The sequence below is a fragment of the Macrobrachium rosenbergii genome, chromosome 35 (assembly GCF_040412425.1).
Source record: "Macrobrachium rosenbergii isolate ZJJX-2024 chromosome 35, ASM4041242v1, whole genome shotgun sequence".
In the NCBI taxonomy this organism is placed as follows: domain Eukaryota; kingdom Metazoa; phylum Arthropoda; class Malacostraca; order Decapoda; family Palaemonidae; genus Macrobrachium; species Macrobrachium rosenbergii.
Genome location: NC_089775.1, coordinates 5,459,901 through 5,531,817, shown reverse-complemented (window position 1 = coordinate 5,531,817; position 71,917 = coordinate 5,459,901). Strand labels below are relative to the sequence as shown.

The 71,917-nt window shown below is 38.7% G+C and overlaps 6 protein-coding genes and 1 long non-coding RNA gene across 9 annotated transcripts in view; 5 read left to right on the top strand and 2 right to left on the bottom strand.

Annotated features, from left to right (window-relative positions):
- LOC136856428 (zinc finger protein ZFP2-like) overlaps positions 1 to 13,100 on the bottom strand; it is a 19,651-nt gene extending 6,551 nt beyond the window's left edge. Inside the window, exons 1-4 of one of the 2 annotated variants that reach the window (XM_067134298.1) lie at positions 13,018 to 13,100; positions 8,198 to 8,292; positions 1,441 to 1,500; positions 716 to 864 (exon numbers count right to left, since the gene is read on the bottom strand). The gene's annotated coding sequence lies outside the window, so the exon portion shown is untranslated. Of the gene's footprint in view, positions 1 to 715; positions 865 to 1,287; positions 1,501 to 8,197; positions 8,293 to 13,017 lie in introns of both variants that reach the window. The other variant, XM_067134297.1, reaches the window with a different exon arrangement.
- Positions 13,101 to 17,229: 4,129 nt separating this feature from the next.
- On the top strand, positions 17,230 to 18,562 carry LOC136856426 (uncharacterized). The gene is made up of 2 exons (XR_010858325.1): positions 17,230 to 17,621; positions 17,725 to 18,562. It is a non-coding gene; the product is annotated as an uncharacterized lncRNA (long non-coding RNA).
- A 1,967-nt stretch (positions 18,563 to 20,529) lies between these two features.
- On the top strand, positions 20,530 to 27,971 carry LOC136856425 (variable charge X-linked protein 3B-like). Of its 2 annotated transcripts, none has more exons than XM_067134289.1 (3): positions 20,530 to 20,667; positions 21,779 to 21,861; positions 24,296 to 27,971. In XM_067134289.1, exon 3 carries the CDS (start codon positions 25,148 to 25,150, stop codon positions 25,727 to 25,729), a length of 582 nt encoding a protein of 193 aa, XP_066990390.1. In that variant the 5' UTR covers positions 20,530 to 20,667; positions 21,779 to 21,861; positions 24,296 to 25,147; the 3' UTR covers positions 25,730 to 27,971. The 2 variants fall into 2 exon arrangements, with proteins under 2 accessions (XP_066990390.1, XP_066990389.1); XM_067134288.1 differs by having other exon boundaries at positions 21,779 to 21,873.
- On the top strand, positions 24,581 to 24,958 carry LOC136856261 (uncharacterized protein C05D11.13-like). The gene has a single exon (XM_067133955.1). It carries the CDS (start codon positions 24,581 to 24,583, stop codon positions 24,956 to 24,958), a length of 378 nt encoding a protein of 125 aa, XP_066990056.1.
- An 835-nt stretch (positions 27,972 to 28,806) lies between the features above and the next one.
- LOC136856424 (zinc finger protein 420-like) lies at positions 28,807 to 49,498 on the top strand. Its single transcript, XM_067134287.1, has 4 exons — positions 28,807 to 28,873; positions 32,000 to 32,091; positions 38,712 to 38,804; positions 43,269 to 49,498. Exon 4 carries the CDS (start codon positions 43,785 to 43,787, stop codon positions 47,058 to 47,060), a length of 3,276 nt encoding a protein of 1,091 aa, XP_066990388.1. The 5' UTR covers positions 28,807 to 28,873; positions 32,000 to 32,091; positions 38,712 to 38,804; positions 43,269 to 43,784; the 3' UTR covers positions 47,061 to 49,498.
- Positions 39,158 to 40,459, top strand: LOC136856260 (gastrula zinc finger protein XlCGF57.1-like). Its single transcript, XM_067133954.1, has one exon. The coding sequence runs from the start codon at positions 39,158 to 39,160 to the stop codon at positions 40,457 to 40,459; it is 1,302 nt and encodes a 433-aa protein (XP_066990055.1).
- Positions 49,499 to 54,298: 4,800 nt separating the features above from the next.
- Positions 54,299 to 71,917, bottom strand: part of LOC136856434 (acylphosphatase-2-like) — a 30,521-nt gene continuing 12,902 nt past the window's right edge. The window contains exons 2-3 of the mRNA XM_067134308.1: positions 61,792 to 61,918; positions 54,299 to 56,217 (exon numbers count right to left, since the gene is read on the bottom strand). Of these exons, the coding sequence (XP_066990409.1) occupies positions 56,103 to 56,217; positions 61,792 to 61,918 (242 nt within the window). The 3' untranslated portion in view covers positions 54,299 to 56,102. The remainder of the gene's footprint in view (positions 56,218 to 61,791; positions 61,919 to 71,917) is intronic.

Here is a 71,917-nt window from a genome sequence, read left to right as displayed (position 1 = left end):
TTATTTATTCCTTGGTATAATTACAACTTTCACGCTGCAAAACCTACGTAATTTATCTGGGTATATTATGAATGTACAATGATGATTTTTTGAGCAAATTATTTTTTTGGGGAGAGTGCAAAATTTTTCACATATCTTGTAATTTCTACTCATTATTTCACCTACATGAGTTATTGTGGGGGTATTTTTATGCCGTTGTATATAGCAATCATTCCGCTGCAATATGAAACAAAACTGAGCAGTCTACCATGAAGACTGTCACAGTTATACAACTTTTAACAAAAAAAGGTATAAAAATTTTTTTGCATATCACGGGGGTAACCGGCACTTTTCTTATGGAAAATGTGATGCTACTTTGTCATTAATTTTTTCATATTTTCCTTGCTGTAATTACAGCTTTTTGCATTTTATTAACGTAGGTCATTTACCTGGGTGTGCTGTGGACAAAAAAACGAAGACTTTATCGTGATTAGTTTTTTGGTAAATTTCTTTGTGGGGAAAAGTTCAAAATTTTCTTGTATCTCGTAATTTCTACTCATTATTTCACCTACATAATACTGTAGTTTTTTTTTTTTTGGGGGGGGAGGGAGTTTTCATACCACTGTATAGAGTAAGTAATCTGCAAAATGAAAGAAAATTGAGCAGTCTACCCTGAAAATTGTCAGAGATACGAGTCTCTGAACAAAAAAAAAGGTATAAACATTTTTACTCTTACCGCTCGAGTCCATGCCTCTGCCCACAGACGTAACTGTTTAGAAGAATCACAAGCGAAATGGTTAACAAAAATGTACTTCACAATCTTCAGAAATTTTCAGCAGAACCTTGATTTTAAAAACTGAGGGTTGTCCTTCAGCGACGAACGACCTGAAATATGAGAAAGAAATTCAAAATCAGTTGGAATAAATAGTAGAGTACAGGTGCAACTGTACAAAAACATTTCAATAAAACCATAATGCTCAACTAAAAAGCTTTCAATTAATAGTTGCATGACAATGAAAACACCACTTAATATGAGATGGTCATGACTGCGACCAAATATTCATATAAATTCATATCAGTGATGAAAACTCCATCAAGAAAGATGTCTTTGAAAGATCCACTAACGACAGACCTCGGTTAGAGTAACGTTATCGTTCATTATGAATATACATCCTTATGAACCTAACCCAAAGGCCAAGAACTTGGATAACAAGCTTCTGAAAACAGAAAGACCAGGAAAGGAATCTCACTGAATTATCAGCTGCAGATTAATGAATAAAAGGTAACACTTAAACATTATTCCCTTACACTGCTCAAAGGAAAGGGTGTCTACTGTACTCAATTCTGCCACTTCAGGTGTTGACCTTGGGCATTCTAACTCTTCTGGCGCCTATAAATGCCCAGCTGACACTATAAAGCCAGCCAGCTCAAGTTGATTACATTAAGTCTGCCTTTACTCACATTTTTTCAAGAGTAAAGGTCATTGGGGCAGGAATCCTAGTGTTCTTTTCCAGACCAGGCCTGAAAAAATGGGACAAAGAACGGAGATTAATCACACATATATTGAATCTACTGCTCACTTTTATCCAGATACATATGTAGTTGTAATAGCCACAATGCCCTCTTCAAGGAAAAAAGGTTGTTACAAGGATCAGGAAAATTACAGGAAAGAAGAAAATTCTAAAGCTTTGAAGGCAGCTGAAGTAAATGAAGAAAATAATAAACTAAAACTCAATAATCTATACAACTCAAATGACATAATTCTACATAGTGTCTGCTGGATTTGCGACTGGCTCGGGCTTGGTCACAACCAACTGGATGCAATAAATTACAAACCCATAATTTTGTTCTGAAAACATGTTTTTCAATACAAACCAAGTAATAAGTACTCATGTGTTCATCAGTTTTGTACTGAAAATCCCAGTAGCACAACTCAATCTATTGTGTGACTCTGCTGTGCGAATCTCAATCGAAAATTCCTTAAATTCCAGATTAAAATGACTCAAAAGAAACTTCATCAGTACTGCTGGTTTACTCCATCCCTGACAGCTCAGAAGCTTCTCTGTAATATCAGCAACACAACATCTGCACCTGCAATCTCAATGAAGACTCACACACTAGTTGGTGTACATGGTAGTGTGGATGACATTCAGCAAAATGCCAACTTGTCAAAGAAAAATTGCTGCTTGATCTAAGGATGCTGGCATGTTTCAGGTGGGATGAACACTATACCTCCTGCCTCGAACCTTTGCATGTAGAATTCTAGATACTTGAAAATAGTTTGGTTAATAAATTCTTACTCTTGATCCGTTTCAGTAAAATTATTTGGAGATTGTGACAACTTCAAGTTATTATTTACTCTTGACTGGAAAACTTAAGTCTAAATAGGGAAGGTAAATTTACTAAGTTAGATCAGAAAGGATATTTATTATATATCGAGTGCATGTTTATGAAGCAGGGGATCCAAGAGCCAACAGGTCACTAACCAACACCCCAACTTAACTGTCCACTCCGCCATGAAAATTAGCGGTCCTGAAATTTAGCAAAGTAAAAATGTTCTAAAATAACAACAGGTTTGAACCAATTTTCAGTGATTCTAAGGATATTTAATATCATCAAATTCCTCTAAATAAATGAGATGAAGATGATTTACTGTGATAATTTACAGCACAAGATCACTAGGTCATGCTGAGGTTGTTCGTTTCTGGGTCGAACAAAATGATTTCTGACGTACACACAGGTGGGTCACGAACTATGGGAGACGGGTCAGTAGTAGGACATTCACCTGCCATCGCAAAGGATTTACACACTAGCTTCTTTCATACAACACTTGAGAAAAACTTGATGACTGCCATATAGTGGATTAGCCACTGGGAGAGATTCTCAGATGCTTCTACTTGCCTCCCAAAATGCTCTGAATAAGTCTTTGGAAAGAAACCACACATTAGCACACATGGATTTCAATCAAGCCACTGACATGATAACTGAAGCTGAAGGGTTGAGTATTCCAACTGCTTCAAACTGGGTGCCAAGGGACTGTCTGATAAAATACGTTCCTTCACAGACCACGAGTGAGAGGGAGAAGCCAGGTGGAAATTCCATACACTGAAAAGTCTAATGCTGATTCTTGCAAGGCTTCTGAAGCATGAATTTTATAAGCTCTCTTCTGAGTAAAAGTCAAACCAGTAGTCTATATTCCACCTCTCATACACTTTACAAGTCTTTTTAGTAAAGCACTATTGTTTGACAAATGATGAACCCAGAATAAAGGGGTCTTTCTCCAGCAGAGATTTGAGGACCCTGTAGACATTGCATGGCAACCCCTGATACATGTACTGAGGAAACTCTACAGTGGGTAAAAAATAAAAAATAACCCAGGGGCTTCACTGGTGAAAAACAATTCTCACTGCTACAACCACTCTTGCACTCCGTACTATCATTATGACCATATTCAAATATTTTACTCTATTTTTTTATATGAATAACCATAAAAACTTGTAGCAACTATAAGAGAACTTTATCACAGAAAAGTACAATTGATTTATTAATCAAATCATTTCACCTAACTGCTCTTCACAGAAACAATTATTAAACCACCAAGGCCAAGAATCCCCTTTACTGTACAAAGAGTCTAGCACACAACCAGTGCATCCTCAATTAAGTAGAATGTAAAATTACTATACTCATAAAATCAAAAAGTTACAGAAATGAATAACACTCAGACAAAACCGATACTGTCTGTCCTTAACAAATATTCTGTGGGTGGTTATTTATTCCAGTCCCACAGAGGAAGACAATCCACAAAGAAAAAAAGACTTGGACCAACACAAAATTGGAACAATGTTACTTTCACAAAGGTCAATGTGAGAGCAACAAGCTGAGATGTTTAGTTTTTGGAGTTCCACAACAGAATTAGGGTAGATACAATGTGGGAGTGTTCTGTTCAGCTAAGACTGGTCGGCGCAACAAACCTTGCTCTATGTGGAATACGTCATATTATGGTTTGCGATTTGCAAGAACATACTACAGTATAACTTGAAGATTTCAAACCCATTTGTGGCTAAGGCCAATGCTGAGCCCATACTATCTGTGTCTGAGTATAGATCCACTCCAGGATTCAACATCTGAATTTGTGTACAAGTCAACATTCTTCAAAGTCCACGTTTCACATTCATTCTATATTCAATCAATCAGTCACAGGGAAATTAATATGAATAAAATCAACCCATATAATTAAATATCATCATCAAGTACAGTGGATGGACATAATGGAGGGTACAGAACTCAACCTTGATTAATTGCTCAAATAATCATAACGAACAAATCATAACTTAGCATATTCTTAAGTCTTCATCCTCATAACCAAAAGGTCATTCATAATTTCATACAGTAGGTACTGAGGCTTTGTGAAAGTACTTGGAGATATACACTGGACTGGTAAGCCATTATGTTAATTTGTATGATTGTTTTCTAGCCCTGTCTGAAGGAGAGGCACAGTGACAAATTACTAATATAGTAAATATTTTCATGAGACATTTACAGATACTGTGGCATGTTCTTTGAGCAATACACCAAAATTTGAAGTCCCCTAGCATATATATTTACTGAATTATCCCCCTGAGAATCCCTCAAATTGGAAAACAAATTTTTATATTAAACTAGTTTTTCATGCATATCAATCAATCATATATATGCCTCCATCAGTCTCCCATCCCTAAACTTACAGTCCTTAGTTCATAAAAAGAGGAAAGTACTCTTGCAGTATTAGTACTTCTTCTTTTAACGTGCTTTTTCCCATTTTTTTGTACGGGGTAAGCATGATGCCTTCTTTTGAAGGACTTTGATTTGGCTTTGGGGTGGGCCGTAGTCTCGATCGGCTGCCCTGCCTGACGTCGCTTAGACCCCGGTAGCGCATGTACATGTACCGTACCAAATCACCAGGCCCCTTTCTCCCAGCAGCGAGGAGAGTTGAGCGGTTAGGTCGACAGTTCGAGACGTGTGAGGTGTCTGTTATGTTTTTTTAGAAGATGATGGAGTGGCTTTGTTTGTGTGTATTAGTCTGTAACACCCATTTGCTTTTAAGCAAACCTATCCGTTGATTACGTACATAATCCCCGGGTGTCTACATGGACAGCAAAGCAGTATTAGTATACTCAGTAAAAATTTCATATTCTGTGTAGATAGAGGATGCAGCTTCAAAAGTTGGCAGGTAGGTATTACATATATGACTGATGAGGTTGCATGCAAAATCTTGTTTCAAGTTATAAAAACACTGTTAGTTTGCGACAATTCCATGCACTTGTTAGGTGGGAGGATGGCTGCTGAAATTCCCTGACCATTCGTGAAGGTATAGTGGAAACTATAACATGCCACTAACCAAAGTTCTGAGATATTAAAATGGGTTTACTAAAAGACTTGATGGACCCAAAGCAGTCCCATTAAGGCATTTATAATGATCACATATTGAAATTGTTCAGGTACAAGCCAACTACCAAGTGACACCTATGGCTCCAAGGGCTATGAAACAGTGAAGGATATGAATATGCATTGGAAAACAGAAACTTATCCTCTTCCCATTGGTATATCATAATTACTGTTAGAACTGAAGCCCCTGATAAAATAATCGACAAGTGATGAACAGTGACTGAAGTAAAGAAGGTTCTAAACAAAGCTGTCGTTCTTATATGTTTTGCCTCATTAGTTAATATGAGACTGAACTCAAGGCCTATTCCTCCATGTTCTGTCAATAAGTAAGGATGGGTATATAATCTTGCATATGCAGTATTGAAAACTAAAAATCAAACCAGGTATTATGTCCTCCTCATCACTGTAGCTGAGATTGAAGCAGCGATGACGAGGGAAGCTATGACGATGCCTTGGCTAATCCTCCTTTTTGAGTCTCAGTTACAAAGTCAAAATATGTCTGACAATCCTACTGGAGACAGTAAAATGAGCTGTGAGCAACCAACCATGAGGAAATCATTTCCTTGAGGATGCCATCATCAACAGAAGGCAACCAAAATAAGGCACACTGCACTGGTACAGGTACACCAGGAATACATCAATGCAACCCAATCAAGTCACTGAAGTTAGCCATGCTTATTTTGAGATGCAGATATGCTGGGAACAGATCCCCATGCATGTGGTTATCCAAAAAGGAATGGGCCCCAAATGTCCAAACTGGTGAGCAGACACCGTGGCTCAGTTGCTATCTCCATTACGAGTCAATTACCTTATCTCCTCGTAGTTTCTGTCTTTCCAATCCACCCGAGATGTACTGGAGGACCTTCCTGACACATAAAAATTGGAGGTCCTTCCTTAAAAGGATAGATGGACTAAGCTGTAAACGTCTGCATCCTGAAGTCAAATGAGGCTAAGAGATTTCTAAGTGAAAAGACATTATATTGAATCTATTATCTCCAACCTGAAGGCTATGAGATTGGCAACCGTCAGATTCTGACAAATCAGCCTGCACTAATCAATTGCTTAATTTTGTCTAGTCATTTGAGCCTCTTTGTACTGCAGCCTTATATCTTATAGTTTACAGGTCACCACAACAGGCCGAGGACATCCTCCAGCAGTATCCGGAGGCTTATCTTAACACTAGTGCAGGCGTCATACCAAGAACAGTCACTGGAGATGCTACGACCACTCTAGCAAGCATGGCCATCAATACCGGAGCAAGCAAAAGCAGAAAAGAACAAAGGTGAGTAAGTACTTTGGTGGCTCAATCACAATCTTAACTCTCCGCAACAAAAATGATGAAAAGTATGATTTCACTACATTATCAACAAGTATACAAGCACTACATATTACAGTTTTCTAAATTGCTATCTTAGAAATATTTAGCAAAGGAAACTAAATATTCAATGCATGCTATATGAAAGATGTTCAAAGAAGCTGGATCCCTGGACCATCATCACAAACAGCGTTAAGCCTGGCTTTGACCTTTAAGGGGCTGAACGTAAAATAAGGTCTCCCCCCATTCCTCATTTGTCCTGTGCTCTATCAGTCAGGTCTGGGTCTTCGTCAACTGCCTTTTTCCATGATTTTTGTGCCTTCCCTCCAGTCTCTGTCCTGCTGATTAATCCTACAGAGCTTTTCTGACCAACTATTCATCACCCCTTTTCATTATATGTCCAAGCCATCTCAACCGTTGGAACCCAAGTCATGTAAGTATTAACGGAAATAAGGAGCTGACAGAATCCTGGATCGATTAGGACCAAGTCAAACATAACCATTCACGTACATAAATTTCTTGGTAGTGTATCAGTGAAACCCATCAAAAATACACGAATGGCTCTGTGGAAAAATGAATTAGATACAAGGAAGTTCAGATTGTTAAATGAAAATGACTTTTCATTTTATTTCACCGCAGAAAATGAAATGATATGACATTATTACTGTTACTGTACAGTATTCATAAATAGTTTGACCAGACCATTTTTAATCTCACTGGGCTGGACCAAAGGGTTTGTTCTCAATGAATGTATTAGATCTTATCTAAGATATATCAACTCTTCAAAATTCAATCATTGGATAATACTGAAGATACGGACAAAATTTCTCTCGGAATGATCTTCCAACACTAGATGTACATCACTGCTTAAAAGTTGGACAATCACTGAAGATATGTTTGACTCTAAGTACTGATCTGCTTTCACAGCATTCAGGGAGTGGGTCATGTGGGTTGTATAAGTAACCAATTGGTTCTTAGCCACGTTAAATAAGTCTAATCCTTCGGGCCAACCCTAGGAGAGCTGTTAATCAGCTCAGTGGTCTGGTAAAACTAAGGTATACTTAACTTTTTAACCCCAAATACCCCTGGGTCACATGGTTGTGACCAATTTAAAGACAGAAGAATAACTGGTGTCTTAAAACAAGCAACAGGAAATGATATTCATGAACAAAATACACAACACTGTGAAAGGATGTGGAGGTAAAATGACTGCATGGTGGTAACAAAGTGACACCAAAGAACCAAGGAAATGTGGCTCCTATTCACTTGAGAAGGATCTTTCCTCTTCTGTGGAAGCAAGAACTTCTCTTTACTGGGTTTGTTTGCAATGGGCAACTTTCAGTCAAAGCATAATATGTGATATTTTGGTTTGTGTATTGTATGAACACAGACTGTCCTCAGGAATTTCTTGAGAATGGGTAAACAAATGACTTTATCAATACTAACTTGCTCACTTAACAAACCAACAAGATAAATTACTCATTGTATTTGCAGTGCAACATTCCTTAATAAGTCTCACGAATACTGTTCACTGGCTTTCAGTCGGTGAAGACATAGTAACAGATGATATATACCTACAAGAGAAAAATAATCAGAACATTATTGCTAGCAACAGATCACAGCGTATAGAACAGTAATGCAAAGTCACAAAAACTCATCAGCTACATCATTATGATAATCTTGTTAGGCTGTATATTCAAACATTATACATTTTCTAATAAATCTCTTAAAATAATGTTAAATGTAATGTACAGCTTAGCTTCAGCTAGGATTATAGGAAACCACTGTTGGCTGTGGGATACCTGGAAATATTTAAGTGCAGGCAACTGTATAAGGTCCTTGTTACTTATAAAGCTTTGATAATTACCAGAAGGCCTAACTCTGAAGTATCTGGTGAGGTCAGCTGCATTAAGACATATTCAAAAAGATCTGACACAACTCGCAATCAACTTTAACACTTTTCCAGACATGATTTCATTGGTTTAATGATATTGGCTGTAACTCAAGAAAAGGACCTACAGCCTGCAACGACAGACTGAACCTTTGAGGGTTTGTTTCAACATCAACCCATTACTTTGCAACACTGTAGCACGTTCAAGAAGGAGAAGAGTACAGTACAATTCTTCACCACTCTAAATATGTATCAGGTCCCTAGGTGTGAAAATTCGTCACTTGCAACTTGAATAACAACTGCAGTATTGTTCCCAATACATTATTGCTATAAACTTCATAACCATTTTCAGGCATTAAACCACCTGATCTTTGACCTCTCACATTATTCTCTCTTTATTTATCATTTGGTGGTGGTAATTATCCTTATTTTTAAATATTTTTCCCTCTGGTGTGCACGTTAATGTTTTGCTCGCTTGAACACCCATCATATGTGACTATACCTGAACAGACCTGTAGATAGTTTCATTTGTTTTGTTTTGTTGATTGAATTTTATCACTGGAATTTTACTGACCACCTTTTTGGTTATGTATTTTTTTTAATCCTTAATCAGTTATTCTGAAGAGGGTTTGTGTTAATTTATCTTAGGTCACAGCTTAATGTTAATCCTTTGTGAGTCCTGTGTGTCTCAGACCCGTAACTGTGATGAGTCATATTCTACTTGTTATGCTACAAGGCCAATTCAGGTCTCATTTAAGAAACAAAATGACACATACATGAGGACAACTTTCCAGTGTCAATCAACCTGAAGGACAAGTATTTTCAAGAGATTACAAGGTCATATCCAGCAGCAGCTGGCAAAACAAGAGCAGGAGGTGACGGACCACGAACACGCATGGGGGTCATCTGTATCCAGATCACCAGAGAAGATCTCTAAGTTTACAACCAGGCCGTCATGGAAGATAGAATTTAGGCCAAAGGCCAGGAGCTGGGACCTATGACGTCATTCAGTGCTGAAAGGGAAAATTAAGAGTAGAAAGGTTTGAAAGGTTTAACAGGAGGAAAACCTCTCAGTTGCACTATGAAACAATTGATAGGAGAGGGTGGAAAGAAATATATGAGAAGGAGAATATGAATGTAGGTACAGTAAATGAATAAAAGGGTTGTCATTGCTGGAGGGCACCTGCTGTCCAACCTCTCCAACGCTCATATTCCCCTCGGACTGGGCCGCAAGGGAACGAGCATGAGGTGCAGACGATGGGAGGCCAAGGTTTAAATGATGGTCATTTTCAAACTGATTTCTCTTATGGAGTGTGAGGAACCTGTGAATATTAAGTTACATATTTACATATAAAAGTATGAAGATTTCAAACATCTAAATATACTGATATTGTCCTGAAGATGTTTGTAAAGAGTTTGGTGCATGTCAGTGTACATACACTTTTGTGATTTTTATCTCTATGATATCAGAGTCAGCTAATGATTACCTATTAAAAACTTCACAAGTTTCCCAGGCGAAGTTCCCAGGTTTTCTGGGCTCTCTCCAGATCTACGTCCCTCCCATATACTCAAGACTCCAGTTAATAGGCTTGCTGTTTCAGTGTTAAGTACAAACAAGGGGATTCCTAACACCTTGAATCCAGCCTTCCAGTGGGAACAAGGAAATGTTAATAGATATGCTGGAATATTTTACAAGTTTCTTCCAAGTTTTAACAGAAAATGAAACTTCAAGTGTTAATGGATACTTTAATGTAAAATAACTAGTCTACCATGAAAAACCTAACTCATGAGTGGTACCCCTAGGCTAGTGTTGAGGAGTCAATCCAGCTATAAAAAAATTTGAGGTAAATAATTATTATTAGGATTGACTAAAAGACCTGAAGCACTAGGTTGGGTTAGAATGAAGTGAATTCCCGAAATATAAATTCTATGGCCCTCGAGCCTCCGGGGTAGGTTAGGTTGCGACCTGGTGACTATGTTAGGCTATGTTAACTTATTTTTTCTCTTTTGATAAGTGAGATCTCTTCTTTTTGTACTTTCCCTTACCTCCTGTTACTTCTTCCTAGTGAATACCATCATATTCTTTGGAAGCTTGAATTTCAAGTCAGTGGTTTCTGTGGGCTTGCTCCATATGAATAGGGTTCGTCTGCTGAATAATAATAATAATATCCCTTTAATTGTCCTTGTTGCAACCTTTGTATTTTATTTATCAATTTTTCCAACTGATTATCTTGTGATTTGTATATCTCTTACAAATATCAGGGTTTAAAGGAACTTGGTTTGTCGACCTTGCTCAGGATTCGTCCATTTGATTTTTGACCACGAATGAAATGGATCTTTGCCTCCGTTGTGATGTTGCTTTTGTTGATATTTCACTTATAGTATATCCAGGGACTGTGAGTTGACTTAATTTTTGGCAAGGTACAAAGTTGCCTCAATGTGATAAAATTAAACCAAAGTAACTGATTCCATTGCGACAAAGCCATAAGGAATTTGCATGGAAGACGAGCGAGATGTCGTGTTAATATATCAGGGTGTAAATGAACTTGGTTAGAGAAGTCGCATCTTGGTATTGAGCAAATTCTTCTTCTAACTTGGATTTTTAACTTTTTTTCGTTTTACTCACCTCGAGGTCGCACGTGCTGCCAATATGTGCAAACGTACCATAAATGATTGATAAAATTTTTTCCTGGGAAGTAGTGTTGCATCGCATAAAAACCACCAGCCCTGTAATCCAACACGTGGTCCTGGCAAAGTTGTAGAGATCGATGAGGCAAAGTTGTGGTTTGAATGCGAATAAAAAAAAAATACCTAAATGTACGAAACATCTGTGGCTCAAGTACGGAAATGGGTATTGCCCACCTCTGCTATGAAACATTTGTGACCCAAATACAGAAATGGGTATTACCCACCTCCGCTTTCCCCCGCGGAAAATGAATATGACGACTCCCAACAATAAAGTAAATTCATTGACGTATATGTAGGTTAAGGTAAATGCAAGTTAGGTAAGGGTAAGACCAAGTAAAAACCTTTTATTAGGTGGTAAAAATTGATTTTCCCTCTACTTTCAGTGTTGCCGATGAAGGAGGTGGTGTTATTTATTGTCGGTCAATTATTATTAACCTCATATCTATCCAACATGTTTGGGGACCCTTTGGGAAAGAGGGGTTTTGGGTGGGGGAGATTGTTGGGAGAAAGACTGGACTGTCATGTTCTTGTTATGGACTGGTTCTGCGCATGCGCAAGTCATTGTGGAGCCACATGTTCAAGAAGGGATTGGCTAAGGCAATCTATTATAAAAGGAACTACTGTACAATAACCTAATGGGTAGATCTAAGCCGGCTGTCCGCGGTGAGCTAGGCTATGGCAGTTGACGCTTTTCTACAGAACTTTACCTGCTGAACAAGAATTCAAGGTTATATTTTGGCGGCCAAATGTAATTGAGCTGTAATTTACCACAGAAATGTAGCCGAGGGTAAGGGGGACCCATTGGGAATTGAGGTTTTGGGTGGGAGAAGACACTTTCGAGAACAGCTGACGGTAAGGGGGACTCGTTGGGGATTCGAGGTTTTTGGTGGGGTAAATAACTTGGGAAAAGGTTTGGGCACCTTATTGTTCTGTTTCCTGTTACATATGTCAAATGGAACACAAAAAAAAGCGTAAAAAAAGGCAGAATAAATGGACAGTGGGAGCCGTTCCAAAGGCACTTTTCATGCATTACTAGTACTGCTGATTCCAGGCCCTATCACACATGCGCGGTCTTACGGGCGAGCCAATCACCGGATGCCTCCAACAGTCCAACAGAGAGTAGAATTCTGAGCTCTCCTAGGGAGGGCTGGCCCGAAGGATCAGACTCATTTTACATGGCTAAGAACCAACTGGTTACTTAGCAACGGGACCCACAGCTTACTGTGGAATCCGAACCACATTATAGCCAGAAATGAATTTCTATCACCAGAAATAAATTCCCCTAACTCTCCATCAGCCGGCCGGGGAATCGAACTCCGGCCCAGCGAGTGCCAGTCCGCAGCTCTACCGACTCCCCCAGTGAAGAGCCACTTGCATTACAAGAATTCAAAGTACACTGCCTCTTGCCAGAGCATACGAGCTTACCAGGAACCGTTCGAAATGCCGAAATGGTAATACTGTGGGCCAAATGACCACCTAACGTACCCTAACCTAACCTAACGTACCAGGCAGTGTTACTTAGCAAGGGGGCGTCGCCCCCGAACCCCTTGGTGAAGGAAACCCCACTTATTACCAGAAGTTCCCCTATAAGAACGCACATGAGGAATGGCATAAATCTAATCAGTTCTGATGTTAATTACAGGTTAATTACAGCCGATGGACATAAAATAACGGTAATTTCTTGCTAATAAACCAAAATATTATAAGAAAAGTCAATTACCAAAATAATACCTGAAGTTCTTTGTCGAAAACTCGCTCTCCTGAACAGAGTTCAATTACAAACAACAGGAAGAAGAAACGTTGGTGAAAGTGGGAATAGTAGTAGTAAGCGGCATTTGCCTTTGGAACGGCTCCTCCCTCGCTCGTTCTTTTCCTCCTTCGTTTGTTTTTGTTTAAGTTTTATGTCTCTGGAATGCCATAAATCCTTTATAAATTCCTTATTCCTTCCTATTTTCAATTTATTCTTTCGAAATGTCTGCAAATAGGAGGGTATTAGCCATCAATTTCATAAATCTTTTGTAAATTCTTTTCTATTTTCAATTTGTTCTTTTGACAGATTTGCAAATTAGTCACCAGTTCCCCTTTTTTACTTGACGTTTCCTGCTGCACAAATCTGTGTTTCTAATCTCACTATGTGCTGGGAAGTAGAGTGAGAAATGTTCTAAGTTTTCAATTTCTTCCTCATTTCACTTTGTTCACTTTGGTTTTCTGTACAGCCCCCCACAGGGATAACTCCCTCTCTGGTGGGTCCTTGTACGTTTTCGAAATAAGGCGCTCCTTATATTTTATAATAATCTTTCAAGTGTTTTCTCGTCAGTATCGTAGCTCCTGCAGAAAAGGAGAGTCTTTAGTTCTTTTTTAAATTTGCTTTCTTATTGTAACATTATTAGTCAAAGCCATGATCCGTATTATTTTTCACCTTTGACATATATTCTTTATATACTGTGTACTTATTGCCAACATATGTTTTATGTTTAGTATCACTGGGACCTTTCTTACACAATTTTTACACTTGAAGATGCTACTAGCACACTCATTTGATTTGTGATTTTCACCACATCTAGGGCAAGCTTGGTCATTTCTACAATTTATAGCCCTATGACCAAATTCCTGACATTTATAGCATTGATAGGGCATGTAACAGTCGTGTACTTTGTAACGGCTATACAGTGTACACAATTTGTCACCTCTATCATAGATAGCCTTTCGTATTTATGGTGTGCATTTGGCTATCATTTCCTTTCGAATTTTCAGGTCGTCATTTTCAGAAATGAGGTTACTTATCTATAGATTTTTCTTTACAATGTTATCGACAATGTCGTCCTCATCCTTCGGGACATAGACTACTTTTAATTCTCCTCAATTTTCTTTGAATTTTCCATGGATTTTAAATGTTGATTTATCATTCATTTCCCTCGTTCGTTTTTTTTTCGCCTAATCTCTTGTCATTCATTAAATTTCTTTCGTTTGATCGATTCAGTTTTGCTTAGACTCAAGTGTAATTCCTTCATATAATCTTTCTATGCTAGAATTAATGCGTAGGCCTATAGTCTAATCGAGCGTTCAGTCCAGTTAAAAGTTTTGTAAAATAAAAAAAAAAAAAAACTATTGATCATTAAGAAATCGATATATATGGTCAGTTCTGCTTCCAATCTCTCAAGCTCCTTCTTTAATGTCTTAAAAAACCTCTTTCTCTCTCTCTCTCTCTCTCTCTCTCTGTGTGTTTACAGGGGTAGACCTATATTAAGATTCAAAGGTATTTATGAACCATAGCACACTCTTTGATTTGTGATTTTCTCTCTCTCAGGCGCTTGAATAGACCTAATCTGTCTTTTCACCCTTAACACTATACGGCAATGGATAAATAGATAGAGAGAGAGAGAGAGAGAGAGAGAGAGAGAGAGAGAGAGAGAGAGAGAGAGAGAGAGAGAGAGGAAGTGAGTTGTTTACATGATGATATCTTTGAGCCCCATAAGGTCAGGAGACCTCTGACCTTTAGGCAATCACATCCGTAGAGCCAGTAAACATCCTATTCTGCTCTCTGTAACATTTCACAGTTTTTTTTTCCCTTGTTGCTGACAAAAAAAAAGCCTTCACACTACACTTCCGCAAAGGAGAGTTGGCTCAACAGTATTCTTTCGAAAAGAATCCGACTATTCACTGCAAAATTCTTTCGAAAAGAATCCGACTATTCACTGCAAAATTCTTTCGACAAGAATCCCACTATTCACTGCAAAATTCTTTCGACAAGAACCCCACTATTTACAGCAAAATTCTTTCTTTAAGCACCCTGCTATTTACTGCAAAATTCTTTCGACAAGAATCCCTTCATTTACTAAAATCTTTCGACAAGAACCCCACTATTTACTGCAAAATTCTTTCGGCAAGAACCCTTCATTTACAGTTAAAAGTTTTGACAAGAACCCCAAAAAAATAAAAAAACTGCAAAATCTTTACAAGAACCCCACTATTTACAGCAAAATTCTTCTTCACCCCACTATTTACTGCAAAATTCTTTTGACAAGAACCCCACTATTTACTGCAAAATTCTTTCTGACAAGATCCCCTCTATTTACTGCAAAATTCTTTCGAGAAGAACCCCACTATCTACTGCAAAAATTCAGAAGAACCCCACTATTTACTGCAAAATTCTTTCGACAAGAACCCCACTATTTACTGCAAAATTTTTCGACAAGAACCCCACTATTTACTGCAAAATTCTTTCGACAAGATCCCCACTATTTACTGCAAAATTCTTCCGACAAGAACCCCAATTTACTAAAAATTCTTTCGACAAGAACCCCACTATTTACTGCAAAATTTTTCGACAAGAACCCCACTATTTACTGCAAAATTCTTTCGACAAGATCCCCACTATTTACTGCAAAATTTTTCGACAAGAACCCCACTATTTACTGCAAAATTCTTTCGACAAGAACCCCACTATTTACTGCAAAATTTTTCGACAAGAACCCCACTATTTACTGCAAAATTTTTCGACAAGATCCCCACTATTTACTGCAAAATTTTTCGACAAGAACCCCCTATTTACTGCAAAAACAAGATCCCCACTATTTACTGCAAAATTCTTCCGACAAGAACCCCACTATCTACTGCAAAATTCTTTCGAGAAGAACCCCACTATTTACTGCAAAATTCTCTCGACAAGAACCCCACTATTTACTGCAAAATTCTTAATTTTTAAACCACGTCTTTCGTGGACATCTGACGGAAATTCCCCAATGACGCAACACCTTGAATCACACTGCCCTGTGAAATGTCAAATGGCATCTCTTATAATCAACAAAAGCCATCAGTTAGGTTGGGGAAGGGGGGATTTGGGATTTCCGAATCCCCTACACTGTTACGTCACGTCTAGTCACAAATATCTGATCTTTGCAAAGCTGCCTAAGTCCTTTGATGGCCTCAGGCGTCTTATATAAATTCGATTGTCAGAGAGGTGCACTGACGTCAAATGGAATCATCCTGAGTTCTTACAGAGATTTTATATAGTTTTGGGCAGGGCATTGAACTAACAACTGTTGACAGTTTTAAGAGTCGTTATTTTTAAAGGCCAGTTTCTTCTTCTTGGGCACCTCTGTAACTCTCGTGAGTTCTGCTGTTCTGATTCTGTCCCTTCTCCCTCTCTGATGATTTGTTTTCCTCCTTTTAGCCTAATTTAGATTCACGTAGCTTTTATAACTGTTATTTTAATAATTTAAGACTAATATTAATTTTACGTTGGTTCCCTTTAGCTTGAGAATGAGACGCTAACCTTCAAACGTCGTGTCGTGTGCTTTCAATAAACCATTTTAAAAAGTCTCCGGAACGTGTCTTCTTCTTCTCCCATGTTTTGGATATTTGTTCAAGGTTTTAGCAACTATCAACTACCTGCATTTTATATATATATATATATATATATATATATATATATAAATATATATATATATATAATATATAAAATATATACACATGTATATATATGCACATGTTTTCATATATCTACATATAATATTTTGAAAACCCTTGTCACAGTCACTACAAAGCCTAAGACCCAAATGGAAAATTAAAGAGAGTAAATGAACCGTTTAACTGTATATGGACTAAAAAACAAAAGCCTGACGACTGGTAACAAAGAGTCACAGGTACCAGAGAAAGCTGACCTGACTGAATATGGTAGGCCTAACTATATAGGCCTAGGTCTTTGGACTAATTTTTGAAGAGTCAATTTTGCTCTGTACAAGATCAGTGCTGAACCTTTACATACACAAAAAAAAAAGGCCTCTTACAACAGTTTATAATTCGTAATAAAGAGACAAGGGACTGCTCAAAACAACAGTAGAAGAACTGAAAGATTTCTGCGCAAATTAATCTGCGCAGAAGAATGTTGGGAACTGTGGTTGTCATTCCATAAAGAGAGAGAGCGCGTCGGTGGCGACTTCAGTTGCAGTTGAGCAGCGAAGGAGGGAAGAAGAAGATACTATGCGTCCTCTTGGAATCCTGTGGGTCCTTGGCCTCTGCGTAGGATGGGCTTTCTGCTGTGGCAGAGTTCCTATCAGATCCTTCACGCCTCCGTGGTTAGGAACCATCCACCACACGCAGTAGTTCCATACTCCATTCCAAGGATGCTCAATATACCTCCAATGCGCGTCCCATATCGGCCGCGGGAGGTGCCCCAGGGTGGGGCTCTGCTGCCCTTAGGCTTCAATCCAGCTCAGCTTCCAAAGAGGGCCAGGGGGAAGCCTTCAGACACAGGTGAAGATGAGACATCCTACTCTTTTCACGGTGCTGGCAACGTCGGAGAACTAGGACAGACAGGCACAGGTAAGTGGGCTATCATAATTGTTGTTATCATCATAACTATTATTATCAGCTCTACAAGCAAAAATAACTTTTCTAGTCAATGATCAATGAAATCTTTTTACAGGTATGTGTTCCGACTGTGCTTCTGCCGATTATAACGTGCGAGGAATATGCTGCTTGTTACATCGGGTCTGCTGTAAGCCTCCAGGGCAGACGTAGAGACGACCGTATCCTGTATATTACTGTTCTGTATCTCTGTTGTTCAGTTCATCTTATTGCTCTTGACAGAGTAGTTGAATGTGAGTATCTGTTGACCTATTACCTCAAGAATGGTCAAACGGATTTTGGCGAGACTAGAGGAAAGCATTCGTAGATTTGACTGTAAGTTGTCATGAATGAGAAATTTGGGCATAACATTATTGTTCATTGTGAGTTGTCTAGATATTGAGAAATAAAGTCAGTCGCTGTGGGGTGGCCAGGGCGGCCCGGGCGCCCCCAGTCAGATGATTGTGGCCCCCCACTACATTTGATCAATTTACATGCAACTGGAATGTTTCAGCTGAGAAAGTATTTGAAATATTTTTAGTTTAAATTATTTACAATTGTGCTGTAGGGTTTTAACGCAAATGGCATGTTTGTTCGTGATATTTTGATCCAACTTAATGTTATCAACTTATGTCTGAAGTGACTGAAACTGCAGCTGCAGTTTGAATAAATGCAATGCAATTGGGTATTGTTGCTTAGAGTTACTTTGAAATTTAGTTTTGATATATTTGCATGGCAAAGGATATTATATTATAGCTGAAAAATTAAAACTTGATAATAGAAATGAGGCTACAGTAGTGCTGAATATAAGGTTGCGAGGAAATTGAAATTACAGTATTTGATACGTTTGCATATAGTAAGAGTTGAAATTAATTGAAAATTGAGCACTGTCATTTCAAATACAGGTTTACTAATTACTAATACTATTATTTTCCTTCATTCACACGGGCATATACATTCGAAAACAGTATATTTTACTAATTACAGATTAGTAAATTGGTTTTGTGTAATTTCCTTTGGCACCCCCAAAAAATATCTTGGCGCCACCTAGGCGCCCCCACTGATGAAATACCAGCTACGCCACGACACTGCACTTGTTTCATTAAACATAACACGCTTACTAAAAGGAAAAATGATTGGTTTTTCAAAGCTGTTTTTCTTTATCGACATAGAATTTAACTTTCCAAGGTCATTATAACCTCCTCTTTTGCCTGTGTAACAGAGAGAGAGAAGAGAATTACGGGTGCATCTAGGGTCCAATGAGACGCTGGAAATTCTATGGAGAAGAAGACTCGAGCTCCCGACCCAATAGAAAGATGGGATTAAGGTTTTACAAAGGAGAATAAGAAAAAGTCGAAAGAGTGAAGACCCAAATGGTACGTCAAAGTGACGAGAAAAAAAACATTAAAGAACAAAATTAAAAGTAGTGTCATATAAAAGAAGGGTCAATAAAAACGTAAGTACGAACTAGAGAGATTATATGAAGGAATTACACCTGAATTCAGGCAAAAATTTATAGATTAAATGAAAGAAATTAAAAGAAATGACAAGAGATTGGGAGAACGAAGTATGAAGGAGAGAAATAAATGAAGAATCAACACTTAATGGGAAGAAATTTGGTTTGATAAAAAATATTACCAGAGTTAAATGGAACACGGTAAAGTAAAATGACAGATGAAGAATAAATGGGAGAAGAGAGTAAATGATGAGATCATGAAGTAATGGAAAAATATTGAAGCATTTATTACAAAAATATCTGGAATATATTTCAACCGTCTCAGGAATACAAGGGGAACTAATAGCTAAAACCTTGCTTTTTCAGACATATCTAAAGAATAAATGGCAAACGGGAAGGAACTTCTGAAAAAAAAAGACAAAACCAAAGAGAAAATATACTTAAATAAGCACAACCAAAGGTGAAATAGCACGAAGGGGGAGCCGTTTCAAAGAAACACATATTATTACTACTACCTTACACGCTCAAATAGGAAGCGAATGTTGCCTGAATATACACAAAGACAAAAACAATATATTAATATTCAACGACTGGTATAGTATTGACGACGTGGGAAATATGCAGCACACAGAAAGAATGAAAAATAGTTCAGAAGCAAATAAGATACTACCTGGGTGTAAACAATCAGCAACAGGAAAGACCAAGCTTCAGAGAACAGGTCAAAAGGAGACACATTACCAACGCAGTTCCATCCTTCACGTATGCCATGGAAGTCACGAAACTCTAGAGAAATGAACTACAATAGGTAGACAGTCAACTATACAGAACAACTCTGAAAGCACCAAAGTTACGCAGCAAGTTGTGCTTTAATTAAGATCCGAAATTGGGGCCTCTTTCTGCCACTCGGGAGGCTGGAATAATAATAATCTATTCTATCTGAAACAGACACTTGAGAATAGTGGAAATATTCTCCTATACGAGATAACCAGAGATCAATATGGAAAAAGAAAATCCCTTGGATTCTGCAAATGAAAGATTATAAGAAAGATTTAAACATAAACTTAAAGTAAAATTGAACCACTTAAAGGTGAGCAGGTAAAAGAAATTATAAATAACTGGGGCAGGAAAGCATGGCAGAGAGAAACGAACGACAAGATAACCTTAAAAATATATAGAAAATATAAAGAATAGATAAGAGAAGAAATCTGGTATGAAAACACCGAAAAAACAATGCTGATCAGTAGGGCTAAACTAGGCACACTGTATATAGAAACACTATAAATATATATAGATTTGTTCAGCATCCACACCTAGAAAATAAAGAGGAATTGATATCTAATATACTTTTATTCACAGAGATCTGCTACTGGGGGAAACTTAGAATAGGAAAGAATTTATAATAAAAGTTTAAGACACTAAAGAGGCAAAAAAAAACTTAAGAAATAAAGAAAAGGAGGAATATAAGGAGCCAGGGAGGAGGAGCCGTTCCAAAGGCAACTCCCGCCTAATACTACTACTACCGCTCTTTGAAAACCCACAGCCATTGGAAATTAACGTTGATTTTAGGTAAAAATACGATCATTTATCCATTTTTTACTTCAGAATATATATCTTTATGTCTTCCCTTGGCTATCCTATAATCCTGAGCTTATCCAAGGCTAAGCCTTCATGCAATATAGTTGAAATTCCGAAATTGGGCGTTGAAATGAATTGGTAGAACGCAAAGTTGCTCCGCGTAAATTGGGCGTTTTTTGGTCGTTTGACCGTAATTAATTGGTTAACCTCAGAACTTCACCCAACTTTTAGGGTTGCTCCGGGAAATTGGGTATTACCTATGGGTGGGTGGACCTTCCTTTGGTGTTTTTACTATAGTATTTTTTTTTGGTCGTTTGACCGTAATTAACCTGTAATTAACCTCAGAACTTCACCCAACGAGTTAGGGTACCCTTAGGGAAATTGGGAAATGGGGTTATGGGTGGGGTGGACCACGGAAAGGGTACTGCTTTGGAAATTGATTTTTCCTATATTATCTGGGATAATTATTAAGTATTTACCTTTTTTTTGTTCGGTCGACTGTAATTAACCTGTAATTAACCTCAGAACGTCACCCAACAAATTAGGGGACCCCTAGGGGAAGTAGGGTTATAGGTCGGGTAGACCAGGGGAGGGAGGGATGGTATGTTATTGTTTTATGGCCATTTGGAATATTATCGCGGATGCGCGGCGTTATAGGGGAGCCTTTGGTAGAAAGGGCAGCGTCTAACTGAGGAAAAGGGGGGGAGGGAGGGACACAGTCATGTAGGTACGTATCCGGCAAATCACATTACAATATAAACTTCTAATTGAGTATAACCCTCTTGAGCTTGCTTACCAAAGGCCAAGTAGAGTTTGAGGAATAGTTGGGATATGGAGGGATCGAGGTCTCTCTCACAGTGGCGGATGGTTGAGGAATTGCGGGGGGATTCATACGCGACGTTTACATTTTATACGTTTCTGTATCTACTGTTTATAGCCGTCTTTTTTCTCGTAACCTTTTATTTCTCGTTCGTCAGTCATAATAGGTACTGCTTATGTACATTATTTTGTTTCCAGTTGATGACATTTACTGTATATATTTTACAATATGTACCATACCTGTTTATTCCGACCGATTTTGAATTTCTTTCTCTTATTTCAGGTTGTTCGTCGCTGGAACACAACCTTCAGTTTTTAAAATCAAGGTTCTGCTGAAAATTTCTGAAGATTGTGAAGAACATTTTGGTAATTGTTTGTGTAAGTTACCATTTCCAATTGAATTAAAGAGAACAGGGAATTTTGTACGATTCCTTGATCACTTCTAAAATGAAACTCACGGCTGAATATAAGTTGTTTGGGATCAGCAATGAAATGGCATCATACTTAAGAAAAAGCAGTTAAAATCAGTGTAGTATTTATGGTCTCAGGGATTCAGCTAAATACAGTCTCACAATGTATAAAAGTATTTTGTTCTTACACGATATACAAACCATCGGTCCTTTACATTAGGAATTACTTTCAGTGAAGCCGTTAAACTTCCAAACAAGGTGGTTAGGCAGTTAACTACTGCCCGGTAGGCAGGGGTCCTGCCTGCCCGGATGTAAACATTCCAGTTTGCTTTCGGTCGTCGTCCTGTACAGACGTGTGTCTCTTTGCACTCTGCCTGATTGTTATTAAACTGTTTTCCCTGGTGGGATCTTTCTTTGTTTTCTTTCAGTGTATATGTTTGTGTTTGATTCTGAATTCTAAAATGCAAACCCATGAATCTGATAAGCCCTTGTGTAAGGCTGTCATCCCCTGCGTGGGATGTGACTCTCGTTTTGAGGAGCCTGACTCATGCACTGTACGAACCTTTATGAGAGTCATCAGACAGGGATCTAACCCTCGTGACTGTCTTCCTGCTTGCCCTTGTGTCGGCGAAGAGAGTAGGCGAACTTCATGGACTTTCCTTCGATGTTAAACACTCAAGGGGATGGGGGTCAGTTATGCTCGACTTCGTCCCAGATTTTGTAGCAAAGACTCAGAACCCATCGGTCCCTGACGCTAGGTTCAAGTCTTTCAAGACTTTGTTGATAATGATGTAGATGGGATGCTACTTTGTCCTGTTAGAGTGCTGCGGCGCTATCTGAAGAGGACTTGACACTCCAGCCTGAGTGTCAACGACTCTTTGTTAGCACTGGCTCATCCAAGAAAGAAGTGTCCAAGAACACGATTTCTTTCTGGTTTCGTGAGACGATCAGGAGGGCGTTCTCTGCTGCTGGCGAAGACAACACCGGTATCTTCTGCCCGAGAGCTCACGAAGTCAGGGGCATTGATCCAACCCTTGCATTCTGGAAGAATCTTTTGGTCCCTCAGGTGCTGAAAGCGGGGTTGTGGTCTCGCCAGACCACCTACACCTCTTTCTACCTTTGGGACAGTACCCACAAGTCCTTGGACACTTTTTCTTGGGACCTGTGGTGGCTGCGTAACAAGTTGTGTAGCTTACCTGGCTCCTTAAACAGGACAGGTTGCATCTCACCTAAGATGTTCAGTTGTGGAAGTGAGAATGACTGCTTGAGTGACTGGCCTCTCCTTCTTCTCCTTCCCTCTCATCCTTCTTCTCTGCCTTTGGGCAGAAAGTGGATTTGAGCCGAGACATACTGGAACTGGTGGTTGATGCAGGTAGGTTTATACATTGAGCACCTGTTCTATTTTTCTTTTATCAGATTTAAAGAAGCAAACCTGATCCTTCCTCTAGCAAGGGGAGGAAGGAAACCCCGGACAGTAAGACAAACCCACTACTTGTATTTGCCTTACTCCCTCCGACTCTTAGATTCATCCTAGTCTATTTTCATGTGAGCTTACGATTTCCTCACTCATTGAAAAAGGCCCAGAAGTCTGACAATTGATCATGCAGTTCCTATACTCCGATCAATATGTCAGAGGAACGGTTTTCTTCCTCACTCTATCGACCAGGAAGAGAATCCCAGGTGTGTTGAACTCCAGTCAGTTCAGAGACTCACTCAGTTTCCTCCCTCCAACGAATGAGTCTTCCTAATGTAAAGGAGCAGTGGTTTGTATACTGTATTGGAACAGATCACAAGTTTTTTAAGTAATTTGTATTTTTCCTAACTATACAAACCTGAGGTCCTTTACATTACATTTCATGCCCACCTCTTGCCACCCCTCAATCTGATACCTGAGCCAAAAGGCAAGATGGAATGTTTACATCCAGGCAGGCAAGACTTCCCCCCTGCCGGACGGTAGTTACCAGCTTCGCTGAAAGTAATTCCTAATGTAAAGGACCTCAGGTTTGTATAGTCAGGAAAATACAAATTACTTAAAAAATTTGTGATATTAATGAGTTTTAGTTTATTATTTTCTTCATTTACTTCAGTTACCTTAAAGTAATTCCTAATGTAAAGGACCTTAGGTTTGTAGTTAGGAAAAATACAAATTACTTTAAAAATTTGTGATGTTAATGAGTTTTAGTTTATTATTTTCTTCATTTACTTCAGCTTCCATAAAAGCTTTAGAATTTTCTTGTTGCCTGAAATTTTCCTGATCTGTGTAATAACCTTTTTTCCTTGAAGAGGGCATTGTGGCTATTATAATTACATATGTATCTGGTAAAAAGTGACCAGTAGATTTTATATACTGTGTGTGTGATTAATCCTCATTTTTGTCCTTTTTTTTTCAGGCCTGAGCTGGAAAAGAACAAGGATTCCTGTCCCAATGATCTTTACTCTTCAAAAAGTGTTTGTAAAGCCCTAATTGGCTCCAGTTAGACACTCTACCCAGCCCCATTGAGGCTGATCTTATCTGATCTTACTCTGATTGGCCAATTGGACTTGGCCCTCCCCTAATACTTGTGTCTTCTGCAGAGCTAGTTTAAGCCAGAATTCTAACACTGCACTCTATGAATACAGCCTCTCGAGCCCGAGTATCCTGTCAGTCTCTAGCTTAACTACGCCAACACGAAACAATGGAGGTGACAAAAGCAAGCAGGTCAGAACTTACGACAGGACAGCGAAAAGAGACCGCTACGCAAAGAAAGCGCCGACTGCAGAAGGCGAGGCAAAAGTACCGGGAAAAGCGAGCAGCTGAAACAGACCTAGAAAAACACGAGAGATTGGAAATGGAACGTGTGCGAAAAGCACAATACAGGGCTATGAAAATGGGTACGCAACGTGAAGCTCAACTGGAAATCCAACGTGTGCGAAAAGCTCAATACAGAGCTGAGAAAAGGGCTAAGCAACGCGAAGCTCAGCTGGAAGTTGACCGTGCGCAGCAGGCACAGTCCAGACGTGAGCTCGAATGGAAGTCCAACGCACTCACCATGACCAGAGAGTCCCAGAACTGATTGGTCTCGCCACCACCTACGAGTGCGATCAATAAATTCTGCGATCGAACGTGTGAAATCTGCAACAAACGCTGTAATCCAAATCAGATTTACACAGTTAAATACAACGTTGCCGCATTATCGTATCTACCGCCATCATTAAAAGCCAAGCCATCACTGTTGCTGTGCTCTCACTGCAGAAAACACACTATGAGCAATGAAAGAGAAGGACCATCAAATGCATACTGGAACAATTTGGATCCAGGTATAATTCCCGAAGAGATCCTCATCCTGTCGGGAGCTCCGGTGAAAAGTGAAATTGAAGATCCTTTATCATTGTCTCAGTCGGAACCTATCTCAGAAGTTCCTGAGGAAAGTGAAACTGAAGATCCATTATCACAGTGGTCGTCTGAAGATTCTGTAGACATTCCTGTGAAAAGTGAAGATGATTCATTACCTCTGGCTCAGTCTGAACTTACCTCAGAAGTTCCTGTGAAAAGTGAAATTGAAGATCCATTATCATTGTGTCATTCAGAACTTACCTCAGAAGTTCCTCTGAAAAGTGAAATTGAAGATCCGTTATCATTGTGTCATTCAGAACTTATCTCAGAAGTTCCTGTGAAAAGTGAATTTGAAGATCCATTGTCGTTGTGTCAGTCGGAACTTACCTCAGAAGTTTCTGTGAAAAGTGAAAATGAAGATCCATTATCAGTGTCTCCTGTAATTTATGAAAAAGATTTGGTTAAGGAAATCAGTACAGGGAATCATGTGGTTACGAGAGATACAGGTTAGTAGCAGCGATCATGGTGTCTATGTTTTTCATCATGAACTCGGCACTCCGTCAAGGTGCGTGGGTGAACCTGGCACGCCTTACAAGTGCGTAGAATGTGGGGAAGCATTTTCTCAGAGAATGTCCCTCACAGTGCACATGAGAGCTCACAACGGAGGGAACCCTTTCAGATGCAGTGAATGCGGGGAGTCATTTTCCCAGAAGAGTAGTCTCACAACTCACATGAGGATTCACTACGGAGTAAATCCGTTCGTGTGCGATGTATGTGGCAAAGATTTTTCTCAGCAGAGGATCCGTGATACACCGCATAACAGAATTCACAGGGGAGAAAAGGCGTTCAAGTGTGGCGAATGTGAATAGGGCTCATCTCAGAAGAGAGCCCCATTTATGTGCAGTGAATGTGGGAAGTCATTTTCTCGGAAGAGTCATCTCACAACACACGTGAAGAGTTACGCTGGAGAAAAGCCTTTTGAGTGTGATGTAGCCTATGTGGGTAGTCATTTTCGCATGAATACAGTCATGCTGGTTAGGAGTTCAAAGATAGTGATTGTGAGAAGGCATTTTTGTTAAAAGGTGATTTCATAATGCTAATGAGAAGTTTGGGTTTCATAAAAAGAAAGGACTTTGACTTTTTATAATGAATGAAATATTTTGTGATAAAACAACTTGTGATTTTCGATAGATTTTTTCACATTTGCTTTACTACATCAAGTGATTTGTATAGATTTTTTCACATTTGCTTTACTACGTCAAATCATTTCACAGATGTGTTCTTGTGGTTCATAAATCTGGCAACAGTGGTTGGTGAAAGGTAAACAACTCTCTCTCTCTCTCTCTCTCTCTCTCTCTCTCTCTCTCTCTCTCTCTCTCTCTCTCTCTCTCTCTCTCTCTCTCTCTCTCTTGAATTTTCCAGATGTGAATATTCTTAAACCTTCTTAGCAGATTCCCCAAAACTTAAATTTGTCATCTGATCATTGTCAGATTTCCCTCTCAATGTCCATTCTTTATAAAATTCACCTAATTTGTTGCTTTTGCAGCCACAACATTCATAAAACTGTATTTACATTTTACTTACAATATTGACCAAACTTATATTTTTACTTCTTTTCCATTTTTGTATTGACATTTTGTTTTTCAGCAAACTTTTTTTTTAATTTGTTGGCTTCCCTAATCCTAAATCTTAATTCCATGTCAAGGTGCATATTTGATGTTATTTAGCTATCCACGTAGAAAAATTATATGTAACCCACAACCAACATATTCCTTGGCCATTACCATATTCTATCTGTTTTTGCCACATTAGTATTTTGTAATCTTTTCCTAGCAAGCCCTATTCACCTATGTAGTAGCCTACCAGCTTTTCTGCTGAATCAGGAACCAGTGCAGTGTTGTCTGCACAACACTTCATCTGCCTCCCTCAGTATAAATTCACCATGCTGTTTCAACCCTACACATATATTTGGCTCCTCTTCAATCTGACTGTTCCCCTCTGAGTCCAGTGAAAGTATTTTATCTGTGAGCAAAATATGGAACAGCACTTGTTTAGTTTAAAATCCAAATTGCCAACAAGTAGATGAGAAGACCAGTTAGTTGAATCCATTCTCCCTCACTCTCTTGCACATATGCATTCCCCTGGAAACTTTGGATCAATTTTTTTTTGCAGTCCTTGACTTAAGACAGAAATGTTTATATCCAGAAAACAATTACTGGTACAGTACATTACAGATGTGTCTTCAGTCAAATAGCGCAGTACAGCTTTTTCGTACATTGCTTTCAGTGACTGAGTCAGACCATACTAAAGTCAGTGGTGTTGATACCTTGACCAACTTTGATACTGCATTTTTCTTACCTGGTGATCCCATACCAGTTGGATAGCACCTTTCTTTGTGCATTCTCATCCCACCTAAGCAGATATGTGGCTGTAGGAAAGCAATAGTGATTACAAAATTCATAGTTTTGAAGCTAATTTTCATGCATTTTACAAAAAACCCATTGCCTTATGATAACGTCCATCCGTTGTGGGTTTTTTGCCAGTCTACCAGTTCTGGAGACAAAAGTATTAAACTGTAGCGTGACAGTGTTTTACATCTGCAAGGTCTGTTAACTTATTTGTACGTAATTCAGTTATATTTTGTAGTGTTTCATCAATGTACTCCTTAGTTACAGCAGGCATTGGTTCGTCAGATTTTTCATGTACATTATTGTATGCATTTTAAAATTTTGAATAAATATTTTTTATAACCACATCCTTATTCCATTTCAACTATTAATCCTTCACACTTGTCCAATTGAAACATTTTTGTCGGAATGGTTTGTGGATGATATTTTATACTAAATATATTGTATAAAATAGATATCTAAGCTTACAAGACAGTTTTGAAACAGCTGAGGTGCATAGCAAGTTGTGCTTTAAGATCTGAAACAGGGGCTTCTTCCTACCCTCAAAGGAATAGGAAGAACAAGCTCTCCTACCTGAATCCTACTTTCAACATAATCAGGAATAGTCTCCTATGTGAGATAACCCTTAAATAGTAATGAAAGTAAGGTAACCTCTGCCAATTTGTAAACTAAAGACCAAATGAACGAATTACACTTGAATCTAGGCAAAACAATTGATTAAATGAAAGTAATTAAAACAAGCAACAAGATATTGGGAGACCAAAACATGAACAAGAGAAATAAATGAAAAAATCGACATTTAAAAAATATGGAAAATTCAAAGAAAATTGAAGAGAAGAAATTTGGTTTGATGAAAAATATTACCAAGAGTTAAATGGAACACCGTAGATTAAAATTACGAAGTGATGGAAAAATGTAGACCATTTATTACAAAAAAATATCATAAAACAGATTTCAATTCGCGCAGTACCCATATGAGGAAGATAATGGGTTATTTAATAGCCAAAATCTTGCTATTCCCAGAACTATCTAAAGAGGAAATTGGAAAAATGGAAAGAATTAATAAAAAAACACAATACCAAAGAGAAAATATACTTGAATAACCACAACGGAAGGTAAAATAGAACGAAGGGGGAGCCGTTACAGAGGAATACCTCTATTATTAATACTAATTGTTAATTCTCTCTCGACAACACGGACTCTTCTTTGAAAAAAGGAACAGCCATTGTGATTTCATCTTTTTTTAGGTAGATATAAATTTTTTTATAGTTTTATTTCAGAATTTATATTATGTGGCCGAGTAGAATAGCTTATTCCCGTTAGCGACTGGCAGGAATAGCTTATTCCGGTTAGCAGCTGGCAGGAATAACCCATTCCCGTTAGTGGCTGGCGGGGATAGACAATTCCAGTTAGTGGCTGGCAGGAATAACCCATTCCCGTTAGCGACTGGCAGGAATAACCTATTCCTGTTAGCAGCTGGCAGGAATAACCCATTCCCGTTAGTGGCTGGCAGGAATAACCCATTCCCGTTAGTGGCTGGCGGGGATGACAATTCCAGTTAGCGACTGACAGGAATAACTTATTCCGGTTAGCAGCTGGCAGGAATAACCCATTCCCGTTAGTGGCTGGCAGGAATAACCCATTCCCGTTAGTGGCTGGCGGGGATAGACAATTCCAGTTGGCGGCTGGCAGGAATAATCTATTCCAGTTAGCAGCTGGCAGGAATAGCCTATTCCAGGTAGTGACCAGCAGGAATAGCCTATTCCAGTTAGCAACTGGCAGTAATAATCTATTCGGTTAGCAGCTGACAGGAATAACCTATTCCAGTTGGCAGGTGGCAGGAATAACCCATTCCGGTTAGCAACTGGCAGGAATAATCTATTCCAGTTAGCAGCTGGCAGGAATAGCCTATTCCAGGTAGTCACCTGCAGGAATAACCTATTCCCGTTAGCGACTGGCAGGAATAACCTATTCCAGTTAGCGAGTGGCAGGAATAGTTTATTCCCGTTAGCGACTGGCAGGAATAACCTATTCCAGTTAGCGAGTGGCAGGAATAGCCTATTCCAGTTAGCAACTGGCAGGAATATCCCCTTCCAGTCAGTGACTGGTGGGCTAGGAATAGCCTATTCCAATTAGTGGCTGGCAGGAATAGCCTATTCCGGTGGTAGAACTAAGGGGTTGCTCTGCATTGGGTATTACCTCGGAAATTGACTTTTCCAATGATATTTTTGTTGCTTATTAACAATTTACCGTTAATTTTTGGTTTGTCGACTGGAATTAACCTGTAATTAACATCAGAACTGATAGGTTTTTGTATGCTGGGCATCTTGGAATGCGCAGTGTTAGTTTTCATTTTCTGTTAAAACTTTGAAGAAACTTGTAAAATGTTTCCTTGTTCCCACTGGGAGGTTGGATTCAAACCATTTAAGAATTCCCTTCTTTGTCCTTAACACTGGAATAGCAAGTCTATTAACTGAAGTCTGAGTATATGGGAGGGATGTAGAACTGGAGAGAGCCCAGAAAACCCGGGAACTTTGCCTGGGAAACTTGCGAAGTTTTTAATAGGTAATCATTATCTGACTCTGATATCATAGAAATAAAAATCACAGAAGCGTATGTATGATGACATGCGCCTAACTCTTCATATACGTCTTCAAAACAGTATCGGTATATTTAGAAGATGTTTGAAATCTTCAGACTTTTATATGTAAATATGTAACTTAATATTCACAACCCCCTCATACTCCTAGGGTCTGCACCTCATGCTCGTTCGCTTGTGGCCCAGTCCAAGGGGAATCCGAGCGTTGGAGAGGTTGGTCAGCCTGTGCCCTCCAGCAATGGCAGCCTGGCCCCGTAGGGGGGTAGTGCACCTCATGCGGTCATTGTAGGCATTACTTAAGGCTCCTAGCTGCAACCTCTTTCATTCCTTTCACTGTACTGTACCTACATTCATATTCTCTTTCTTATGTATCTCTTTCCACCTCTCCTGTCAGTTGTTTCTTAGTGCAACTGCTTTGAGGTTTTCCTCCTGTTACACCTTTCAACCTTTCTACTCTTTAATTTACCCCAGTGCTGAATGACCTCATGGGTCCCAGCACCCTTTAGCTTAAATTTTATCTTCCACGACAGCCTGGGTGTGCGTGCAGAGATCTTCCCTGGGGGTCTGCACACAGATGACCCCCATGTGTGTTCGTGGTCTGTCACCCCTGCTCTTGTTTTGCCAGCTGCTGCTGGGTATGACCTTGTAATCTCTTGACAATACTTGCCTTTCAGGTTGATTGACACTGGAAAGTTATCCTCATGTATATGTCGTTTTGTTTCTAAATGAGACCTGAATTGGTCTTGTAGCATAACAAAGTAGAATATGACTTATCACAGTTATGGGTCTGAGATGCACAGGATTCACAAAGGATTAACATTAAAGCTGTGACTTAAGATAAATTAACATAAATCCTCTTCAGAATAACTGATTAAGGGTAAAAAAAAATAACCAAAAAGGTGGTCAATAAAATTCTATTGACCCAACAAATGAACAGTTAGCTGTTCATGTTTACTACAGCAAATTAAGATGCACACCAGAGGGATAAGTAATTCAAAATAAGGATAATTACCACCACCAAATGATAAAAAAAAGAGAAAATAATTAGGTTGAAGATCAGGATATTTTAATGACTCAGAATGATTACGAAGCTTATGGCAACAATGTATTGGGAACAGTACTGCTTTGTTATTCAAATTTCATGTGTACAGCAAATGACCAATTTTCACACCTAAGGACCTGGATACATATTTAGAGTGGTGAAAATTTGTACTCTTCTCCTTCAGGAACATGTTTGGAGATTGCTATTTCTGCAGATCATGCTAATTAAAGTAATGGGTTGATTTTGAAACAAACCCTCAAAGCGTCAGTCTGTCATTGCAGGCTGAAGGTCCTTTTCTTGAGTTGCAGCCAGTATCATTAACCCATTGGAATCATGTCTGGAAAAGTAATCAAGTTGATTGCAAATGGTGTCAGATCTTTTTGTAAATGACCTCAGCAGATACTTCAGAGTTAGGCCTTCTGATGATTATCAAAGCTTTATAAGTAACAAGGACCTTATACAATTGCCTGCAGTTGAATACTTTTGAATACTTTCCAGATATCCCACAGCCAATAGTGGTTTCCTATAATTCCTAGCCGAAGCTAAGCTGTACATTACATTTAATGTTATTTTTAAGAGATTTATTAGGAAATGTATAGTTTGAAAATACAGCGTAGCAAGATTATCATAAAGATGTAGCTGATGAGTTGAGTTTTTGTGACTTTGCGTTACTGTTTTATATGTTGTGATCTGTTGCTAGCAATAATGTTCTGATTATTTTTTCTTTTGTAGGTAGTTTATCGTCTATTACTACTGTCTTCATCAAATGAAATCAACGAACAGTATTCGTGAGACTTATTAAGGAATCTTGCACCGCAAATACAGTGAGTCATTTATCTGGTTGGTTTGTTAAGTGAGCAATTTAGCACTGATAAAGTCATTTGTTTACCCATTCTCAAGAAATTCCTGAGGACAGGCAGTGTGTTCATACAATACACAAATCAAAATGTCACATATTGTGCTTTGACTGAAAGTTGTCCATTGCAAACAAACCCAGTAAAAAGAAGTTCTTGCTTCCACAGAAGGGGATAGATCCTTCTCAAGTTAATAAGAGCCACATATTCTTAACGTACTCTATATAAAGTGTCAGTTGATACTTCCGTATGCAGTATGTTATGATTATTCAGTCCTTTATCATTCTTGGGGAGTTTTGCCCCTTCCTCTTCTTTGATTCTTTGGTGTAACTTTGTGATCACCATGAAGCCGTTTTACTTCCACTTCCTTTCACAGTGTTGTGTATTTTATTCATGATTATCATTTCTTGTTGCTTGTTCTATGGTCACCAGTTATTCTTCTGTCTTTTAATTGGTCGCATTACAAAGATATATTCAGTGATTGTCCAACTTTTAATCAGTGATGTATGTCTAGTATTGGAAAATCATTGAGAGGAATTTTGTCATATCTTCACTATTTTCATATTATCCAACTATTCAATTTTGAAGAGTTGATGTATATTAGATAAGCTCTGCAGTTATTGAGAACAGACCCTTTTGTCCAGCCCACTGAGAGTTAAGAATGTTAGCATAATGATCTGGTCAAACTGTGTACTAATGCAGTAATAGTAGTAATTTCATGTCATTTGATTATCTGTAACTGCATGAAATAAACAGTCATGTTTTATTTCTTGAGAAGACTTTTGAGTAAGTAAATTAGGCAGACCTATGCAGGGAAAACTGCGACATCGAAAGGTTGTAATTGTTAAACAGAAATAAGCAATTGATTGATGTGGATTAGGTTTTCAGAATCAGGCAGCTGCCAGTTTCTCAGCCTTGAGGTTGGAGACAGTAGATTCGACATGATGACTTATATCTCGTAGTTTCATTGGACCTAAGGATGCAGACGTACAGCCTAGCCCATCCACCATCAGGGAGGGACTTCCAATCTGTTTTTGTTGGAAAGGTCCTCGAAACATCTCAGGTGGTTTGGAAAGGCAGGAACTATGAGAATTTAGGATGATTGACTCGTAATGGAGGCGACAGCAACTGAGTCACTGATGTTTCCTCACCAGCTTGGAAATTTGGGGCCTGTTCCTTTTTGGATAACCACATGCATGAGGAGAGATCTCCCTGGATACAGATCTGCTCACAACATATCTGCATCTCAAAATAAGCTTGGCTGACTTCAATGACTTGAGTGGGTTGCATTGCTTTATTCCTGGTGTACCTGTACAAGTGCAGTGTGCCTTAATTTGGTAGTCTTCTGTTGATGATGACATCCTCAAGAAAATGATTATTTTCTCATGGTGTGGTTATTCACAGCTCATTTTACTGGTCTTCAGTAGGATTGCCAGATGTATTTTGACTTTGGAACTGAGACTTAAAAACGAGGATTAGCCAAGGCATCGTCACAGCTTCCCCCGTCATCTCTGCTTCAATCTCAGCTACAGTGATGAGGAGGACATAATACGTGGTTTGATTTTTAGTTTTCAGTACTGCGTATGCAAGATTGTATACCTATCCTTACCTGTTGACAGAACATGGAGGAATAGGCCTCGAGTTCAGTCTCCTATCAACTAATGAGAAGACATATGAGAATGACAACTTTGTTTAGAACCTTCTTTACTTCAGTCACTGTTCATCACTTGTCGATTGTTTTACCAGGGGCTTCAGTCCTAACAGTAATTATGATATACCAATAAGAAGAGGATAAGTTTCTGTTTTCCAATGCATATTCATACTCCTTCACAATTTGCTAGTCCTCAGAGCTATAGTTGTCACTTGGTAGTTGGTTTGTTCCTGAACAATTCCAATATGTGATCACTATAAATGTTTTGCTGGGATGACTTTGGGTCCGTCAGCTGCTTTAGTAAATCCGTTTTAGTTTCTTAGAACTTTGGTTCTTGCTATGTTATAGTTTCCACTATACCTTCACAAATGGTCAGGGAATTTCAGCAATCGTCCTCCCACCTAACTAGTGATTCAGGCATTTAAATGATGCATGGAACTGTTGCAAACTAACAGTGTTTTTGTAACGTAAAACAAGATTTTGCATACGACCCCATTAATTATATATGTAATACCTTCCTCCCAACTACATTACTCTTGAAGTTGCTTCCTCTGGCTACATGGAATTTGAAATGCTTGTTGAATGCAGACCCGACTCTCCAGGTAGCACTAATGTTGCAAGGATGCCCACCTCTTTTTGCAAGCTAAGGACTGTGAATCTGGGGATCTTGGAAGACTACGATGGAGGCATATACGTGATTGATTGACATGTATGAAAAACTAGTTTAATTTTATAAAACTTGGTTTCACAGTTTGATGTATTTGAGGGGGATAAATCAATACAGTAAATATATATGTCAGTGACTTCAAATTTTGGTTTAATGCTCAAAGAACATGCCATAATATATTTGTAAATATTTCATGAATATACTTATTAGTAATTTATCACTGTGCCTTTCCTTTAGTCAGAGTTAGAAAATATTCATAGAATTTAAAATAATGGCTTACCAATCCAGTGTATCTCTCCAAGTACTTTCACAAGCCTCAGTACCTACTGCTTGAAATTATGAATGACTTTTGATTATAAGGATGAAGACTTAAGAATTTGCTAAGCTATGATTTGTTCCTTATGGTTCTCTGAGCAATTAATTGAGATTGAGTTCTGTAACCTCAGTTATGTACAGTACATCAACTTGATGATATTTGATTATTTGGGCTGATTTTATTCATATTAATTTCCCTGTGACTGATTGATTGAATATCGAATAAATGTGAAATGTGGACTTTGAAGAATGTTGACTTTTACACAAATTCAGATGTTGAATCCTGAGAGTGGACTTGTACTCAGACACAGATAGTATGGGCTCAGCATTAGCCTTGGCCACGAATGATATAGGTTTGAGATCTTCAAATTATACTGTTGTATGTCCTTGCAAATCACAAACCATAATATGACGTATTCCACATAGAACTAGGCCCATTGCACCAACCTGCCTTGTTGAACAGAACACTCCCACTTGGCGTCTACTCTGATTTTGTTGTGCTACTCCAAAAACTAAACATCTCAGCTTGTTGCTCTCACACTGACCTGTTGCGAAAGTAATGTTGTTCCAGTTTTGTGTTATTCCAATTTCTTTGTGGATTGTCTCTCTCTCTGGGACTGGAATAAGTAACCACCCATCAAATATTTGTTAAGGACAGACATTGTTTTTTTTCTTAATGTTATTCATTTCCATAAGTTTTTGATTTTATGAGTATAGTAATTTTATATTCTACTTTATTGGGGTTTGTACTGGATGTGTACTAAACTCTTGCTTTGTCAAGGGGATTCTTGGTCTTGGTGATTTAATAATTGTTTGCGTGAAAGTGATTTGATTAATAATTCTAGCATACTTTTTCTGTGGTGGAGTTCTCCTATGGTTGCTGCAAATTTTTATGGTTCATGTTAAAAAAAAAAAGGGTAAAATACGTGCATATGGTCGTAATGGGAGCAGAGTGTGAGATTGATTGTAGCAGTGGGAATTGTTTTTCACTTAGTTAAGCCCCTGGGCTATTTTTTATTTTTGACTCACTATGTCAGGGATTGCCATGCAGTTTCTACAGGGTCCTCAAATCTTTGCTGGAGGAAGACCCCTTTATTCTGTGTTCATCATTTCTCAAACAATAGTGCTTTTCTAAAAGGACTTGTAAAGTGTATGAGAGGTGGAAAATAGACCACTGGTTTGACTTTCGCTCAGAAGATAGCCTATAAATTTCATGCCCCAGAAGCCATGCAAAAATCAACAATAGACTTTTTAGTGCGTGACCTTTCCACCTGGCTTCTCCCTCTCATTCATTGTCTGTGAAGGAACGTATTTTTTCAGACAGTCCCTTGGCACTCAGTGTGAAGCAGTCGGAATACTCGACCCTTCAGCTTCAGTTATCATGTCAATGGCTTGATTGTAATCCATGTTTGCTAATCTTCTGTGCTTTCCAAAGACTCTTCATGTTAGTTGGCTTAAGCATCTGACTCTCCTGTGGCTTATCACTGGCAGTCGTCAGGTTTTTTTCTCATGTGCTGCATGAGAGAGGCTAGTGTGTAAATCCTTTTGTGATGGCAGGTGGATGTCCTGACTTCCATAGAAAGATAGGACATGGGAAGGAGTCGTATGCCTCTGATCTGTTAAGCAAAAGGTTACTCAACAGCCAGATGTCTGGGCTAAGAGGCAATGTGAACTCCTGTCTACATTGTGTGTTGAAGGAAGGCAAAGAACCTGTAATTGTCGGAGACAACAAAGCTTACGTGAGCCACCAAGCTTTGCTTGTTGTCAGTTCCTCTCTCCCCTTGTGAGAGAGAGGAAGGGACTTGCTTTTATTAAGGAGTTTCTATTGTGTAGGAATAATCAAATGTAGCAAAATAGAATGGGAGCTCACTCATCTGTACGTAACCATTTCCAGCACATTATGGATCAGATCTCTCCAGTGCCCACCAATAGAGGAGAAAAAGAAAGAGAAAGGAATAAGACCAGTCATCCCATTCGCTCTCACTTTCATAACCATCATCTTAGGTAAGATACAAACTGTCTCGCTAGGGGCATTTGATGAAGTACAGAACTTGTTGAGCAGCCACCGGACCCAAGGAAAAAGTGTCCAAGGACCTGTGGGCAACGTCCCGCAGATAGAAGGATGTGAAGGTGGTTTGGCGAAGCCATATACCGGCCTTCAAAGCCCTGTGAACCGACAAATTTCTCTTTGAAAGCGATGGAAGGGCCTAGGTCCCTAACAGCATGTGTCCTTGCATGCACTGTATTGGCGTCTAAATGTAAAGAAGCACTGTAAGCTTGTCTAATCACTTCAGATAGCCAAAAGGAGATGGTGTTCTTGGACACTTCTTTCTCGCTCAGGCGTGTGCCAACAAAAAGTCCTCGACACTCAGGCCTGAGATGACGAGTCCTTTTTTAGATAGCTACACAACACCCCAACAGGACATAAAAGTAATTCATCTGGGTTGTTACCAACAAAATCTCCAAGGGAGTGGATCGAGAAAGACTTGAATCTGTCATCTTGAACCGAGGGATTTTGAGTCTTGGCTACGAATTCCGGGATAAGTTCGAAGGCTAAGGAGCCCAGCCCCTAGGTGTGTAACATTAAAAGAGTCCATGAAGTTCACCAACTTTCTTTGATGAAGCCAAGGCCAGTAAGAAAACCGTTTTGAGGGTTAAAATCCTGTCTGATGAACCCTGTAAGGGTTCAAGTGAGACTGGTAAGCACCAGGGTTAAGTCCCAGTTAGGAGGGTTAAGATCTCTTGGGGAACAGGACTACTCAAAACTTTTGAGAAGTGTAGAGATTTTCCCATGAAGAGGAAAGGTCTACACCCTTCGAACGCAGAACCAGTCCTAGTGCAGCTCTATAGCCCTTGATGACTGTCACAAAAAAAGTTTCTCCCTATGGAGAAAAATGAGGAAGTCCACTACTTGTTGAATAGAAGTTCTGACCGGAGAGAAACCCCATTGACGACACCAATCACAGTAGACAGCCCATTTTCCTTGCTATACGGCTGTAGATGATCTTCTGAGATAACCAGACATCTCTGTCACTGCTCTGTGAGAAAGGCCTGTTGCTCATAGGAAACACTGGATAGTCTCCAGCTGTGAAGAGATAGGGTACCCTACCGATCTGTGAAACCTCGCGATGTGTGGTTGGCAAAGAAGGTTGTGCCAGAGGGAATCTCCCTCGGTGCCTCGGTCAGCAAAGCTAGGAGATCAGGATACCATTCTGCATGTGGCCACAAGGGAGCCACTAGGGTCACCCTGAGGTTCTGAGAAATCATCGCTCTCTTGATTACTTGACGGATTAGGCAGAGGGGGGGGAAAGGTGTAAGCGTCTAGGTTGTCCCAAGGGTGTTGCAGGGCGTCTTCTGCCATGGCCCAGGGGTGTAGAATGACCAAACAAAATACCTCTAGTTTTTTTTATCATGTTGCAAAAAGGTCTACTGTTGGCCTTCCCCACGGATGAAAAAGCCTCTCTGCTACCTCCTGATGTAGTGACCACTCTGTCCCCAGCACTTGACCCCAATGACTCAGCTTGTCTGCCACAATGTCCCTCTTGCCTAGAATGTATCTGGCTGAGAGATCCACTGAGTGACTGACCACCCACTGGTGCAATTGAACTGTCAGTTTGTGAAGTTGATGGGACACTAGCCCCCACTGTTTGTTGATATAAGCTACCACTGTACTGTAGTGTTGTTGGAATGCCCTGTCACCTTTTCTTGAAATTTTTGAATTGCTAGGAAGGCTGCTCTCAGCTTTCTTAATGTAGTTTCCATCACTGATGTAAATTTGTATGAATATTGGTCATGGTCGTGTGCGTCTCATATTCAGTAGTGTTTTCACTGTTATGCAACTATTAATTAAAAACTCTTTAATTGAGCATTATGGTTTGATTTAAATGCTTTTGTACAGTTGCACCTGTACTGCACTATTTATTCCGACTGATCTTGAATTTCTTTCTCTTATTTCAGGTTGTTCGTCGCTGAAAGACAACCTCCAGTTTTTAAAATCAGGGCGCTGAAAATTTCTGAAGATTGTGATGTGCATTTTTGTTGATTGTTCGTGTAAGTTAACATTTCCAGTTGAGTTACAGAGGACAGGGAATTATTGTACCATTCCTTAGTCAGTTCTAAAATGATACCCATTGCTGAATATAAGTTGTTTGGGATCAGCAATGAAATGTCACCGTACTTAAGAAATAGCTGTTAAAATTCAGTGTAGTATTTTTGGTCTCGGATTCAGTTAAATATAGTTTCACAATGTAAAAAAGTATTTTCAGGTATGTTAGAGCAGTTTTACCCATCATTCTTGCATGCCACAAGGTATACAATGAAAAATTCCACCATTTGAATTGTAATGTAATTCTTTTTGTGTGGAATATATTTGTTGTTCATCGCACATTAACTCTGCAGTCGAGATGAACTCAGAACTTTCATCGGGGGTTCTTGGAAAAAGGGAAGTTGAAGATCCACTATCACTGTGGTCGTCTGAAGACTCTGTAGACATTCCTGTGAAAAGTGAAGTTGATGATTCATTACCTCTGTCTCAGTCGGAACTTGCCTCAGAAGTTCCTATGAAAAGTGAGATTGAAGATCCACTATCATTGTCTCAGTCGGAACTTACCTCAGAAGTTCCTATGAAAAGTGAAATTGATGATCCATTGTCAGTGTCTCCTGTAAATTATGAAAAGGATTTGGTTAAGGAAATCAGTACTGGGAATCATGAGGTAAGGGAGAGGCACTTTACCAACAGTGATAGTGTTGTACCTGTATATCTTTTTCATCACGAGCTTGGCACTCCTTACAGGTGCGTGGAATGTGGGGAAGCATTTTCTCAGAGAATGTCCCTCACAGTGCACATGAGAATGCACAATGGAGGGAACCCGTTCAGATGCAGTGAATGCGGGGAGTCATTTTCTCAGAAGAGTCGTCTCACAACACACACGAGGATTCACACGGGAGAAAAGCCGTTTGAGTGTGACATGTGCGGCAAAGCCTTCTCTCAGAAGAGCCACCATACATCGCACATGAGAATTCACAGGGGAGAAAAGCCGTTCCAGTGTGGTGAATGTGACAAGGGCTTTTCTCAGAAGAATGCTCTCACAGTGCACATGCGAATCCATACTGGGGAAAAGCCATTCACATGCAGCGTATGTGGGAAAGCGTTTCATCTGAAGAATTCCCTCGCAATGCACATGAGAATTCACACTAGGGAGAACCCGTTTGCGTGCAGCGAATGTGGGAAGTCGTTTTACATGAGGGTCAACCTCACGAGGCACTTGAAGAGTCACACTGGGGAGAAGCCATTTACGTGCAGCGAATGCGGAAAAACATTTACCCAGAAGAGTCATCTCACGAGTCATATGAACAGGCACACCGAAGAAAAGCTGTTTGATTGCAACGTCTGTGGGAAAGGCTTCTTGCAGAAGAGCGACCTGTCAAAACACTTGAAGTTTCACAGTGCCAAGAGGCTCTTCCGGTGCGCCGAATGTGGCAAAGCGTTTTCTCACAAGAGTGACTTTGTAAAGCATGCGAGAGTCCACAACGGAGAGAGACCATTCATGTGCAGTGAGTGTGGGAAAGTGTTCTCTCAGAACGGTCATCTCACAACGCACATGAGGAGCCACGTGGGAGAAAAACCTTTCAAGTGCGCTGACTGTGGTAAAGCATTCACTCGGAAAAGTAACCTCATAAGTCACATGAACAGTCATGCTGGTTAGGAGTTCAAAGATAGTGATTGTGAGAAGACTTTTGATTAAAAAAAAGGGATTCCATAAAACTCATGAGAAATTTGGGTTTCATGAAAAGACAGGACTTTGGCATTTTGTAATGAATGAAATATTTTGTGATAAAACAACTGGTGATTTGTATAGATTTTTTCACATTTGCTTTACTACTTCAAATCATTTTACAGATGAGGCCGGTTCTAGAGGTTCATAAATCTGGCAACAGTGGTTGGTGAAAGGTAACTTTTCTCGCCAAATGTGAATATTCTTAAACCCTCTTAGCAGATTCCCCAAAACTTGAATTTGTCATCTGATCATTGTCAGGTTTCTCTCTCTCTGTTCATTCTTTATAAAATGCACTTAATTTGTTGCTTTGTGCATCCACAACACTCAAGTCTTTGAAGGAGAAAGATCTTTTATTCTGCATTTGTTGTTCTTCAAACAACAGTACTTGTCTTAAAAGACTTGCAAAGTGTATGACAGGTGGAATATAGACCACTGGTTTCACTTTTGCTTTGAAGAGAGCTTCTAAATGTCGTGCTTCAGAAGCCACGCAGGAATTTTCAGTGTACGACCTTTCCACGGCTTCTCCCTCTCTCGTGGTCTGTGAAGGAACGTGTTTTATCAGACAGTCCCTTGGCACCCATTTTGAAGCAACTGGGTCACTCAATCCTTCAGCTTTAGTTTTCATGTCAGTGGCTTGATTCTACTCCATGTGTGCTAATCTGTGCTTTCTTTCCAAAGAGACTTATTCAGAGCGTATTATGAGGCAAGTAAAAGCATCTGAGAATCTCTCCCTGTGGCTAACCCACTATATGTCAGTCGTCAGGTTATCTCTGCGTGAGAGAGACTAGTGTGTTCACGTCAAAGATCATTTGTTCGACCCGGAAACGAACAACCCCGGCATGACCAAGGGATCTTGTGCCGTAAACTATTACAGTAAATCCTCTTCATCTCGTTTATTTAGAGGAATTTGATGCTATTAATCTTTACAGGGTAGGCTAAATATATATTAAGCACACCCCAGGCCAGGCAAACTTTATGGTTGGCCAATTTAAGAAGAAAACATCAGTTGAAAGAGGAAGGTATGCAAGTACACATGGTGTAAGAAAAGAAATTCTAGAAATTTTTCCCTACCTTCCACGGGAAGCTGAAAGGACTATTTACAATCCATGTTTAGATCCTCTTTTTCAAGACACTTCTAAAAGTATGCTAATTTTACTAAGTTATACGTGTTTTTTCTAATAATTTATTTTATTTTATTTTGTATAATTATAATTACAGCTCACTCAACATCATAACAAATAAGAACTAAAATCAGTAACAGATTCTGAGTATATTTATTGTAAAATATTTACGAGATTTACTGAGATGGGGAGATGCAGTACCTCTTTGTGAGGTATACATGTTTTTTCTAATATTTCTTTGCATGTTACTTTGAAAATTACAATTATATCTGAACTACTATTGTAAAAGATAATAACTAAAACCAAATTTATGAGGAAATAAAAAAAAAATGTCCTGGAGCTATGAAATCTCAAGGCAGGTGGTTCCATCTCCTGTACTGAGCTAATACAGTTGCCATAAGTCATTTACGGCCCATTGAAGTACTATGAACATTTTTCCCACTAATTTCATCCAAACCGTATGGAGCACAATATTAATCCTCGTAAGAGTTATCCCGGCGTTCACTCAAAACCTGTTATAGTTCCTCATGTGATCATGCCTGTCCAGTAAGGGTTAAATATCCTGAGAATCACTGCAGATTGATTCAGACCCGTTGCTTTTTTAAGGTATTTTTACTTTGCCAAAAATTAGGACCACTAATTTTCATGGCAGAGTGGACAGCTAAATCAGGGTGTTGGTTAGTGACCTTTTGGCTCTCTGGATCCCCTGCTTTATAAACTTGCACTCGATAAATTATAAATATTCTTTTATATCTAACTTAGTAAATTTATCTTCCCTCTTTAGACATTAGTTTTCCAGTCAAGAGTAAATAATACCTTGAAGTTGTAACAAAATCCAAATAATTTAACTGAATCTGATCGAGAGTAAGAGTTTAACTAAGCAGACTGTCTTCAAGCATCTAGATTTCTACATGTAAAGGTTTGAGGCAGGAGATATAGTGTTCATCCCACTTGAAACATCCTTAGGTCAAGCAGCAGGTTTTCTTTGACAAGTTGGCATTTTGCTGAATGTCATCCACGCTACCTTCTACACCAACTAGCGTGTGAGTCTTCATTGAGATTACAGGTGCAGCTGTTGTGTTGCTGATATTACAGAGAAGCTTCTGAGCTGTAAACCAGCAGTACTGGTGTAATTTAATTTGAGTCATTTTAATCTGGAACTTAAGGAACTTTCGATAGAGATTCACACAACAGAGTCACACAATAGAATGAGTTGTGCCACTGGGATTTCCAGTACAAAACTGATAAACACATGAGTACTTATCACTTGGTTTGTATTGAAAAACATTTTTTTTTATGATGGATTTGTAAGTTTTTGCATCCAGTTGGTTGTGCCCAAGCCCGAGCCAGTCGCAAATCCAGGAGACACTGTAGAGTTATATCATTTGAGTTGTATAGATTAATGAGTTTCAGTTTATTATTTTCTTCATTTACTTCAGCTGCCTTCAAAGCTTTAGAATTTCCTTCTTTCCTGTAATTTTCCTGATCCTGTAACGACCTTTTTTCCTTGAAGAGGGCATTGTGGCTATTACAATTAACATATGTATCTGGTAAAAAGTGACCAGTAGACTCTATACGTGTGTGATTAATCTCCATTCTTTGTCCCGTTTTTTCAGGCCTTGGCTGGAAAAGAACACAGGGATTCCTGTCTCAATGACCTTTACTCTTGAAAAAGTGTTTGTAAAGTCAGACTTGAGGTAATTATCTTGGGTTTATAGTGTCAACTGGGCTCTTATAGGCACCAGATGAGTTGGAAGACAGACCAACACCTGAAGTGGCAGAATTGAATAGAGGCCCTTTGCTTCGAGCAGTTTAAGGGAACGATGTTTAAGCGTTACCGTTTATTCATTAATCTGCAGCAGATAATTCAGTGAGATTCCTTTCCTGGTCTTGGCCAGTTGGAATTTGCCCTCCCCCTAATTGGTTCCAATTAGACACTCTAATACTCAGCCCGTTGAGGCTGACCTTATCTGATCTTACTCTGATTGGCCAGTTGGACTTTGCCCTCCCCAAATACTTGTGCCTTCAAGAGCTAGTTTAAGCCAAAATTCTAACGCCGCACTCTATAAACACAGCCTCTCGAGCGCGAGTGTCCTGTCAGTCTCCTAGCGTTAATACGCCAACACGAAACAATGGAAGTGACAAAAGCAAGCAGGTCAGAACATACGAAAGGACAGCGAAAAGAAACCGCTACGCAAAGAAAGCGCCGACTGCAGAAGGCGAGGCAGAAGTACCGGGAAAAGCGAGCAGCCGAAACAGACCTAGAAAAGCGCCAGAGACTGGAGCAACGTCGCACACGCCTGCTAAACGAGACATCAGAGCAACGTAAAACTCGATTGGAAGTCCAGCGTGTGCGACAGGCACAATCCAGAGCTGAGAAGATGGCCAAGCAACGCGAAGCTCGACTGGAAGTCGACCGTGCACAGCAAGCACAGTCCAGGCGTGGAGGTCGACTGGAAGCCCGTGGTTGCAGTGCACAGAGAGTCCCAGAACTGATTGGTCTCACCACCACCGTCGAGAATGCGATCAATAAATTCTGCGGTCGAACATGTGAAATCTGCAACAAACGCTGTAATCCAAAGCAGATTTACACAGTCAAATACAACGTTGCGGCATTATCGTATCTACCGCCTTCATTATCAGCCAAGCCATCACTGTTGCTTTGCTATCACTGCAGAAAACACACCATGAGCAGTAAAAGAGAAGGACCATCAAATGCATACTGGAACAATTTGGATCCAGGTATAATTCCCGAAGAGATCCTCATCCTGTCGGGAGTTCCTATGAAAAGTGAAGTTGAAGATCCGTTATCATTGTCTCAGTCGGACCTTACCTCAGAAGTTCCTGTGGAAAGTGAAACTGAAGATCCATTATCACAGTGGTCGTCTGAAGATTCTGTAGACATTCTTGTGAAAAGTGAAGTTGACGATTCATTACCCCTGGCTCATTCGGAACTTACCTCAGAAGTCCCTGTGAAAAGTGAAACTGGGGATCCACTACCAATGTCTCCTGTCAATTCTGAAAAGGGTCGGGTTAAGGAAATCGGTCCTGGAAATCGTGTGGTAAGAGAGGTGCAGGTTAGTAACAGCAATCATGCTGTGTATGTTTTTCATCATGGACTTGGCACTCCTTCAAGGTGTGTGGGTGAACCTGGCACGCCTTACAAGTGCATGGAATGTGGAGAAGCATTTTCTCAGAAAATGTCCCTCACATTGCACATGAGAAATCACAATGGAGGGAACCCGTTGAGGTGCAGTGAGTGCGGGGAGTCGTTTTCTCATAAGAGTCATCTCACAACACACATGAGAATCCACTATGGAGAAAATCCGTTGGAACCCGGCACTCCTTATAGGTGCGTGGAATGTGGGGAAGCATTTTCTCAGAAACTGTCCCTGAAAATGCACATGATAATTCATAAAGGAGGGAACCTGTTCAAATGCAGTGAATGCGGGGAGTCGTTTTCTCAGAAGAGCAGTCTCACAACTCACATGAGGATTCACTGTGGAGAAAATCCGTTCGTGTGCGATGTATGCGGCAAAGACTTTTCCCAGCAGAGGATCCGTGATACGTCGCGGAACAGAATTCACAGGGGAGAGAAGGCGTTCAAGTGCGGTGAATGTGAAAAGGGCCTTTCTCAGTCTGACCTTACGTCGGAAGTTCCCCTGAAAAGTGAAGTTGACAGTTCATTATCAGTGTCTCAGTCGGAACTTACCTCAGAAGCTCCTGTGAAAAGTGAGATTGAAGATCCATTATCAGTGTGTCAGTCGGACCTTACCTCAGAAGTTCCTGTGAAAAGTGAGATTGAAGATCCATTATCAGTGTGTCAGTCGGACCTTACCTCAGACATCCTTGTGACAAGTGGAAATGAAGATCCACTATCAGTGTCCCCTGTCAATTCTGAAAAGGATCGGGTTAAGGAAACCAGTACTGGGAATCATATGGTAAGAGAGGTGCAGGTTAGTAACAGCAATCATGCTGTATATGTTTTTCATCATGAACTTGGCACTCCTTCAAGGTGTGTGGGTGAACCTGGCACTCCTTACAAGTGCATGGAATGTGGGGAAGCCTTTTCTCAAAAAATGTCCCTCACATTGCACATGAGAAATCACAATGGAGGGAACCCGTTCAGATGCAGTGAATGCGGAGAGTCATTTTCTCAGAAGAGTCGTCTGACAACTCACATGAGGATTCACTATGGAGAAAATCCGTTTGTGTGCGATGTGTGTGGCAAAGATTTTTCCCAGCAGAGGATCCATGATACATCGCAGAACAGAATTCACAGGGGAGAAAAGGCGTTCAAGTGCGGCGAATGTGAAAGGGGCTTTTCTCAGTCTGACCTTACATCAGAAGTTCCTGTGAAAAGTGAAGGTGACGATTCATTACCCATGTCTCAGTCGGAACTTACCTCAGAAGTTCCTGTGAAAAGTGAAATTGATGATCCATTATCAGTGTGTCAGTCGGAACTTACCTCAGAAGTTCCTGTAAAAAGTGAAATTGAAGATCCACTATCAGTGTGTCAGTCGGAACTTAACTCAGTTCCTGTGAAAAATGAAATTGAAGATCCACTATCAGTGTGTCAGTCGCAACTTACCTCAGAAGTCCGTGTGAAAAGTGAAATTGAAGATCCACTATCAGTGTGTCAGTTGCAACTTGCCTCAGAAGTTCCTGTGAAGAGTGAAATTGAAGATCCATTATCAGTGTGTCAATCGGAACTTATCTCAGAAGTTCCCGTGAAAGGTGAAATTGAAGATCCATTATCAGTGTGTCAGTCTGAACTTATCTCAGAAGTTCCCGTGAAAAGTGAAATGGAAGATCCATTATCGGTGTGTCAGTCGGAACTTATCTCAGAAGTTCCCGTGAAAAGTGAAAATGAAGATCCATTATCAGTGTGTCAGTCGGAACTTACCTCAGAAGTTCGTGTAAAAAGTGAAATCGAAGATCTGTCGTCAATGTCACCTGTCACTTATGAAAAGGATTTGGTTAAGGAGATCAGTACTGGGAATCATGTGGTAAGAGACGTGCAAGTTAGCAACAGTAATCATGCTGTATATGTTTTTCATCATGAACTGGGCACTCCTTCAAGATGTGTGGGTGAACCTGGCACGCCTTACAAGTGCATGGAATGTGGGGAAGCATTTTCTCATAAAATGTCCCTCACAATGCACATGAGAATGCACAATGGAGGGAACCCGTTCAGATGCAGTGAATGCGGGGAATCATTTTCTCAGAAGAGTCGTCTCACAACACACATGAGGATTCACTATGGAGAAAATCCGTTTGTGTGCGATGTATGTGGCAAGGACTTTTCCCAGCAGAGGATCCGTGATACATCGCAGAACAGAATTCACAGGGGAGAGAAGGCGTTCAGGTGCGGTGAATGTGAAAAGGTCTTTTCTCAGAGGAGATAGCCCATTTACACACAGTGAATATTGGAGGTCATTTTCTCAGAAGAGTCATCTCACAAGACACAAAGATTCGCACTTGAGAAAAGCCTTTCGGGTGTGATGTATGTGGGAAGTCATTTTCACATGAATACAGTCATGCTGGTGAGAAGTTCAAAGATAGTGATTGTGAGAAGGCAGTTTGTTAAGTGGTTTCATAAGGCTCATGAGAAGTCTGGGTCTCATAAAAAGAAAAGACTTTGACTTTGGTGATAAAACCTCTTGTGATTTGTATAGATTTTTTCACATTTGCTTTACTACTACAAACCATTTTACAGATGAGCATGTTTTAGTGGTTCATAAATCTGGCAACAGTGGTTGGTGAGAGTAACCAAAAGCAACATTCAACAAATCTCTCTCTCTCTCTCTCTCTCTCTCTCTCTCTCTCTCTCTCTCTCTCTCTCTCTCTCTCTCTCTCTCTCTCCTTGAATTTTCTTGCCAGATGTGAATATTCTTAAACCTTCTTAGCAGATTCCCCAAAACTTGAATTTGTCATCTGATCATTGTCAGATTTCCCTCTCTCTGTCCAGTCTTTATAAAATCACTTAATTTGTGGCTTTGTGCATCCACAACACTCATAAAACTCCTACTCGTATTTACACTTTACTTGAAAAATTGACCAAACTTACATTTTCACTTCATTTCCATTGTTTATTGACATTTTGTTTTTCAACAAACTTTTTAAAATAACTTTTTGGCTTCTCTAATCCTAAATTTTAATTCCATGTCAAGGTGCATATTTGATGTGTTTTGGCTATCCATGTAGCAAAATTGGAGTTATATAACTCACGGCTAACATATTCCTTGGTCATTAACATATTTTCTATTCGTCTTTGTAATTTTTTTCCTCACTAGCCCTATTCACCTATGTGGTAGCCTACCAGCTTTTCTGCTGAATCAGGAACCAGTACAGTGTTGTCTGCACACAACACATCTTCTGCCTTCCTCAGTATAAATTCACCATACCATTTCAACCCCTCACATTCATTTGGCTCCTCTTCAGTCTGTACCGTTCCCCTTTGAGTCCAATGAAAGTATTTTTACCTCTCAGCACTTGTATCATTTGTTTAAAATCCAAATTGCCAACAAGTAGATGAGAAGACCAGTTAGTTGTATCCATTCTCCCTCACTCTCTTGCACGTGCATTCCCTTGGAACCTTTGGATCAATTTGTTTTTTACAGTCTTTGACGTGAGGCAGAAATGTTTATATCTGTAAAACAATTACTGGTACATTACAGAGGCATCTTCAGTCAAATAGCATAGTGCAGCTCTTTTGTAATTTGTTATCAGTGATTGAATCTCATTAATGCTTCAAAAATAAAAAAGAAAAACAAGATCGTGGTTACTCTTTAAGAATACTGATACCAGAAAGAGTAACTTTTCTGAAATGAAATTCAGTGTTGGCACTGTAGTTTGGTAAAGTACCATCACATTGACTCAAGAAGATATGACTGTAAGGTTATCATTAAGAATAACCTGTTAGCCTTCAAGGATACCAAATTTTTTTAGTGAAATGATTTATTGGTCACTCATACCAGAAATGAGTCGGTTCATCTTTCCATTTTGCCCACGAACTCTGTATGAAAACCCAGCTTCCAGAATATCTTCCCCATTTCAAATTGTGGTTGATGGTTTGGGAAGAAACATGACAGTTCAGAGCTGTGCAAAGATGTCACTAACTCCACTAGATCTCACTACTGACTGACCTCTGTTCCTGCTCCAGCCTATTTGCATCGAATCTCTGTTTGTTGCCGTCCTTTTTCAGATGATTATGAAGAGTTGTCTTCCATTCTCGAATGAGCATGAAGAGTTGTCTTCCTTATTCAGATGATTATGAAAAGTTGTCTTCCTCTTTCAAATGATTATGAAGAGTTGTCTTTCTTATTCAGATGATTATGAAGAGTTGTCTTCCTTTTTCAACTGATTATGAAGAGTTGTCTTCATTTTTCAAATGATTATGAAGAGTTGTCTCCTTTTTCAGATGATTATGAAGAGTTGTCTTCCATTCTCAAATGACTATGAAGAGTTGTCTTCCTTTTTCAAATGACTATGAAGAGTTGTCTTCCTTTTTCAACTGATTATGAAGAGTTGTCTTCCTTTTTTAAATGACTATGAAGAGTTGTCTTCCTTTTTCAAATGATTATAAAGAGTTGTCTTCCTTTTTCAAACTGATTATGAAGAGTTGTCTTCCTTTTTCAAATGATTATAAAGAGTTGTCTTCCTTTTTCAAATGATTATGAAGAGTTGTCTTCCTTTTTCAAATGATTATAAAGAGTTGTCTTCCTTTTTCAACTGATTATGAAGAATTGTGTTCCTTTTTCAAATGACTATGAAGAGTTGTCTTCCTTTTTCAAATGACTATGAAGAGTTGTCTTCCTTTTTCAACTGATTATGAAGAGTTGTCTTCCTTCCTTTTTCAACTGATTATGAAGAGTTGTCTTCCTTTTTCAAATGACTATGAAGAGTTGTCTTCCTTTTCAAATGACTATGAAGAGTTGTCTTCCTTTTCAACTGATTATGAAGAGTTGTCTTCCTTTTTCAAATGATTATAAAGAGTTGTCTTCCTTTTTCAACTGATTATGAAGAGTTGTCTTCCTTTTCAAATGATTATAAAGAGTTGTCTTCCTTTTTCAACTGATTATGATTTCCTTTTCCAAATGACTATGAAGTTGTCTTCCTTTTTCAAATGGTTATGAAGAGTTGTCTTCCTTTTTCAAATGACTATGAAGAGTTGTCTTCCTTTTTCAAATGATTATAAAGAGTTGTCTTCCTTTTTCAAATGATTATGAAGAGTTGTCTTCCTTTTTAAATGATTATGAAGACTTGTCTTCCTTTTTAAATGATTATGAAGACTTGTCTTCCCGTTTCAAATGGCTATGAAGAGTTGTCTTCCTTTTTCAACTGATTATGAAGAGTTGTCTTCCTTTTTCAACTGATTATGAAGAGTTGTCTTCCTTTTTCAAATGATTATGAAGAGTTGCCTTCCTTTTTCAACTGATTATGAAGAATTGTGTTCCTTTTTCAATTGATTATGAAGAGTTGTCTTCCTTTTTTAAATGATTGTGAAGGGAGCATGTACATCACTTCATGCAAAGGACAGTCTTACTAAAGTTAAAAGCTTGTAACTTTTATTCTGTATCCACATCAGACATATTTAAGCAAATAATTGTGTTGGGGCATTAAAGCACGTATCTGTACCTTCAGCTACATGTCATTAATGCTTTTCAAACCTGAAAAACTCCCTTACCAGCCAGCCTTACCAATTGTGATCTGTTTGCCAGTCTTGAGACAGTGGTGCAAAGCATGCAGCCTAGTTTCTGAAGGATCTTAGCATCCCCTTGTGTGGCGTTGATAATCCTGACCAACTTTGATACTGCATTTTTCTTACCTGGTGATATAGCACCTTTTCATGTGCATTCTGATCCCACCTAAGCAGATATGTGGCTGTAGGAAAGCAACAGTGATTACTCTGTACAAATTCATAGTTTTGAAGCTAATTTTTATGCCTTGTACAAAGAACCCATTGCCTTATGATAACGTCCATCCTTTGTGAAGTATTTTCCAGCCTGCCAGTTCTGGAGACGAAGATATTAAACTGTAGTCATATTTTGTAATGTTTTTATGACTGTACCCTTTAGTTATAGCAGGTTCATCTGATGTTTCCAGTATTATATAGATACATTTTAAGTATTAAACTGTAGCATGGCAGTGTTTTGTATCTGTTAGCTTGTTTGTACAGTATTCAGACTTATTTTGTAGCGTTTTTACCCATGTACTCTTCAATTATAGCAGGTATTGGTTTATCTGATGTTTCCTGTGTTATATAGATATATTTTGAAATTCTGAATAAATGCTTTTTATAACCACGTCCCAATTTCATTTCAGCGGTTGAGCCTTCACACTTTTCCAATTGAAACATTTTTGTCAGAATGGTTTGTGGATAATATTTTGTATACTGGAGACTCTGGGAATTGACAAATATATAGAAGAAAATATGGGTAGCTGAGTTTGCATTGCCCATTGAATGACATAGTTCAGTGGTGTACAGAAGTATTAGCAGTAAGCACCATAATCCTGTACAGTACTGAGTGGCATATGCCCCCCAAAAAAAAAAAATGAAACTGTAAAACCCAAGAATAAATACTAAACCAAGTACAGAAAATTAAAATTTTGAAGGATGACAAATACAACCCCAGCAATAATAAGATAAATGATAGAATATTAGCTTTTGTAAACCATAAAATGATGACCACTTTTCCATAAGACATTTAGTTATTACATAATCCACTGGAATGTAATTATGACCCAGTTGCATTATGTTGACAACAGGCAAGGTGTAAGTGTGAGGACGTTGCGTATGTTGCAAACATTTTGAAATGCAAAGGAGAGTCTCCCTGTAAAGGGGTCAGTGCACTCTGGGGATTACTTGAGGTTTTTTGTTCCATCTCACTTTCCTCTCCCAACAATTGATTGATAGTGCAACTGCTTTGAGGTTTTCCTCCTGTTACACCTGTCAGACCTTTCACTGTCAATTTCTGTATCAGCGCTGAATTATCTCTTAGGTCTCAGTGCTTGGCCTAAATTCTATTATTAATCAATTCATTGCAGAGAACCAGAATTGCTACAACGCATAAAATTGGAGGGTTTTTCCATAATTCTTATGAATGAAATACGTATTTGGTTTGTAAACAACGGTTTCCATGGCAACGACAGTGGCCCAATCAAAACGAATTATGCTTGTTTTGGCAGCCAATCAGAAGACAGTATTTAGCTGCCATTGTTGCCATAACGTTATGTAATGTGTATGAAGAGCAGACGACTTTTAGCAGTACGAAGAAACCTTTGAGGAAATATTTGAAATATGGTCTTCACAAAATCTTTGCCTAATCTTTCAATAAAATAACGACAATGTACGTAGCGGCTTTAATTTGGTTTAAAGGAGATTTTATTGTTTGTTATTTTTGTGTAAGAATTAAATAGTTTTTCATTTCAGCCACGAAACAACCAATCAGATTCCAGCACCAGTCATTGTTGACAGCCAATCGAAACGCAGAATATATTTCCCGTCAAAAACTAACGGCACTTTGAGAGATCTTCTGACTTATACGTTGCTGTTTGGCGAAAAATGAAAAGTTGCGAAAATTTGAACCCTTTTTTAAAAATTTTTTTCTTTTTCACTAATTTCTTCAGGTTTATGTGGATCATTTGAACTTTAGAGGCCTATTTTAATTGTTAGTTACTTATCAAACAATTAATAAAATAATGAGTAAAACGAAATATTTGGTTTTACGTCCTAACTTTAATTAAATAATAAAAATTTCTCACACATCGTTTTTATTTTAGATGACTTTTTATTCTTTGTAAAAATTTGAATTTAAATTATATATATATATATATATATATATATATATATATATATATATATATATATATATATATATACACAGTATATCTCCACTATAGTAATTAATATTTAAAGTTAAGTATACCTTAGTTTTACCAGACCACTGAGCTGATTAACAGCTCTCCTAGGGCTGGCCCGAAGCATTAGACTTATTTTTACGTGGCTAAGAACCAATTGGTTACCTAGCAATGGGGCCTACAGCTTATTGTGGAATCCGAACCACATTATAGCGAGAAATGAATTTCTATCACCAGAAATAAATTCCTCTAATTCTTCATTAGCCGGCCGGAGACTCGAACTCGGGCCTGGCGAGTGCTAGCCAACAACTGTACCGACTCGCCCAACAAAGAACTAATTAATATTTAGAGAACACCATCATACATAATATATAAAAATACTCTTGAGTTCTTTGTATTGCATAGAGTATGTGTGAGGACCCTTCATATACTGCAAACTTTTGCAATGCAACAAATGTGGTTTGCAGTCATTGCACGAACTTGTAATAATAAAGGCTTTTCATTTATTACCTACTTTAACTGTGCAAGAGAAACTGTGGTATGTTGCAATATCATTACAGAGCATCAAAATTACTTTAATTTTCTAAAATGCATTGCAAAAGGACTCTAAAAGGATTAAAGGAAAAATTATTTTAAAAAGTCAATTTAGGTTGGCAGTCGTCTTTTTTCCAAACAGCAACGCATAAAGTGAGAGGTACTCATGAAATACTGTTAATTTAGGCGGGAAACAAATACTGTGTTCTCATTGGTCAATGAAAATCACTCAAACTCTAATTCTGATTGGTTGTCGCATAGTTGTTACCGTGGTAACCGCTGTTAACAAACAGCACTGGATCCATTACAAGGAAAAACTATTTTATTATTAGAATAGAAAATTGTAATAATTATTTTATAAGTATAACTGATGAATTCGAGTATATTGATTTCATTTTTAATAATAAAATAAATCTGCATATTACCAGTTTTAAAACTTTTCGTTAACAAGTTATTGAGCAAGTTTTGGCAACACTGCTAAACGTCGTCTGCTGTTCAGATACGTTGCCAGAAACTGTGAAACAAACAATTTTCCTTTAAATAAGTTAGTATTCTTACAAAGTCATTTTAATTGCGAGCAATGTCATAGCTATCTTAATTTCATGTCAAGTTTATTGTAAACACGTCAGGTCATTGTCTGTCTCATATTATTATTATTAAAAAAAACTAGTAACATTCCACTACTCTTACGAAATAGTTGCCAAATGTCACTGTACGTTGCTTTCTTGGGTTTTATTCATTCATGTTGTGGCCGCCAATTTTTACACATGAAGAGTAAGAAACACAGTCCGTTTTGAAAGACTGTTTAATACTTTGCATAAATGGCATTTGATATTCAAATGAATTGAAATTATGTTTATTACTTGCCAAATGTTTTCTTTATGTGATTATATACAATTTTCTAGGTGGGGGCCAATAGCTTCATCAGTTCCTCAAAGGGGTCCCTTACGCAAAAACAGTTCAAAATCCACTGCTCTAGATGCTCAAATGCATTATGTACCCACCCATTCATTTTCCTGCTTACACCATGCACTTAATTCCACCTTTTTGTTGTCATCCAGCCTCTTCCACCACTGACCCATACAGAAGTTGACAGAATGAAGGCACAGTGGTCCTAACTTCAGAATGGTAGGGTCGAGACTTACCAGCTCAACCCCCTCTTACTCTACCACCATTTCTGACAAGCACTGGGTACACCAGCGAGTCTATAGCACCACTAAATCGAAGAATGACGAAATCAAAGAGGAACTAGAAGTGAAATCTTTATTTTTATAAACCAAAAATAAATATTTGACAAACACAAAACTTGCAGAGCCTCACCAACTCCATCACAGCAGTCTACAACAGTCACTCGCTGTGGAAAAACCAGGTTGGATGATCAGTCACTAATTTCACAGTGGCATTCCCTGATCATGAAAAGAGAGGGCTAATGTCGTGGCTAATTTCATCATAGTTACATCTACGGATCGTGAGGAGAGGGGGGGCTAATTTGATCATTACTCTGTCTAAAGGGGAAGCAAGTATAGATTCACAGGTTAGTGATTTCTGTGCTGGCCACAGAAGGAAAGTAGCTGTAGAGATTCTGAGTTTTATTGCAGACATTCTCGTTTCTGGCCTGGACGGGAAGTTATTCGTAAGCTGAAGGATGTGGCTTCTGTATTTTAATGTCAAATCGTTTCTTATCTTCGTTAGGACGTGAAACTCAACCAATTCAAGATAACCTTTGTAGGTAGAGAAGGCGTTAATTCAAAACAGGAACTGTTGGTGATATACCAGTTATCTCTGATGCCAATGTGTACCGTTTAGAAGCTTCGATGAGATTATCAAAAGCTTTTCAAACAAGCTATGTTGAACTGCAGTAGATATATTGTTAGAGAGGGGTTTTACAGGAACGTCGTAATAAGACTGCGTCCGTACGTTACACAGAGAACTATTTCAGAACACAACTTGCTAAACGACACTCGAAGGCTACCTCATCTAAACTGACCGATATCAGCACGGTGAATCCTTTTTATCTTTCCACACTTAAACTATGAAATCCTAAGAGGAAAGCCAAAGAAGAAGAAGAAGAGGTGCCCAGCTCTAGCCCCTGTTCGGAGTGCTCGAATTGTTGTCACTTCTGACATCGCTAATGCTGTTTGAAATTGGGCCAGCGCATGCGCAGGAACGGGTTCTCGCTACTGAGAGCAGCCCGCGTCGAACAAAAACATTTCAGAAGTCAGTCCTTAAGCCATAGATAAGCAGTGGCTGGGCTAAATGAGTGAATAAATAAATAAAAATGACGGTACGAGAAACGATAAACATTAAGTGAATACAATGTATCTTATAAAAGAAGTAAAACAAGTTTTTTTTTAAATGTATGAAAGCGTGGTAAACCATATTGTCTGGATCAATTCTTGTCGCATCAAGGAGATTTTAAAATATGGCCTCACTTGAAAATGACGAAGGTTGGATGCATGGCAACGCAAAAAACATGATTATGGTGTAATGATTCCCCTTTCGCTGCAACACTAAGTGAAACAGGATTCAAGAACAACAAGAAAAACTTTGTGGAGATTTTTTTTTTGCATGTCGGTTTGTCTCTGTTAAAAGACGTTTAGAAGCTTGACTCACATACAAGTATGACGACCTTTGAGAACCACTCTTGAATGGACTACAGTATTGAAAAGTTTTGTTGTATTTCTCCATGTTTTGTGTTGATACTGTGTTTGTTGCTTGACGTAAACATACAATAATATTAAGAGCTGAATGCGAGTTAAATATAATTGGGTTTGATCGTGTTTCAGTTGGCAGTTAGACGCACTCTTCAGACAAAAAAAAAAAAAAAAAAATTGCGCATGGAACGCATCCAATCAAAACAACACTGATCTGTGAAGAGCACCTAGATACTGACTTACTAAGGAACAAAATAGAAATCTGGAGATTTGTTTCCTGGTCATCCTGGTGTAGCAGTGGAGGCTTGATATTTCTCGAGTGTTAACTTAGCAGTAGTAGTAGTAGGAAGAGTAGTAGGGGAAGGAGGAGAAGGGATGTGCCTCCGGAACGGCTCGTCCTTAGAACTTGAGGGAGAACTTGGGGTAGTCGGGCCGGATGATAGCCTGCTGGTTAGTCAACTGACAACGCTCTATTTGGCATCCAGGGCTGCCTTCCTCGCTCAGCCATCTGACCCTGAAATAAACACGATAAATTGTTGAAATCCCTTTGTGTAAATAATGTAACGCTTTTGTAAAATAATTATATGAGTGGCTGGATTGTTTTAGAGTACTTTCGATGTGATTTCCGATTTGATTAACGAATTGGTGTTGAAGTTTCGACAAAAATGGGTCTGGGACCTTGGAAAGTAGGTCTAGGTCATATGATGTTCCAGGGATAAGTTTAGTCAAATCAGTGTTGACCACCTCTCCTAATAATAATAATAATAATAATAATAATAATAACACATTTTAATTGAATATGGTACAAATAAGAGAAACTATTGCAATAATGTTGAAAATAATTTTACAGGTGAAGGGGGAAGTGTCTGAACATTCCTTTCGCTTTGTTCATTTCTTTTGTTATTTCTGCCTCCAGGAAGTTACGAAAGAGACACAGAAGAGGAGAATGAGAAAAGAAGAAAGAGAGAGAGAGAGAGAGAGAGAGAGAAGATCAGACGAGCAGTAAACAAGTACAGATGTCAGACTTCATTACCCCTCTTTTGACACCTGAAACATGACACCCTTGTGTCTGAGTGCTCATTGCAGCTATCTTTTGCAGGAAGAGTTTAATGATAAGGTCAGACCTACTTCGGAAGAGGCTGATTCATCGACAGAAGTCCCTAAACAACGGTGATGTTAGGTTTCAGCTTAGGCGTGAGCTCTCGCCCTGAACGAAATTAGAAACTGTGCATAAGAACTCTTCCAAGTTCAGTTTTGCACGAATTAGGCCCTCTCTGTCTCTCTGTCTCTCTCTCTCTGTCTCTCTCTCTCTCTCTCTCTCTCTCTCTCTCTCTCTCTCTCTCTCTCTCTCTCTCTCTCTCTATTTCATACAGCAATGACAAGTTAGTCTAAAAAATATAATGAGTATTTCATGCAATCGTTTACAGATATTCACACAACGGTCATCTCACTCATAGACAACTTATTTGATATGAAAACATCATTATGAATTTCATCATTCAGTTTTCATATTCTTCATTTAACAGTAAAATCTTCACGCGCACAATATTAATGTCAGCATATCCAGTGACAAAATATTTACTTAAATGCTAACTGACGAAATATTTGCTGAAAGCTGGCAACGAATTATTCATTGGCATTAATCATTTCATCCTGTTCCTTCTGACATAATCTACGTCAAAGGCGATGCACCATTATTTCACAAAGAAGGAAACGAGTCTCTCGTACCTCCACGATTCCTATCACTTTCCAGAAGAAGAAGAAGTTTGGTACAATAATGAAACAACAACAAGCCGAGCAACGAAGCTTACTCAGTCTTCTTCTTCTTCTTCTTCTTCTTCCTCTCCTCCGTTTGTTTGTATTGGACAAAAGGGTCAGCTCAGCATCAGTAATGTTCCCCGGCCCTCTGTACTGAGTCATGACTCTTAAATAGACCACCCAAGATAAAAAAAAAAAAAAAAGAACAGAAAAAGGAATTTATGAGGAGCTGCTACACAGACAATGCCTCGGAAGAGGGGGAACTGTTACTTCTGCTACTACTATTGAGACAGTAACTCTAAATATACTTTATGTTTTGGGCTCGTGATATGAATTAATTACAATGAGATGATGAAAGGAGGTTGTATTTAGTTATTATAAGTATAAGTATAAGAGGGTTGCAGTTGTGAGGGGGTGTGGGAGGCTTACTGAGAATGTAGAGATATGAAAAACATGTGGTTGAAAAGGTACCTAAGCTAAAAGGTTTGCTAAACATTTTTGATGCGGTTTGGTCATGTGGAAAGAATGGATGAATGTAAGAAGATGAACGCGTCCTATTTTTGGTAGTCTTGGGAGGAAAGAGGAGTTTTTGAGGATAGAGGTTTTTGCTATCTGAAGAGGGGTGTGGGAGGCTGATGGGACTGGCAATCCGTCAAGATACAGTGGAAAGCAATATTGGGTCTGGTCGGTTCTTGGATAGGTGACTGCTAATGAATGCTGAAGAGCATTTGGAGTCCGTAGGGAATGGCAGCAGAAGGTCACATTGAGTATGGTTTACATTATACACAGACATGTAGGTGACAGTAAGCAATTGCTTTTATCTGATGTAAATGAGAGAGTGACTGGTTTGGTGTAAAAGTGAATCTGAGATAAGGTAACATGCCTTCAAGGCTATTCATTCAGTATCTTTGTGGCTGGGGTTGTCAACTGTATGTGGGTTGGGTGATGTTGGCAGACAATAGCTGGCTTGCTGGTATAGTGGTCAGTGTCATGGCATGCCGCTCAGATGTCGTGGGTTTGCGTTTTCCTCAGGGCAATGAAAAAAGAATCACTGATCAGTTACTGCTGCAGTGTGGGGTCTGCTGTAGTGGGAGGTTGAAACCAACATTCTTTGGAAGTTTAAATTTCAAGTCACTGGACCCTTTGATGTGCTTTTCCATGTGAATAGGTTTCATCTACTGAAATAATAATAATAATAATAATAATAATAATAATAATAATAATAATAATAATAATAATAATATAGTAAAGAGAAATTGTGGGGACTAATGGGAACAATACGGCAAAGTTTGTAAGCGGAGAAAATTGAAAATGAATGTTCACGAGAGTAAGGTCGTGACGTGACGATAAGCTGAAACCAAGAAGCTGGAGTTATGGATGCTTGCATTTATGATGGAAAACTGGAAGTTATTAATTAATTTGGACCTTTTGTCTTAAATGAGGTATAACAGTGTCACGACAAAGTTTCAGAAGAGAGGAGGCCTGTCTTTTGGAAGCGAAAGCTGCGATACACGAAGAGATTGTGGTGCTTATTCTCCCTCGTGGATATAAATTTCAAGGAAAAAAGATGAAGGTCATTGAAATGAATCATTTGCCTAGATTAAGAAGAGCCAACAAGGACGTGCACACTTTCTGAGGAAGGAAGGAAAACGAGGCTAAGAAAGTGATAGTTGAAAGTGGTGGGAGAGGTGTTGGGACGTCTAGAGAGTTCATGTAAGCCAGAAGTGAATAGTGCATTGTGCACGTGTGGGCAGAGAGGTTGGTTTGATTCTAATAAGCCTTCTGAGTGGGTATTAAACGTTGCAAGAGTTTTCTGCATGGGGGTTTTATCATTAATCAAGCAGCCACCGGGTGGATGTAACAGTGACACTCGTATCTTGTTTCTTTTCTGGAGCCAACCCCCATTAGGGAAAAGGGCTCGTTGGGATGCAGGCTGATCAAGGAGTAAGAACTCTTTCTGACATCTACCCAGTTCAGTCTGAATACAAACATTCTGTTGATATCTGTTTGTCATTATTTTGATGAGCCTGGCTGAAGTGTCTAGAAACCTGATTCACCAGACATTACTCAGGCAGCTGAGACAGTGGAATTCACAAGGAAAAGTATTTATTGTATCACTTCATTTCATTGATGTCCTCTGCACCTCTATGATGCCAGATGATGGATGTTGCTGAAAAATTCATCCCTGGAGTCTTAGTTTACAAGTATCAATATCGAGTAAGCAAATATACCTGACATACCCAACTGGCCTCGGATAAGAAAATCCTAGAAAGATAGTTTTTATTTTACTAGTCTCGTGCCCAGTTCTGGCAGGAGCAACCTCGCAATGGTTCCCAAGTGAGTCATACATCTGGCAACGGTTACTGCCACCACCTGCCAAAGAACTGATGACTGCCAGAAATGAGAAAATGTCCCTTCATTTAAGATTTGCTAACACCCTCCAGTTTGCAGATTCTTGTCACCTCATGAATGAGGATGTATAAAAATTGACTAGTAATTATGATGGATGTAGATTTTTAGTCTTTCATTGAAATGTAACTGGGGAAAAATATGTGTGAGAATAATTGAATTCCGCTGCTGGGCGAATGGAATCCAAGCCTTGTTTGCCCGAGAACTGTGAGGTGCAAATATCTCAGCAGGCAGGCGAAAGAATTTAGCATTATTCTTAATCATTATCTAAAGTTCATGTTCATGCTTTAAAGATATTTCACAGTGTGCACACTTGCAAGTGCATAATAGAGTTAAAAATGAATACAGAGACATAAATATACTATGAATGTTGGTGTTACTTGCTTCTGTTACTTGGTCTGTTTGACGCAACCAGCTCCATTAAAAACGAACATGGTAATGAAAGTTAGACAGATGTCTGCATTTGGCCAATTACAGCCCATATGAGCAGCTACACTGTTTCAGCCTAAGGCGAGAAACAAGCCCCGCCCTCTTTGTCGAAAGGTTGCCAGATGTCTTCGAGTGCATTTGAGAATTTCTCCGGAGTCCCTTGGCAGGAAGGCCAAATTCAGCCGTGTGGAAGATGTCCTTGACAAAAAATGCTTGGCTTCTGGTGACAATGATTTTGATGATGATGAATAGCTAACGGCAACGTAACAGCAAGAGCTGCTATGCTGCAAATAACTTTAATAAAGAAAGACACTGTAGAGATAAGAACCCACATTATCATAATGTAAATTATGAGAGTTATGACATTGGGAAAGGTCATAAATATATTATATATGCAAGCATGTTTGTGAGCAAGGGTGGATGCATGTCTACGTGTGAGTGTATATGCATGTTTGCACACACACACACACACACACACATATATGTTTGTTTATATGCAGGCATACACTCTTGATCACATGCAAATATGCATGTTTGCTCTGTTAAGTATGCATGCTTGGAAGCAGTCTTCCATGCTTGCTTATAAAAATATGTATATGCATGTTTGCAAATGAGTGTATGCATACTTGTATGTGGGTGTTCAGGTGTGGATGCATACATATGTGTAAGTATAGGCATGCATGCATGCATGCATGCATATATATATATATATATATATATATATATATATATATATATATATATATATATATATATATATATATATATATATATATATATATAGAGAGAGAGAGAGAGAGAGAGAGAGAGAGAAAGAGATATAGAGAGAGAGAGAGAGAGAGAGAGAGAGAGAGAGAGAGAGTTAAACATGAACAAATAAGTTAAAATGAGAGGAACCTGAAGGTTTATGTGCCAGTGACATCTAGCTTCCCTTGTTGGTCACCCACCCAAGCACTGCCCAGACCCAACGTTACTTACCTTCTCTCACACTGCGACCACCTAAGAACCATCTCAGTGACCCATTTCATACTGCTACTGCCAAAGTGTCCTCTCATTTACTTTATTATATTATTTCCTAAGTATGAATTTAATCACCTTTCTCACCCCCTGCTATCACCTAAATTTCAAAACCACCATTACCAGAGGCAAAGTACTATTTGTCTAGGACATCTCCCACAAGCCTAGACTTCGCGTCCTTACCAGAGGACCGCCGGGGGAATTTCCAAATGCACTCAAAGTGTTTGCCATGGCGACATCTGGCAACCTTTCATAAAGAGGGCGGGGCTTGTTTCTTGCCTTAGGATGAAACAGTGTAGCCTCTCATATGGGCCAAATGCAGACTTCTTCCGTCTAGCTTTCATTGCTGTGTTCGTTTTTATTTTACCTCCTAAGTATTATTTTAGTTGCCTTTCTCATACTGCTATCACCTGCATATCACCTCAATAAATCTCCCCCATGAGTTTTATCTCTCAATCTCTCGAGTGCCACTTACATCTCGTCCACGCTCGACTTGGCACCCTGGAGCCTTCCTGCCACTGTGCCCGTCTTATTGTTTTTGATCCACCCTGTGATGCCCAGCCTGTCAGCGTTGTCCTTCGCCACTTTGGTGAAGTTGCATCCTGAAGTGGAGAAGAGAGAGAGGGAAGTTAGAACGGCGGAGTTGAATGAAGTTTGAAAGTCTGACATGCATCAAAAGGTTTTTAGCTGCCTGTCAAGGTGGAGGACTGAACAGTGATTTCAGGTCAGCTCAAGTTTCAGCTCTCACCGATGACATGTTGGCCTCAAAGAGAAACCTGTCATTGACTCTATCACAAATTAGTTATGTGACGAATAGTGGTCAAGTCTCGCAGGTAGCATGTAGACACCTTTAAGGAAATACTTGTCACTTCAACAAGGTTTTGCATGAAGGACACACACACACACACACACAGATACTAAGTTACTACTCTTCCCCTTTCGAACCTCCTGATCCAGCATAAAATAAGGAATAGAGGGAAAACATAAAAAAACACATTAATCCTTTTTAACTATAGCAACTTACAACTAACAAAAAATATTCAAAGAAACCCAATCCAAACGCAATTTAACGAAACAGATTAAACATAAATCATTTGCCTGAATATAAAACAACACGAAATGGACACAAAAACATATAAAAAGTCAAAACGTCCTGACTTACAATACAAATTTTAGAAGTGTTGTTTAGTAGCTAGCGGATCCTGAGAGCCGCTCGCTCCCTGGATAAACAAACTTAGTTGAAAAGGTAAACCTACCTGTGACAATACAAAGTAGGGAACAAAACACACAAAAGATGGCGCTGGATTCATATTTATATTCAAAGGGAATAAGAAAGCTCTACTGTCCTAAAATGGAGGACTGCCGTATCTGCAAAATTTTCGAAATTGAGATACGCCACCTACTGGGCTCGTGAAACTTTAATACACAAGTTACTGAAGTTTCAGAATGATTCTTCGATGCTTTCCACGAGTATTTTGGGGGTCCCATTTGCAGTATCTGCAAAAGCAGTAGTAAGCCAAGGGAATATCTGTTATTTTCCTCAGTTTTGTATTTTTGCAGACACTGAAGTCTTCCATTTTAGGGCAGTGTACATGACAGTACGTTACAGGGAATGAGAAAATTCATTGTAATGGGACGTTTAATCATTTGTTTTGTTATCACTTACACTCCATTATCTTCTGGACATTTTTGTTAAATCATCAATATCTTCTTTGTTATTTTTTCAATGCTGAAAACTTCATCTTGCAATGGTTTAATTTTGTTAAAATATATCTGTAGACCTTATAGTGGTCACACGTATTTATACACGTGGAGGCACAGTCATGTGTGTGTATGATTATGTGAAAATTTGTCTAACATACACACACATCATATATATATACACACATATAAACGTCTGCATATACATACAACCATGTATGCATGGTTACACGTATGAACGACTATTTCCTGTGCATGTATGTATAAAAATACACCCGTGGCGCTCAGCATGAAACTGGAGTCGAGAATCTCGCAAGAAGAAGAAGAAGAAGAAGAAGAAGAAGAAGAAGAAGTCAAGACACTCGTCTTTATTTACATCAGCTGCTCAAACCGGGTCAGCTCGCGTCGACTGGAGGGTTGATCCTTTTACGAAAGTCGTTTGCTGTCGCGTCAACACGCAGCCGAGTGAACACTGCTCCCAGATGACATTTTAATTAACATAAACATAGAGCGGGTCGAGGGAAGTAAACAGTGAGGAATTAAGTAAATAGTGAGGAATTTGTGCTTTTAGATTTCCTTTGTTGTGGGAGGAGGAGGAGGAGGAGGAGGAGGAGGCCACACGGGAAGAGACAATGCTGGTAAGCGTCTTCAGTAATTGTCTTGTAATGGATGCTCATAATGTAAGCACATTCATTCTTTTTGAGGACGTGGCACTAAATGGGTATATCTCTCAGTAAAATATAAATGAACTATAATTAAAAAGGCCTAACCTGCCTCTTGAACAAATCATGAAAAAGAACAAGTGAAAAACGCGCCGAAGTTTCTTCGGCGCAATATTTTTCTGTACACAGTATAAATGCTGTATGAAACTCTCAGCCACGGCCCATGAAACTTTTGGCCACGGCCCGGTGGTTAGCCTGTGTTGTTGGGTGCCAGACGAACGATCATGACTAACTTTAACCTTCAATAAAATAAAAACTACTGAGGCTAGAGGGCTGCAATTTGGTATGTCTGATGACTGGAGGGTGGATAATTAACATACCAATTTGCAGCCCTCTAGCCTCAGCAGTTTTTAAGATCTGAGGGCGGACAGAAAAAGTGATGACGGACAGACAAATAGCAGCCATCTTTTTAGCAGTTTTCCTTTACAGAAAACTAAAAAAGGACCAAGCCTTCGGGAAGAACGAAACCGAACAATTCATTCCTGAGGCCATTCGATAGAATCAAGCAATCTGGCGTCCAAAGGCGCGTCTCGGGGCATTGAAGCACACACGAAAGAAGAAGAAGCAGAAGAAGAAGAAGAAGAAGAAGAAGAAGAAGAATTTCCACAAATAACTACACGAGAGACTGTGTTGGCAGACATACTTAATGAGAGCATCTTATTTTTTTATCTCGTGTCTGTCTTAGCCAGACGCCCAAAGTCTCATTCCCGGAGCCTCAGCTCTGAAGCTTACATCACAAATTTAGTAACCAGAGGACCCTTCGGGCCCGCCCATTTAGTGCTAGAAGTCACAAGGCTATTTAGAGAGAGAGTCTAGTAGTTTGCTCGCATAAAGCTCACAGTCATTCTATTCTTCGAAGGATGAGTCAGGTGGACCCTAGTCTTTGACATGAGTCTGGCTCAAAATTGTCATATTCTTGGTGAGGGGCCAGTTATTAATTATTATTATTATTCAGAAGATGAACCTCGTTCATGTGGGACAAGCCCACCACAGGGGCCATTGATTTGAAATTCAAGCTTCCAAAGATTATTATTATTATTATTATTACTACTATTATTATTCAGAAGATGAACACTATTCATATAGAACGAGCCCACCAAAGGGCCCACTGACTTGAAATTGAAGCTTCCAAAGAATATTAAGGTGTTCATTAGGAAGAAGTAAGAGGAAGTAAAGGGAAATACACAAAGAATAAATCCCACTTATTAAAAAGAAAAAAAAATAAGTTAGTAAATTAATAAACAGATAAAAACGTATTAAAACACAAAGAGTATAACATTAGTGTAGTAATGCATTGCATCTTCCCTTGAACTTTCGATGTTCCAGTTACACATCCTCAATTACTAATAGCTATTCCAGTCTTATAGTCATTCCACATAAAAAAAAAAAATTAAAAAACTTATTTTCAGGTCAGAGTTATCATGTTTCTCTGAGGCTGGTTTATGAATTCACATCCCAAAGTCATTCCACAAAGGGTCGTATCACTCCACTTGTATCCAGAGTCATTCCTCCCCCTGGAAAGTGTCATGACATCCCATTTAAAGGGAATTTGTGGTCGAAATCATTCCTTTTTCGAAGGAGTTATAAAGTCTTCAGCCCCATAGGGGGTTAGTGTCATCAGTGCACCTCATGCGGTGCACTGTAGGCATTACTAAAGGTTCTTTGCAAGCGTCCCTTCCTTAGGCCCCTAGCTACAACCCCTTTCATTCCTTTTACTGTACCTCCGTTCATATTATCTTTCTTTCATCTTGGTATCCAACCTTTCAGACCTACTTACTCTAGTTTTCTTTCCAGCGCTGATTGACCTCGTAGGTCTCAGCGCTTGGCTTTTGGCCTAAACTCTACATTCCATTCCATTCCACAACGTCCTCAGGCGCTTTTTAAAACTGTATTGTTTCTCGGGAAAATCAGGTTCTGGTCCTCTGAATTACACCTTTAAGATCTACATTGAATCTCATGAATTTTTAACTTACACCTTTAAGGCACCTTTAAGGGTATACATACACAGGGTTTCATGAATCTTTAACTTACACCTTTCAGGATACACACAGGATTCTATGAGTTATAAAATACACCTTTAAAGGTGTACAAAGGATTTTATGAATTATAACTTACACCTTTAAAAGTGTACACAAGATTTTGTGAATTTTTGACTTACACCTTTAACCAGATACACAGGATTCTATAAATTATAACTTACACCTTTAAAGATATACAACGATTCTATCAATATTGAACAAGTACCTCACCAAGAATAATGTAATGGTTTTGATACATTTATTACCTTCTCTTAGTTTGACCTTTAAGTTAAAATGAATGTGTCTTTAACAAGAGTTAAAATCATTGGTTCCTTCTATAAAACTTAATGTTGAAGAAGAAAGAGAGAGCTAGTTTTTACCCATTTTGTAAATGGTACAAATACGAGTCAATGGTTTTTAATTTATCTATTTATTAATTAATTTTTTTTCTTTTTTAATAAGTGGGATCTCTTAATCTTTCTGTATTTCCCTTTACTTCCTCTTACTTCTTCCTAATGAACTCCTTAATATTCTTTGGAAGCTTCAGTTTCAAGTCAGTGGCCCCTTTGGTGGGCTTGTTCCATATGAATAGGCTTCACCTTCTGAGTAATAATAATAATAATAATAATAATAATAATAATAATAATAATAATAATAATAATAATAATAATAATAATAATAATTTTAAGAGCACCAAGAATTTTCCGTCCAGAATTTTTGGACAAGTTCTTGAAGATGTGTCTATCAAACACACGAAAGCACTAGGTACAGATGCATTTAATTATGGAATGATTTTCCTTCTGGTTCTTGCAATAATCTTTGGAGTTTTCCTAGACAGTGACCCCCAAGGGTTTTATAACCCGCTATGTATCCACCTGTGGGGCGTGTTTAGTGAACTGAATATACAATTTCGGCCAAAGGCCAACCGCTTGGACCCACGAGGCCATTCAGAGCTGAAACGGAAATTGACAGCTAGGAGAGTGTGGAAAGTAAGATGGAAGAAAGAGAACATGAACGGAGGTACAGTAAAAGGAACGAAAGGGGTTGCATCTAGGGGCCTAAAGAAGGCACGCTGCCAAGGACCTTAAGTAAAGTAAGTATACCTTAGTTTTACCAGACCACTGAGCTGATTAACAGCTCTCCTAATGCCCACAGTGCACCGCACGAGGTTACTGACGGCGCTATCCTCAACATAAAAACAAAAGACTGTAAATATCACAAAGACAATGACCCCCAAGAAATATTGGTCCTAGATAACGACCCCCGAAAACCCTTTGGGGGTCACTATCTTTCCTTCAGTGCAAATTAGGCACCACTTCAGAGACGGGGTGGGAGCGTTCAGGAGATATGTGACTGAGCAGAAAACAGTTTCGTCCTGTTGAACGCGCCAATAAAGGCACTTCCTAGAAATGCGTTACCTGTCGGGGTTCAGTAACCAAGTGCATCCTGGGAGAGAGAGAGAGAGAGAGAGAGAGAGAGAGAGAGAGAGAGAGAGAGAGAGTTTGTGTCCTTCCCTTAGATTTTCACATAGCTCCAATTTACAGTAGTCTTGAAATTCAAGAAATGTGTGAATTACCAAACAAACGTCCTATGAATTTCGTGGGTTTTCACAGCAAGTTATTATTTAAAATACTCTTGTATTTATGCAAGACTATCTAAAAAAAAGCCTCAATTGACTAAAAATACCAAATAAGAGATCATTATTCTCATTGACATTCGCTTCAAACCAAAAATTGCCAAAGAAACAAATTTAACCACATGTCAATCTAAGGGACTTCCTCCCACTGTTGCCATTCACACGTCACCAGATTATCGACGATGATTTAGGTTTCATTTACTTTCTTTTTCCTCTTTCGCTTTTTTCATAGTGAATATACGTCACTTTGCGGTTCACGTTTCTTTAATAATACGAATATTATGAGAAAAATTCCGTATCAGTAAGGGAAAGTCGAACAAATATGTCCTCCTCTCCGGGACATTATTATGGTTTATAGCAGATGCCGCTTCCTGCCAGGCTTGCCAATCACACGACACAATCTGCTATCATCGCACGTAAACTCTGTCCATCTCCTCTAAGCCTGGGCCGCATATAGCCACCTCTCTCTGCTCCCGTCTCGGTACTTAAGTGACCCCCGAAAAGCCGTGGAAGTACCCGAGGTATCAGAAACGGGAGATAAATATTTCCTCCGCCCTTCGCAGAAAAATAACATTGTGGGCTTTTAGCAGATGCCGCTTCCTATCAGGGTTGCCAATCACACGTCGCCGTATATCTGTCTCCCCTGTCATTCGTCTCTCTTATTTATACTTTCGTCCTTTGGCACCTTCGTGGCAAAGGAGGGTAAGTGTAAATGGCGACCGACTATAATGCTTTTAATCTTTTGTTTGTTTGTTTGATTGTTTGACAACCACAAACGCAGGCGTCTTTAATGGAGGGAGGAAGTCAGCCTACTTTGTCCTTGAATTTTCAGGAGACAAACTTCAGAAAATAATAATAATAATAATAATAATAATAATAATAATAATAATAATAATAATAATAATAATAATAATAATAATAGTATGCAATTTAAACATTAATATGTGTTTAAATTACAGTTTTAATATTTATCTGTTACCACAAAAATTCTTAAACTAATAGAAATAAACAAAAATATAGCTTTACCAACTTATAACTGGAGTTGACCTTATTCCATTAGAGAGAGAGAGAGAGAGAGAGAGAGAGAGAGAGAGAGAGAGAGAGAGAATGCATTGCCACCTTAATCTTAGAATCATTCATAAAATCTTATTATCAATCATTCAAATATTAATTATAATTGTGAATTACATTACAATAGAAAGTTGTAAAATGGTTATATCAAATATCTCAGGGAAATTAAGTCTTATTCTTAAAGAGATTGAGGAACCAAATTTGAATGCAACTAATATTTTGAATATTGTATCGTGATTAAAATAATCTAGATATTTATAACTGATAAAATAATTATAATTTCGGTATAATTCAAAATTATATATCTCTACCTTAAAATGTTGAATATCTTTCACTTAAAATATACATCTAAACAATTTGTATTGTAAAAATGGCTAAATTACTTTGGAATCAATTTATCCAAAATAATCATTTACCAAAAGTAATTCTCATCAAGGTGTCTCAATTGAATTACATTTATTCATATCTAATTTTAATAACATGAAAAGAGAAAATAAAAATAAAAATTAAACTAAAATAATTGCAAGTGCCCCAACTTATCCAGAGGTCAGGTCATTCATTCACCAAACACCTTGGTCAGACATTTAGGGTCCGTGTCAACAGGTACAGAGAGAGAGAGAGAGAGAGAGAGAGAGAGAGAGAGAGAGAGAGAGAGAGAGAGAGGGGTCACACTGTGCCAAATTCGGCGTGCATGGCACATCCGTCAAATGTTGCCCTGCAATGCTCATCATAACTGTCCCTTTCGATACCTCCTCCTACTACCTCCTACTACCTCATACCTCCTACTACCTCCTGCCTCAACTACCTCCTACTACTTCATCCCTTCTGCTACTCTTCCACCTCCTATTAGTCTCCTACCTCCTAATATTTTCTACTACCTCTCCCCTCTGTCCTACTAGTTTTTACTACTTCCTAATAAAATAGGGACCTGATATATATATATATATATATATATATATATATATATATATATATATATATATATATATATATATATATATATATATATATATATAGAGAGAGAGAGAGAGAGAGAGAGAGAGAGAGAGAGAGAGAGAATTTGACACCCCAAAACAGAACAACAAAATGGGGACAAATGGAGTCATCAGAATCCCCCAAAATAGAATACTATTTTCTGGTGGATGAGGGCGAGAGAGAGAGAGAGAGAGAGAGAGAGAGAGAGAGACAGAGAGAGAGAGAAAGGCCACCAAAGACACCGAGGGACTTGCGACGGCGCCATTTCCCGAGACACAATACAAGAAGATCAAATGACGAGGCCCCCTCTCTCTCTCTCTCTCTCTCTCTCTCTCTCTTTCGGCTTTCCCCAGCTGCCCCAAATTAGTGGGCCCTTATTTTAGGTCCTTCCCTTAAATGTCATTTAGGGAATGCATGTTTACTCACATCTTTCTTTTTTTTAAAGTTTGTTTACTTAACAGTTGTAAGAGTCAGCCTTTATAAGAAGGTCTCTTTTCAGGTTGGAGACGGCAGTTGTCAGTTATTGTTTTTTTTGGAATTTAAATCATTGTCGTAAGAAAAACGTTAGTAACTGTGAAAAAAATGATAAATTGAAATATTTACCGTATGTAAATGATAAAGTAATGATTTATGAAGGTTATGATATATCAAATAATAAGAAATTATTTAAATTATGCAAAAATTTCAATGAAAATATCAAATAAAATCGAAAGTGTAAACTGGAAACTCAAGAAATGTTTTATCTTGAAATTTATAGCCTCGAAAATTCTACGATATTTAAGACACAAACAACTCTCTCTCTCTCTCTCTCTCTCTCTCTCTCTCTCTCCTCTCTCTCACCTCCCACGGCCGCGATAATAAGGGTATCAAGTTACGCCCTGGGCCATAAGATACCCGAACTTGCCCTCAAACTCACATGCGCATTGTGGCGCTCTGCTGATTTCCTCAGTATTAAAACGTTTGGAAAATCCACCTCGAACGTTTGTTTGAACGTTGATAAGAAAAACATTTTCAAGCCACAGATTCTAAGTGACTGAAATTCACTGAATGGTGTAATTATTGAGTGACTGAAAACTGGATGTCTGAATGTAAAAGTTGTGTGACTGACCTGGATGTCTGAATGCAAAAGTTTGAAATCAGTGTCTGAAATCGTGCATGAATTGATGTCTGTTCTATGTCTGATTTCGGGTCTTCGAATGGGCGCCTGAATGAATGTCTGATTCTGTGAATTGCCACTGAAAATGGGTGTCTAAATTGGGTGTAAATGGGCGCCTAAACGGGCGTGTAAATGGGCGCCTGAATTCTGTCAGCGACTCTTCACTTATCTCCGAGAGATATTGTGGCACTTGAAACGGAAAGTGCGGCGCTGATAGCGAAGAGCACTTTGCGTTGCTACTTATTTCGTCAGAGAGAGAGAGAGAGAGAGAGAGAGAGAGAGAGAGAGAGAGAGAGAGAGAGAGACTTAAGCCTCTCGTTAAATTGTTTTGGCATTGTAAAGGATACCATTACATGATTTATTGTTCCCGCCAAAGTGCCGAGTGAGATTGTATATTCACAACTCAAACACCCATTTATTTTTATTATTGTTGATTTTAACTCTTCTAGTGTATTTTGTAAAATGACATCCTGTTTTCTAATATTATTGTTATTATTATTGGTAATTATTGTTATTAGCTTTAAAACTCTGAATGAAAGGGAGACGAAATGAGAGAATAAAATTATATGAAACAACATTCAATTTCTCAATCAAAAGCTATTTTTCACTTTGTATGCTTTCACAAACACACCATCTCTCTCTCTCTCTCTCTCTCTCTCTCTCTCTCTCTCTCTCTCTCTCTCTCTCTCTCTCAGACACAGAGAGGCATCATGGCTTTGTGAAATTTGATAATATATTTTTTCAACTATGAATTTTGTATTAAGTTTGCTAACATGAGAAATTATTCCATTGTGAATCTACAGTAGGCCTACAGAAGACAATGGATAAGCGGTTGAAACAGCTGTCGGCTTAAAAATGAATGACTATAACAGATTGTAGCAGATTTGTTAATCACTATTTGAGGACTGGAAAAGTACTGGATATATTTATTATATATGTATACATATTTGTATATTATAATTATTATTATTATTATTATTATTATTATTATTATTATTATTATTATTATTATTATTATTATTATTATTATTATTATTATTATTCAGTAGATGAAACCTATTCATCTGGAACAAGAAGCCCACCAAAGGGGCCACTGACTTGAAACTGAAGCTTCTAAAGAATATTAAGGTGTTCATCAGGAAGAAGAATAAGAGGAAGTAAAGGGAAATAGATTAATAAATAGATAAATAGACAAAAATGTATATATATTAGTATACATATACATGTATGTGTGTATGTGTAAGAGAGAGAGAGTCTGCCCACACAAATCATACACCTCTCTCCAAAAGGACCATTATTTGCAAAAATGCCGTTCAACCCTA

Excerpts from the sequence above, each read along its gene's own strand:
- LOC136856261 (XM_067133955.1), top strand. The coding sequence starts at position 24,581 with ATGGAGGTGACAAAAGCAAGCAGGTCAGAACTTACGACAGGACAGCGA.
- LOC136856425 (XM_067134289.1), top strand. The coding sequence starts at position 25,148 with ATGAGCAATGAAAGAGAAGGACCATCAAATGCATACTGGAACAATTTG.
- LOC136856260 (XM_067133954.1), top strand. The coding sequence starts at position 39,158 with ATGAACTCAGAACTTTCATCGGGGGTTCTTGGAAAAAGGGAAGTTGAA.
- LOC136856424 (XM_067134287.1), top strand. The coding sequence starts at position 43,785 with ATGGAAGTGACAAAAGCAAGCAGGTCAGAACATACGAAAGGACAGCGA.